This window comes from Musca vetustissima, unplaced genomic scaffold (assembly GCF_032173495.1).
Source record: "Musca vetustissima isolate MV318-11 ecotype Yass unplaced genomic scaffold, APGP_CSIRO_Mvet_v1 utg1593, whole genome shotgun sequence".
NCBI classification, from domain to species: domain Eukaryota; kingdom Metazoa; phylum Arthropoda; class Insecta; order Diptera; family Muscidae; genus Musca; species Musca vetustissima.
Window position 1 is genome coordinate 1 of NW_026884550.1, and position 54,932 is coordinate 54,932.

Below are 54,932 nucleotides of genomic sequence, written 5' to 3' on the forward strand. Positions count from 1 at the left end.
TCAGTACAGCCCTGCTAACTACTTGTCCATATTCCCTTTATCGTCAGTTGTGTTGTGATGTTCGGCTTATAATTGCTGCCTATAGATCGACTAAAAAACACAAAAAAAAACACATTTTTTTTCGGTGTACTTCATCCCAAAATTATTATCTGATCATCACCGTAAATTATAGCGTTCTCCTTGACCATAAGAGGACCTCATGGAAGTTTTCAAAGCGATCAGCGCTATATTTCAGCCCACAATGTGGTAATGGAATCTAAATAATATCTGAGTACGTAAGCACCTGTAAATATTTATGTGCAACTCTCATATTCGAGCACATACGGCAATATAATTGGTATCAATTTAAAGGCCAACCACTCCTCTTGGATATACTATCAACTTCTCGGGTCTATGTCCTTCAGGAGTAAATATATACGTCATAGAATACAAATTTTGTCATTTTTCACACAAAAGTATGGACCCATTAACCCGCTAAATGTTGACCGATTTTTATCAAAACAGTCATGCTTATTCTTTGGCCCAATTCCCTTCTCCATGTAGAAATTCGCGGTGTTTGGGCCATAATTTCCGCCTCTGGAGCGACCAGAAAATCAGACAAAAATAAAGGTATTGGTCCATTTCGTCCCCTAAATATTAACCGATCTTTTCCAAAAACAATAGGGGTCTTCATTGGCCAGAACTCAACCTACATGCAAAATTTCGTGAAGATTGGTCCATAACTGTGGCCTGTATCGTGTACAAATTATAATGGACAGACGGACGGACACATGTCTAGATCGATTCAGCTAGTCGAGATATGACGATCGGTATACTTAAAGGTGGGTCTAGGACCAATATTTCGCGGCGTTACAAACTCTTGGGGCTGCACAAAGCTATAATACCCTGACAACATAGTTGTGTAGGGTATAAAAATCTACGTCCACATTTGTCCCTAAAAAATGTAAAAAAAAATCTACGTCCCGATTTGTCTCTTAAAAATAAAAAAAAACATTTTAAAAAAGTCTACTCCAATATTTGTCTCTTCAAAAAAATATACGCCTATATTAAAATTACAAAATATTTGTTGAAATAATATTTAAATAATATTCTGTTTGATTCGAGAAAAACGTGAGCTAGTAGTGAGAATATGGGTATTCGATCACAAACGTGTCAAACTATTTTTTAGTACAGGCAATTGTCGTCAGATGGCGCCTGGTGTTTTATAGCGTAGACAAGATCCGAGTGTGATGAATTATAGAAGCCACATTGTAAGCGATATCACAAATGCGCGGTTTTCAGTCAATTGACTGAACTAAAAAATGTCATATAAAACATAATTTTAATCGAATTCCCATATTCTCCCTGCTATATTTTTGGTACTTTGGCATTTTTTTTAATTCAGATTCTGATGGTTCATGGAAAAAATACCTCAAAAAAATAATATATCTTCTGAAATAAGAAGAATTTGTGTATCGCTTCTGTTATAGAACATACTCTTTATATTATTCTGTTATAGGTGTTCTAAACCCTTAAGAACTTATTATTTAAAAATCCACACTACATTGGTTCTTGGAAAATATTACATATTTAAAATCCGTCCCTCAATAATCTTTGAAAAAAAAATATTTTCAAAATCGAAATAAAAAAGGGTAATTTAAAAAATCCACGAATTGCTAGAATTTCGAAAGTGTGTTTTTAAAATTAATGAGCTGTTAGTAATTGGAAAACATACCCACTTATGTTTGATATTTTTAAAAAGATTATTATATATGTTATGTTTGATTCTTGGAAAAATATTAAAAATAATGGTCTTTGGAAAAAAATAATATTTTAAAAATACACGATGATTTAATATCTAAAAAAAACCTTGTTCAGATGATTCTAGAAAAAAATTCATTTAAAACATTACATTAATTAAGTTTTGTTAATATGTAACAGAAATCTTATTGTCGGTATTTTCCCTTTGTTGGAAATTCCCATTCATCTAGAATTAACTTTTCATGTCTTCCAAGAATATCTGATCATATTTTTAATTGAAATTAAATTAAACATTTTAATTTTGTATCAACATTAATTTGGTATTTTATATTTTCTTTCTCCTTACAGGGCTCTGATCCCCGTGCCGCCACTTGCCGTGGTAAATTACAGACACGTCGTTGCAAATTAAATCAGGAAATCAATAAAGAGTTACGATTGAGAGCCGGTGCTGAAAACCTCTATAAGGTAAGGCATCATATTATTCAATGAATCATTTAGTCTTATTTTTATATTAAATGAATCTCCGCTTCACTCTCTACCCTTTTTTCCCCCACACAGGCAACCACAAATCGTAAATTACGTGATACCGTTGCACTGGAGCTAAGTTTTGTCAATTCCAATTTACAATTATTAAAAGAACAATTGGCTGAATTGAATTCATCGGTGGAGGTATATCAGAACAATAGGTAAGTTCCCAAACACCGACACACATATATATATATATATATATATATTTGTTTTAATTTAATTTACAACTGAGTAAAATGAATTAAATTGATAAGGAAATTAAATTTGAATACGTTATGGGTTTGGGGGGCAGAGTTATAGTCATGTGGTATTTTGAATGAAATTAATATTGTCTGAGAAAAGGTCATTGCTCGAAAAAAAGATTGTCAAGAGGCTAATCAAGATCACAAGGAAGGGAAAATGGAAATGAAAATCTTTATGATTTCTAGACATGTTCTGTAGAATACCAAATTCGTTTTGTGTTTATAGATGACCTCTTAAAGGACTTTCATCTATGGAACTATAGGACAAAATCTTTCATATATAACAAAAGACCTATAAAGCTCTTTTAATTATAGAAATAATATTTTTCTATGGGCTAATAATATTTTTCTATGGGCTATTAGTGTCTAGATTTTACAAATCTAGATAACGAAGCGAATAGAGAGAATATGGGATTTCGATCAAAGTGTGTCATATTATCGTATTTAGCTACCGTCGAATGGTGCACCGTGTCTTTGCTATCGGTGACAGGGTGCCAACTATAATTCATCACACTTGGAGTGTGCGTGGCCATACTAAACCTACTCGTGACGCCATCTGATGGTAATTGTCTGAACTAAAAATGTAATATTACACCATTTTCATCGAAGTCCCATATTCTCCCTACTAGTGTGGTTTTTTTGCGAATCAAAACCCAGAGGATTTTTAAACCTATCTTTTTAATTCAAACTACCATCAATGCTTTATTTTTAATATAATATTCAATAAGCAATACGAGGAATATTATGGCGATGGTGTCTTTGCTATCGGTCACAGGGTGCCAACTATAATTCACCACACTTGGAGTGTGCGTGTCTATACTATACATACACGTAACGCCATCTGACGGTAACTGTGTGAACTAAAAATGTACCATTACACCATTTTCATCGAAGTCCCATAATCTCCCTACTAATGTGTGTTTTTTGCCAATCAAAACCCAGAGGATTTTTAAACTTATCGTTTTAATTCAAATTCAAATAAGCAATGCGCGGATTGGTATAATAACATCAGTATAGGCTGCAATATCTAGTGTATCATAAAGTCCCGTTCAACTTTGATCACTACTTCATCATTTTTCTCTGTATTTTCCCGAACTTGATCATTTTTATCTGTATTTTCCCAAACGTATGCATAATTTAATAAACATTATATCAAAATTTATACGATAGCCATCCAGAAAATAATAATTTTTTTTTTTGCGAATATGTCTGGATATGTGTGGGGGGTTCTTTGGCGAAAAATAAGACTGACGACATAATGAATTTTTATGTTCCATATCTGTTGTTCTTTTCATATGTTTGCATATATATCTTGAGGGATTTTTGTTGTTGTTGATGGTATTTAGAAGAACAGAACGTTACTCCGAACATCCATTTGATTTCGTGTGTTTCGGCAGTGTTTGTTTCCCTTGCTGGTTTGTGGCCATTCTCATGGCCGACGACTAACGATATGTGGTGACTTAACTTCTTCCTGTTAGCCATTAAGATTTAAGTTAGCGATTGATTTAAGTCAATGTCGTCATGGTGGTACTGGTGTTTGCAGTCTGTTCTTTACCATTTTTTTGAAGGAATCTAATAGGAGGATTTGATTCCAGCACTTTGTGTTAAAAGGTAGAGGTTGGATACATGCAAGTGACTACGACTTTTGGCTTATGTTTTTGGTTGGCTATAAGAGAAGGAAGCATTGCCTTGGAAAAGAAAATGTTAGTTTGCCTGCTTGGTTCTCAGATGCTGTATTTGATTTTTGTTAGAATGGTGCAAAGACATGCAACCCTATTTCCCCGAAGCTATAAATTTATGTCCCATGTAATTGTTTTAAATAGTTTTTGTTGTATTTTTTTGCTTTTGTTGTTTCTCATTGTTGAAAAACAAAACATTTAATTAAGGCTAAATAAAGTAGCCTGGTGTTGAAATATATTAATGTTTATTTTGCATATGCCGGGAAAAGAAGAAAGTAGTTTTGAAGAAAACAAAAAAACTTGTACATTCTTAGAAAGGAAACATTAATTGTATAGAACGAAGTGGAGTGGAACCTGGAAGTGATCAGCAACAGAAAATTTTATGTAAAAATCTTGTAGAACATTTCCTATATAAGAATATGATCTAAAAATTTTTCTGTCTTTTATACCAAATCTCCCCTGCGACCTTTTTCCAATCTGGAAGAGAATGCCTTCAGGTCTCCGTTGGTATACGAAGGGTCCTTGAGAACCTTGTATATACTCTAGACATCCTATATTAAGCAAGTCAGTGTGCTTTGAAGATAATGCTTTATGACTTTCTTTTATGAACGAATATTCTTAATAGTATGCCCTATAAAAATTGTATAATGAGACAATCCATTGAAGGAGTTATAATTATAAAAACTCAAAATATTTTGTATAGTTTTGCATTTTTAAAACACCTTTAGAATACCTTTCCTCTATAGAAGTATTCTAATAAAAATCAGATCTCTAGAAAATCATCTTTCAGAAAAATCCTACAGATGATCTTCTATAGAATACCTATAGGAGGTCATTCATATATGGGAGACCCAAAGAAAATCTTATACAATGAAACCCTATAAGATCCAGTATTTATGGAAGACCTGCAGATTTTGTACATAATAACTAATGATAGGAATTTTTTCTCGTCTATAACGTCTTATATACATAGAAAAAATAATTCATATATTATATGTATAAATATTGGTTTCTTGTCAGAGAGAGAGAGAGCGACAAAACAACTTTAGAGTTGTATTTGGTGGTGGTGGCGAGATTTCTATGACACAGAAACTGTTTGTCATTTTAATTTTTATTCTTCTTTGTTTTCTTTTGTCTCGTTTTTCTTACTTATTTACATGTTCCTGTTTTGCATAAAAATTCGCTACAATCATAAACTTTCGGTTGAGCTTGTAGCTCGTATCAATATTTATTTCTTATATTGTATTTGGCATTTCAATCGATATAATTTGGAAAATACATATGCGAATTTTATTACATCAATGCAGAGGTTAACAACCACCAAGTGAGGTGGTTGTTGGTGGTCAAAGTGTCAAAGAGCGATACAGGAAAAATGTGCTCAAATAGTAGTAAAGAGTAGCAAAGTATGAAAATAGGTTTTATATTAACGAAATGTTTACATTTTTGGAAAAAAATAGTTTCTTTCATATGATTAAAGGCATTTTTAGTTGTATTCTAAGCGAAATATGGAAAAACAAAACAATGCTTGAAATTATCAAAATATTCATTAAATACTGATTTCTAATCAGAGAGAGAGAGAAAGAGCTCGCGAAAAATTCAACTTTGAAGTTGTGTTCGATGGTGCTGGCGGGTTTTCTATGACACAAAATGTTTTTCATTATGATTTTATGTTTTCTCCTTTGTTTTGTCTTGCTTAGCGTCGTTATAGCAATCCTATAGAATGTCAAAATTTTCGTCTGAGCTTTTTGCTTGTATCAACTTTTATTTATTTGGCATTTATATCGAAATTATTTGGAAAACATATATGCGAATTTTCTAACACTAATGAAGAGGTCGATAGTAGTGCCTAAAATACAGAAACAATGGAATGCAAAACTATGCACAATTGAGTTAGAAAAACAAAACTAACAGCCACCAAGTGAGGGGAGAGACAGCGAACGATATCAAAACACAGCAGAACAATGAATGGCAGGAATGTATTTGTTTTTGTCAAGAGAGAGAGATAGAGAAATGTTTACATTTTTTTGGATAAAAACAGTGGTTTTATAGGATTATTAGGTGATTATAGGAACTTTTACTTGTATTCTAAACGAAGTACATGTACAATATGAAAAAATAAACAATATACAATATTCTACCTATTGATGACCGGCTTACACATAGAATGTATTCGACATTTAGAAGATCAACAAAAGGTATTGTATTATTAGAAGAGCTATTAAATATTTCTTGAGGAGCTATAGAATATATTTATCTTCAAATGGTCCATACAACCCCAGAAAAGTCTTAATTTTTTAGAAAACATTTTATCAAATCTGACCAGGCATGTAAATGGTATTCAATCCGGATATATACAGTGGCTCCATCGAATAATCGGACAAGTGGTTGTCAGTTATAATAATGCTATGCATTTCAAAAAAATTGTCTAAATGTGTAGTTTTTTTCGCTTTTATTTACTCATTACTTACTTATATTTCTGAACAATACAAAAAACAACAACTTTTCTAGTGATAACAGTAAATTTCGTCAGAAAAACAAAATTAACTCAATTTATTGTGTTCAACGCAAAATCGGACAGAGCAAAGTATCAATGTTAAAAAATGAAAAAATCGAGAAATTAATATTTAGTTGCATATCCTTTGTTGTCCAGAACGGCCTGTAAACGCTTCGGTATTGATTTGACCAAATTCTGGCATACCTCCGGCTCTATGGAGTTCCACGATTCCAGTAAAGCCACCTTAAGCTATACTAAGGAGTTAATTTTTTTTCCATACACTCTCCTAGCTAGTTCTTCCCAAAGATGCTCAATTACGTTAAGGTCTGGGCTCTGTGCTGGTGCTTGTATAAGTTTTGGGCAGTTATGGATCAACCAAAGCTTTGCAACACCTGATGTGTGCTTGGGATCGTTGTCTTGAAAAAAAGGCAAAGTTGTTCGCGATACCCAATTTGTCTGCATTTTGCTTTACATTTTGTTTTAAAATATTGAGGTAGACAAAATTGTCCATTTTACCATCAATAAAATGCAAATTACCTACTTCCGCACTCGACATGCAGCCCCAAACCATAACAGAACCTCCACCGTGCATAACAGTGGCTTTTGTATTCTTATGATTAAATTCAGCATTTGGCTTACGTCACACATACATCTTTCCATCTGACCCGTGCAAGTTAAATTTGCTTACGTCAGTAAACTGAACCTTAATGTAATGAAAAATATCAATAGAAATGTATTTTAAGATGATCTATCATCAAATTACCTACTTCCAAAAATTTTCTGGTTTTAGTAAATACTCCTTTTGTCCGATTATGCGATGGAGCCACTGTACATATGGGAAAACCATATGAACATAACTAATATGTCTCTTTCTCCTTCCGTAGGCTCGTTTTCAGATTTTGCACTTTGATTGCAAATATTTCTAGAATGTTTGGTATTGCAAATGGTTTAGTCCTCATATAGCGGTAGACCCCGATATTTGGAATTTCGGGTCAATTTGTCTACATAATTCGTACAAAAATGTATAACTATTAGACCATGCTTCGCTGTTGCCTCCATATAACAGTACAACTTATTGGCCTGAAATATTGGAATATTTGGTATTTCTTTTTCTTCTGGTAGCAATTTACCATGGCATAGTCCTCATATAAAAGTCTTGATCGATTGTAGGTATTGAATATGTACCACTTAAGTGTCGGTAATTTCTTTGGAGATACAAATCTCCATCTCTATTGAAGGTCTTAGCAATATGCAATTTTTTACCAAATATTCTTGCAGAGCTTTACAAATTAAAATCCTCTTCTAAATATATTTTTAATGTCCACCTCATTGTAAGGGGAATAAAAAGTTCGACTCAGCCGAACGTAGCGACGTTTTCATTTATTTTCTATTATTATTATCGAAAGTTTTGTATACTTACATTTATTCTATTTTTGTATGCCACTGAAAGTCACGGGGCCAAGCCTTTTCCCATTTTCCCTCCCAAACAGTTTCCCTTTTGTTTCAAATCGAATGCTTTTTGTTTTCATTCCATTATTTGTTGTATCTTATTTTATAATTACATACATCAAAACACATTTGTAATTGTTTTGAATTTAGCAAAAATAACAACAATTTATTTAAATTTGTTTTGATTTTTGTTCTATTTTTCAACGTTCTGGTTAAGTGATTTTCAGTTTGCAAATAACCGTAACATTTTACCAAGGTGGGGAAGTTAAGTTTTCGATTTTCGGCGTTGAGGAAATTCAAAACAAATTAAAATTATAAAAATACAGTGGATGGGTATAATCGGACATGGTCACCTCTATAATATCTTACATTTCGAATGATACCAAGTCTTAGAGGCCACAAAAAAATCAACTATTTTGCATGGGGTCGATCGGATTAGATCGAGTAAAAGATCTGCAAGATATCAATATTGGACAAAAATTTTTCTTGAGTTGTAGTAGGAATTTCAACTTATTACCCTATAATAAATTCGTTATAAGTACAGTTCCTATCCCACCATTACAACCCTGCCTCAAAATCTCCTTAATCATTTAATACAAAAATTAAAACGCATTTTCTCCACAATATATACCTACATACATACATATTTTATATTCAAATTGTAAACAGTAACCAACCAAATTCCAAAGCCTTATTTGACACATTTGTCACGTCTAGACCATTGACAACAAATTGTTTATAAATTAAACAAATTATTTGTTTATATAGAACAATATCTGATAGAAAAAAATGTACGTGTTTATATTTTTTGGCTATTGAGGCATGACAAATAATATTTACCTAACCCTCACCGACAAATATACATTTTATTTGCATTAACACAAATATTTTACCTACTCTTCCTTCCTTCCATCCCGATCGCACACAAAACACGCCTTAGATTTGTCGTTTTTGATAAACACAGAAATACGTACTGAAATGTGAGCCAATTTTCGTTTTTTGGCTAATGACAAATAAATTAGGGGTCATAATGGATTCATGAATCGTGAGGTCATGAAGTGGATATGTTTTTGTTGTATGTGAGACCAATTTAAGGTTTTGTTTTTTTGCTATTCTAATTGTTGCTTAATCACATGGAATAATTGTTAGAGTTTATTTGGGGGAAAACATTTATGGCAGGATGACGTAAACACTGAAAACTGGATTACTAATCTAGTTTTTTTTTTCAAAATAATAATATAAATTAGAAGAAAAACAAATTCGGGTACAATTTCTTAATATGTAAAAAATCGTTATATACCCTTCACCATGAGGTGGTCTTTTAAAAGAACCTATATATATATATATACATCGATTTACTTACTTACCTGGCTTGTGACAGGACATTTGCTCCATAAGCCAAGCTTAAAAAAAACGCCAGGCGCGTCTTCTATTTTGAAAGGCCAAGTTCCAGGATTTTGTCCATCGAATTCGTGGCCTTCAATTTTAAAAGCTCATTCGACCCATGTTTGGCGTTTGGTTTTATCCGAATTTTCACACCGAAGTGTGTAAAAATGTGGAAACTGAAATGACTTCTCGTCAACATTTTTATACCTTTCACCACACTGTGATACAGGGTATTATGTCTTTGTGCATATGTTTGTAACAAGCAAAAGGAAACGAGATAGACACATCGCTCCTTTAGAGAATATGCATAGAATCACTTTCTGAGTCGATTTATGCATGTTTGTCTGTCCGTCCGTCCATGTATTTTTGTGAACAAGGTACCGGTCGCATTTATGTTCCGATTTGGATGAAATTTGGCATAGGTCACTTATTTGGCCCAAGGACGAACCCTATTGAAATTGGAAATAATCGGTTCAGATTTAAATGTAGCTCCCATATATATTTTCTTCCGATTTAATGTTAATGGTGCACCGAAGTCCCTATATACCTTTCGATTTGCACGAAATTTGGCACAGCGTAATGAATAAGGTCTAGAATGATGTGTGTTAAGTTTCGTGAAAATCGGTTCAGATTTAGATATAGCTCCCATATATATTTTCGTCCGATTTAAGGTTAATGGTGTACCAAAGTCCCTTAATATCTTTTGATATTCACGAAACTTGGCACAGCGATATGAATTAGGTCTAGAATGATCTGTGTTAAGTTTCCTGAAAATCGGTTCAGATTTAGATATAGCTTCTATATCTGACCAAATGAAAAATTCAGTATCGGTTGCAGAATGACGTGCTTATTGATCCAATTTTACATTTTACTGGTCCTTTAAAAATGCGACGTCTGTTATGATTCATCTGTTGAATATACCAAAGCGGTGAAGGATATCGTATAGCCGGCCCCGTCCGACTTTACTAATTTCCTTACTGGTTCAATATAGATCCATGTTTTGACGTAAGCTCCATATACAAAGGTCCTGTTTCCCTTCAGGCATTTTCTAGATACTATTCTCTTTTTGAAACAATAAGAAGTTCCATTTTACATAACCCCATATAGGAGGACATGCCGGTTTTACGCATTTAATGACCATGGTCACATTTTTCCAGTGAAAACTCTGTAATTAGGCATTTCTGGTTCTCAGAGAATAATATACCTCTATAAAAAATATTTTATTTTTTAAACCTGAATGCAGGTTCCAATCGAAGTGATTTTAATACAGAAATTACTTTAAATTGTTTTCTTTTTTGTTACTTCGAACCAAAAATTAATGATTTTTTTACTTGTCGGAGACAGTTTCAGAGGTGAAGGATATAGGTATATACAGAAATCTTTTTAAATATGTTGGAATTAGTTCCAACTTAAAAATAGCTTCCATGCATAACGTTTTTATTTGCAATTCTGAATCACTTCTAAAAAAATCAATAAACCCATTTTCCCACGAACATCCCTGGAGGTATAGAACTTCTATAACATCAGAAATAAAATAATAAAGATTTGACTTTTTTAGAATTAAATCATATTTTCACTTAATTTTAAGCAATGATATTGCAAAATAGGTATTCAAAAAGAAGAAGAACAAAAATTAAGAACTTCTTCTATTGCCTGAGCTTGCCCTCAAGTCGTTCTCAAACCTATATTTGAAATTGTGACAATTCATTGTCAAAGATTAAGACAATTTCATTAAGTATAAAATATAGAAAATTAAGAACCATTTCCAAAATAAATACAATTATCTAAACATTGATGCCCCCACTGATGATAAGCCTAGCTAGAGGTTCCATTACCCTGATTGCTTATTTTCTTTGATTATGGAGTAATTTTAAAGTTATCTTCTTCTAACTATTTTCTTTAGTAGTGTAGAGAGAGAGGAGGCAATCAAATTGTTTGATTAAATTTAAAACCTCTTCAGTTGTTAAAGAATTACAGGTAAGCATCATTGTAATCGATTTTTGTTTGCTACGAATTTCAATTTATAGAAGCTACGAAATTTAATTTGTAGCTCTCATATAAGGCATTTACATCACATTTTCCATAATAGCCATAATGTGGCCCTTCTTATGTATATAAAAAAACCTTCTTCGCAGAAAAAATTATTATAAAAATCTCTGCATAAAATATTCAATATAGGTCCATGTTTTCACATAGCCGCCTTTAGTTTAAAATGAGGTGTCATTTTCCAACCGAATATGTAGTCATGATGTGACACTTCCTTGCAGACAATTTGATGGTCCTAGGTTTTTTTGCAGGAAATATTCAATATAGATCCAGTTTTTAACATAGCCTTCTTCTATTTTCCGCCTTTTTGGTGCATAATAATAATCAGTACAAATCGATTCGCAAACAATTTTCTTTATAGGTGTAAGTTTTGATTTAGTCTCCGATATTAAGGCGACTCCCTGTTCCTGTTTTGATATAGACCTCATATTAACGCCCTGCTACATTTCAGGCATTTTGGTGGTGCTAGGAGCGATATGTATTAGCAGAAAATGGAATTGTTATCTTATTAAGGTCCATTTCTTCTTAGGTACTTTTATGGTCCAATGTGCAACCTAATAATAATGATTAGTGTTCAGACAGTGTTGCCAATATTCGGATTTGCATTTTATGAATGCAATTCATACAACTTTAAATACTAGCTTCTTATCAGAGAGAGAGAGCAAAAAATACTTTTGAGTTGTGTTTGGTAGTGTTGGCGGGGTTTGGCGCAAAGTAGAACGAAATATGAAAATAGTTTTTATATTAATGAAATGTTTACATTTTTTGAAAAAAAATTATGACTTGTTCGTGATTAGAAGAATTCGTGATGGGATAATGTTTTGACATAGACCAACCAAACCATTTTCATGGCCCTCGAAGAATAACTGGTTTCTTGTCAGAGAAGGGCGAAAATAACAACTTTGGAGTTGTGTTCGATGGTCATATTGTGTTTCGATATCATATCAACACTTATTTGTTATATTGTATTTGGCATTTATATCAAAATAATTTGGAAAATATATATGCGAATTTTATAACACTGACACTGTTACCGGCCTCTGCATTAGATAACAGTGTCCGAAATAAAGAAACAATGGAATTCAGTAGACAAACAAACGGTTACAAAACTAACAACCGGTACCAAAACAAAACAGAGCCGAACAATCATTTATTTTTGTCAAAAGAGAGAGAGAGAGAGTGAGAGAGAGAAAATGAGTGCAAGTAGTGGTAAAGTAGAGCGAAGTGTGAACATAGATTTTAAATATTGGTTTTTTAAATAGTGGTTTTTCATGATTAGAAGAAACTTTATTCGTATTCGAAGCGAGGTACAATATAGAAAAATTAAACAATGAATAAAATTATGAAAATATTCATTAAATTTATTTTCTGTGTATTCGATAATTTCAATATGGGCTAAAAGTTTGACACAGACCCCACATAAAACAACCAACCAATTTCCATGGCTCTCGGAGCTTTTCCCACCCATTTGATCATAGCCATCCATTTAAAGATCCCATTTATATACAATTTGTAATATACGTCTATATGTCTTAGACATATTCTCCTACCAAAGTGCCTGCAATTTGTCATTGCCTCTTCTTGGTGGGAAAAAATTACTTAACAGAAACTTGTTAAAATCGGTCAATGTTTTGACATGCTACTACATAAAGGTCCCACCCCTATAATTTGTAAGTGACTGTAATTTGGCATTTTGCTGCGTGAAAACTTCTTCAAAGAAAATAGTCATGTTTGGACAGATATTGGGCATATTGAAGGTCCTACCCGGATTTTGCAACCTTTTTCAGTTATTTTGATGGTGTTAGTTCTACATAAATCTATGTGGCTTTTATTTGACATTCCGAGTTCTTGGTTCGTGAAAAACTTCTTCCCAGAAATAGGAATAAGTAAATCGACTTTAGACTATTCGATTCGAAGAAATCGCAAACTCGACTTTCGTTTTTTCTTCATTAATACTTAGTTTACTATCATAAAGCCCAATTTTCCCAAAAAAAATTACATATGCCAGAACTTTTTATTTATTTCGTCTGTTGACAACAATTCATGTAAAAAGTCGAAAATCGATTTTGATCAGGTCGACATCGAAAGATCAAAAATTCAACCTTTCAGTCAGAGAAAAAAATCTAAAAGTCTAAATAAAGGTTCCAGTATATTAAAATTCTGAATTTTCCGAATTGAGGTTCAGAATGTCAGAAATTTACAATGGTATTGCCTCCATAGAAAGATTCCGACCAGTTTTAGGTATTTCCATTGCCCCCCGTATAACTAAGTACTGTTTTAGAACTATTTAGGTCAAATGTAATATTAAGAAAAAATTCCGTAAAATTGAGGGCCAACTGTATTACTACCAACCAAAAAAAATAACACAAATAAAAATCCCACGTAAATCCGTTGTGTGTAAAAGAAAAAGACGAGTTCCAGACAAAAACCAGCAAAAGAAATTACTGCAAAAAAATATCCCGCCTATGGCTACATTCTTCTTCGACTTCTCTCTCGTCATGAATGATAACTCAATGACTGGGATGTTTTGCTTGTGTGTGAGTCGCCAGACAATGAGCGGCTCCATAGAGATTTTCCATAAAAAATACAAACGGGTGACATTTCTTTCTTTATTTTCTACATCGATCATCAACAACATTCTTTGTGACAGCGTGGGGGAAAGGGTACCCCTGTGATGTGACAGAAACCGTTCATTGATGCCCTCAAACCTATAAACACAACTATTGTTCATAATTCTGTAGTCTTCTTCTTCTTCTTGCTGTTCGTCTTCGGTTTATTGTTATTGCCGTTGTTGTTGTTGTTGTGGGATTATTATAACGCATTTAATGATTTGCGTGAAATTGTTGCTTTCCAAATTTGGGTTAGGAGGTTAAAGTTGATGACAAAAAAACGACTTTGGAGAAGAAGAAACAAATACAACGGTAAGAATTATTGTTATTATTTGTCGTCGTTGTTTTTTTTTCGTTTCATTACATTGTAAATTGCATTATGACGTTATTATTATTTCTGTGTTTTTTCCGATTTTTGCTAAAAATAAATATGAAACCATAAGGTCGGAAAAAAAATAAATATTAAACAAATGATATGTTCAAACACACGACAAGAGCTAAAATAAAGACCGTCAGTCAGCCAAACCATCAGCCTACTGTTCTTAATTTGCTATTAAACACTGCTATTTCTCGACATACTTTCCATGCCATTATCGAAGTGCAGAGGCGGTCTTATAGCAATTCATATGCAATTTTTTTTTGTTTTGTTAAACATGCCTACATTAAGTTTTTGTGTAAATAATAATTTAAATTATTGAAATATTGATGTAGTAATAAAATTTTGTAATTTTTTACTGTGAGTCAGACAAATTTTGAAAATATTTAAATCTGAAGAAGGAATAGTTGATACATCACTCCTAATATGCAGTACAAAATATATCTCTTAGCCTCGGAATATGTTTTTTTGATCAAATTATTAGGGCAACACACTATTAGGATTTTTTCTCGAAGCCTAAGTTAATATGCCTTTGGGAACATTCGAAATTTATTATTTTTATATGAACTATTGGACTTTATATAAAATTCTTCGGAATGTCCGATTTGGGCCAAATATGCACCGTTTTGTTGTCATTTTGCAAAAAAAACTCTAGTAGTCGATTTATTATAAATAAAGAAATTTTGCAATACAAGAAAAATATGATAATCGCTTCATTGTAAGTTCGGACTGTATGGTGGATGCATTTCTGGCGAGTCCTGTAGATGTATGTGGCCTCGCGTTGTCCTGGTGGACACCTCTGTTGGCCAGTTCTGGCCGTTTCTGATTAATTGCTATCTTCAAACGGTCCAGTTGTTGACTGTAGAAATCAGAATTTAGCGTTTAGCCATATGGAAACCACTCAATTAATAATCCCTTTCCAGTCCCACGAAATGCATAGCAGAAATTTCCTGACCGTTAGTCCTGGTTTGGCCACCGTTTGAGGTGCTTAAGGGTTCTTTTTGACTACGATCGTTTTCGCTCAGGGTTACGTATTTGATCCATTTCTTATATCCAGTCAACCCTTTCGTTTAAGAAATGGGTCTATATCATTCCGTTTTGCCAAGTCCTCGCATATGGAAATTCGATCCATCCTATTTTTTCTGTTAATTCGTGTGGCACCCAAATATTGAGCTTCTTTTTGAATTTTTTATGTATTTTAATGGTCCCTTAAACATTTCCCAACCTATGTGGCGCTCTAATTTGGCTAACTGGATTCTTGGAACACAAAAAAGACCTTTACAAAAAAATATTCAATATAGGTATTTTGTTTTTGCAAAATAGTCAGGCTTAATCCCAGTTTGTTGTTTTTATAAAAAACAACTACTTATTAGTGGGAACTGATGAGGATCAGTGGCGAGATCCGAAACTATAGTCTTCCCTGCCTTACCCCTCGGCGGACAATGTCATACATTCCCCACTAATAAATTGTTGTTTTTTATAAAAACAACAAACTGGGATAAAGTGAATAAAGAACCTTCTGGCAGATAATTTACAATATGGGTCCCAAACCATCAGCCTTATTTCTAAAAACTTTATATATACATCGATACGGCAAAAATGTGCCTCATCGAAAGATTAGTTTTAGACCCAATATTTCTTTGGACTTAATCCGTTTCAGACAATTTGGAGTCGATTTAAAAATGTAGGGCTGTCTGTCCGGCTGTATGTACGATAACTTTGCACATCGTAAAATGTTTACAAATTTAGATAAAGTTCGAAGATAGGGAATATCGGTCCAATACGTCTGGTACTTCCCTTACAACATTTTCAAAATTTACAAAAAAATGAACGGACTATACGATTTAAACAAAACATTGCACAACCTAATGTTATACCCATGACTGTATAAGGGGGAATGATTGGACTTATCAGCCCACTCTCTGTAGTATCTCCCCAACAAAGGGTCAATATTTTAAACTTTTTATATTTACCGTTGATCTACTCCATCTGGTACCTCCCACCCAGTGTCAACATTTTTAAATTTGTTAATATCGAGTTGAAAGTCCGATTTGATCCAAACTTTGCAAATAGTAATGTTTTACCAAACCTGAAAAATGTTTAATATGAATTTAGAATGTCTCCCATATATTTTCGTTCGATTTCTTCCAAATGGTGGAGCAAGGACCCTGCATCTGCCCGATGCAGGGGCAGATGCGATATTTTACAATCATTACCGAATTGAGGCTGGAGACACTTGACAGTTGTGTCTCCAGCCCAATTCGGTTTTTTTAATTGGTAAAAAATTAGATATAGCTCTCAGATATAATATCGTCCGATTTTATGTAAATGATGCACGTTATGTTATTTTTCGATTGTAATAAAATTTTACATAGATTTTTAAATTTAATGTATAATGGTGTATGTCAATGACAATGTATGAAAATGACAAAAATATAAATATTTTAGCTAAAATCAACCTCGACGCATATCAGTGACTAATTTTTATTTTTCTTTTGGATTTTTTTTTTTTTTTTGTTTTTTTTTTGGAACCCCATTTTTTTAATGTTCTATCGCCATGACTTTATTCCCTTCTTTTCGGCTTAAATAAATGTTCCGATTATTTGACAATGACTTGCCACTTCAGCTATTGAGGCTGGGAATGATTTGAGGGCAGATTCAATTAATAGGAAAAGTTCTTAATTTTATATTTCTTATGACACAAATTTTGCAATATCACTGTTTGAAATTGAGAGGTAATGAAATAATTAAAATCTTTAAAAAATATATTTTCAAATATGTTTTATATTGGCGAACATAACATAAAAATAAATATTAAATTTTGAAGAAATCCTTCTAAGGGATTTGGGTGCATATGTAAATAGACTAAGGACCGTAGTCGATTTTTATTTAAATAAAATTTTATTTTCTATAGAATTTTGTTGTCCATGTTTTTAATGATATATTATTCCAAAAAGGTGCCCAACATGCGAACATCTCTACTAACTACAAATATTATTTTTAATATCCTCCTTCTTAATAAATTCTTATAAAAAAATTTATTTGAAAAATACCTCAACTCTCTAACAACAAACATTCTTAATAAACTGAAAATGTATGGCTGTCACTTCATAGCTAACATCTTCATAAATCATCAATGAAATTTATTTCATGCTAATTCAAATGTGAACAAACAAAAAAAAAACGACAAGAACAACATCTACTACTATTCCGACTTCTGAAAACAATGATACAACAACGATACGATAACAAATTCCCAGTAATAAGTCGCAATTTTATGCTTCATGAACAAATTATGACAGCTATAAATTTTTAGTTGTTTTTTTTTTCTTCAAACTAAACGCTCATCAGTCATAGAAGAAGAATTTAAATTATATAGATGTGTAATTTAATTAGTAACTATATGTTATTCCGTTATATTATGGAATTCTATATATGTAGTTACTAATTAAATTACACATTTTTCTAAGATTCTTCGAATGAAAATAGAGGCAGCGTATACCATCGAAATCGTATATAGATATTTTATCGACTTTTTGGATATCGTTGTTATAGCCGACTGTATATAATTTAATTGATTTAATTTAAAATATTTTATTCTCTCTTCGTTCTCAATCAGTATTTTTTTATTTTTATATATAAATTATGATTTTGTATATATTTTGTTGTATTATTTATATATATATATATATATATATCTGTAATGTTTATTAATAATTTTTTTCTTTTATTCCCCCTTTCTTCTCCATTCCAGTCAAGATGGTGTTATGCCCATGATCCCCCTAGGTTTAAAAGAGACAAAAGAAATAGATTTTATGGAACCGTTTTCCGATTTTATACTTGAACACTATAGCGAGGAACCATCACAGTATGCGGATGCTATTGCCGATATTACCGATACTAGACAGGTAACATATAATAAAAAAATTTTAATTTTATATATCTAAAATTGATCTAAGAGACCAAGGACAATTTACATTAAATCGGACGAAAATATATATGGGAGCTATATCTAAATCTGTACCGATTTTCACGAAACTTAGCACACATCATTCTGGACCTAACTCAGTACCCTATGCCAAATTTCGTGCAAATCGAAAGATATCTGGGGGCCTTTGGAGCCCCATTTACCTTAAATCGGACGAAAATATATATGGGAGTTATATCTAAATCTGAACCAATTTTCAGGAAACTTTACACACATCGCTCCAGACTCATTTCAGTACACTATGCAAAATTTCACGCAAATCGAAAGATTTACAGGGACATTGGTGCACTATTTTTATTAAATCGGGGGAAAATATATATGGGAGCTGTATCTAAATCTGAACCGATTTTCACGAAACTTAACACACATCATTCTAGACTTTATTCGGTACGCTATGCCAAATTTCGTGCAAATCGAAAGATGTATACGGACTTTGGTACACCATTTACCTTAAATCGGACGAAAATATATATGGGAGCTATATCTAAATCTGAATCGATTTTTAGGAAACTTAACACACATCATTCTAAATCTTATTCATTACGCTATGCCAAATTTCGTGCAAATCGAAAGATTTATTGGGACATTGTTGCACCATTTTTATTAAATCGGACGAAAATATTTATGGGAGCTATATCTAAATCTGAACCGATTTTCTGGAAACTTTACACACATCGCTCCAGACTCATTTCAGTACACTATGTCAAATTTCGTGCAAATCGAAAGATGTATAGGGAGTTTGGTACACCATTTACCTTAAATCGGACGAAAATTTATATAGGAGCTATATCAAATCTGAACCGATTTTCACGAAACTTAACACACATAATTCTAGATTTTATTCAGTACGCTATGCCGAATTTCGTGCAAATCGAAAGATTTATAGGGACATTGATGCATCATTTCCATTAAATCGGACGAAAATATATATTGGAGCTATATATAAATCTGATGCGATTTTCTCGAAACTTAACACACACCATTGTAGACTCAATTCAGTACACTATGCAAAATTTCGCGCAAATCGAAAGATTTATAGGGACTTTGGTACACTATTTACCTTAAATCGGACGAAACTATATATGGGAGCTATATCTAAATCTGAACCGATTTTTCCCAATTTCAATAGGGTTCGTCCTTAGGCCAAATAAGTGACCTATGTCAACTTTCATCCAATTCGGATTACAAATGCGACCTATAATTTGTTTACAATTTAACATGGACAGCCGGACGGACGGACATGCATAAATCGACTCAGAAAGTGGTTCTATGCATATTCTCAAAAGGAACCATGGGTCTATCTCGATTATTTTTGACTGTTACAAACATATGCACAAAGACATAATACCCTGTACCACGCCTCTTTTGGTCCTTAGAAAAAAATATTCTTTAATAAATCCACGACTCTTTTGGTCCTTAGAAAAAAATATTCTTTAATAAATCCACGACTCAGTTGGCCCTTGAAAAATATTCTTTAATAAATCCACGCCTCAGTTGGCCCTTGAAAAATATTCTTTAATAAATCCAAGCCTTATTTAACGATTAAAAAAATTTTCCTAAACTAATTTTCTTTTCATATTTTCTTTCTAGGCCTCCAAAACCCCCTCACGCGACAGCCAGGGTGTCGCTCTACTCTTTCGCTACTACAATCTATTGTATTACGTTGAAAGACGTTTCTTTCCACCAGATCGTAATCTGGGTGTATATTTCGAATGGTATGATTCCTTGACAGGTAAGTGTACCCTAACATCGCCACTCCCTTCCTTCGATTTTCATTAATTTTTAATTTCACTATCTTTTAGGTGTACCATCTTGCCAACGCACCATTGCCTTCGAAAAGGCCTGTACATTATTTAATTTGGGTGCTATTTACACACAAATCGGTGCTCGTCATGATCGTACAACTGAAAAGGGTCTAGATGCCGCTGTGGATAGTTTTCTCCGGGCTGCCGGTATTTTCCGTCATATTTACGACACCTTTACCAATGCGCCGTCAATGGATCTGAAACCGCAGGTGTTGGATGTTTTAGTTTCGTTAATGTTGTCACAAGCACGCGAATGTCTGTTCGAGAAGCTGCAATTGCAGATCGAGTCATTGGGTATTAAGGATTCAAGTCATGTAAGTAATAAAAGAAAAAAAATCAAATTTCGAAATTTTATTTCCAAGTAAAAATATCCAAAAAAAAAGACTTAAGAAACGAACATGGCAACAATATTTTCAAAGAGGAGATATTATAAGAAGGTCTTTAGAGGTTTATTCCAGAATCGACCTCTTTAAATATTAGATCCTTATTATAAGACCGTGGTACCTTTCGCATTCCTTAGCTCTTAATTTTAAATCTTCTTTTCACATCTAACCACATGAAACAAAAGACTTAAGCAACAAACTTGATGTGGTAGATAACATTCTCTATAAACAAAAGACTTAAGAAACGAACATTCTGTCGTACTCAAACTAAAATATGACTACTAAAAACTTCTTTAGATCATGTGATAACTTCTCATCGCTTCCTTTCTTCTTTTTAGAAGAGGTGTTAGAAATCTGTCACCTCTTTTTTCCAAGGCTGCACCAAAAAAAAATTGTTAATTAAAAACCAGCTTTCAAATTTCTTACATGCCACCTCCTGAACACACACCCATTACACATCATATCTAGACACATATATCTTCCTTCTATTCATTTTTTTTTTTCGTTTGCAAAGTAATGAACTTCAAAATCCCTTCAAAGCGAAATTGTTTATAACTTCACAAAAAATCTGCAATTATTTCCCTCCCTCCCCCTTCTGTCCCAGGTTTCTAGAGTACCAAACAAAAGAGGCCAACACATTGTTCAATACTTTTGTTTTGCGCCGCCTGTCAATCATCTGCCTTTGGGTGAAAGCAAACAGGCAGCTTTAATATACGACTATTGCATAATTCTTCCGTGGCGCTGACTTTCTTGCATATGGTCACAATGCGAATTGCGACGAAGGCAGCGAATTGGTGAACGCCTTTAAAAAAGTAGCCATCCGAACAACATTGAATTGCATAAAACTTGGCAATGTAATTTAATATTTTTTTCTATATTGGCAGGGGCCACAGAAAATCGATGGAAATCGGAAAATAATAAACATTAAAATCTTGCCGAATAATATTTCAGATGCAGGATAAAAAATTGAATTCAATCTTTTATTGGTCTTTAAAAAATCCACGCCTTGTGTTAGTCCTTGAAAAAATATTCTTTAAAAAATCCACGCCTTGTGTTAGTCCTTGAAAAAATATTCTTTAAAAAATCCACGCCTTGTGTTAGTCCTTGAAAAAATATTCTTTAAAAAATCCACGCCTTGTGTTAGTCCTTGAAAAAATATTCTTTAAAAAATCCACGCCTTGTGTTAGTCCTTGAAAAAATATTCTTTAAAAAATCCACGCCTTGTGTTAGTCCTTGAAAAAATATTCTTTAAAAAATCCACGCCTTGTGTTAGTCCTTGAAAAAATATTCTTTAAAAAATCCACGCCTTGTGTTAGTCCTTGAAAAAAATATTCTTTAAAAAATCCACGCCTTGTGTTAGTCCTTGAAAAAATATTCTTTAAAAAATCCACGCCTTGTGTTAGTCCTTGAAAAAATATTCTTTAAAAAATCCACGCCTTGTGTTAGTCCTTGAAAAAATATTCTTTAAAAAATCCACGCCTTGTGTTAGTCCTTGAAAAAATATTCTTTAAAAAATCCACGCCTTGTGTTAGTCCTTGAAAAAATATTCTTTAAAAAATCCACGCTTTGTGTTAGTCCTTGAAAAAATATTCTTTAAAAAATCCACGCCTTGTGTTAGTCCTTGAAAAAATATTCTTTAAAAAATCCACGCCTTGTGTTAGTCCTTGAAAAAATATTCTTTAAAAAATCCACGCCTTGTGTTAGTCCTTGAAAAAATATTCTTTAAAAAATCCACGCCTTGTGTTAGTCCTTGAAAAAATATTCTTTAAAAAATCCACGCCTTGTGTTAGTCCTTGAAAAAAATATTCTTTAAAAAATCCACGCCTTGTGTTAGTCCTTGAAAAAATATTCTTTAAAAAATCCACGCCTTGTGTTAGTCCTTGAAAAAATATTCTTTAAAAAATCCACGCCTTGTGTTAGTCCTTGAAAAAATATTCTTTAAAAAATCCACGCCTTGTGTTAGTCCTTGAAAAAATATTCGTTTAAAAAATCCACGCCTTGTGTTAGTCCTTGAAAAAATATTCTTTAAAAAATCCACGCCTTGTGTTAGTCCTTGAAAAAATATTCTTTAAAAAATCCACGCCTTGTGTTAGTCCTTGAAAAAATATTCTTTAAAAAGTCCACGCATCGTGGTAGTCCTTGAAAAAATATTCTTAAAAAAATCCACGCCTTGTGTTAGTCCTTGAAAAAATATTTTTTAAAAAATCCACGCCTTGTGGTGGTAGTTCTACAAAAATAGTCTTTAAAAAATCCACGCCTTGTGATGGTGGTCCTACAAAAATAAACTTTAAAAAATCCACGCCTTGTGTTAGTCCTTGAAAAAATATTCTTTAAACAATCCACGCCTTGTGGTAGTCCTTGAAAAAGTCCTTATAAAAACAATTTTCCTTAAAATTCCTCCTTTACAAAGTTCGTTTCTTAAGTCTTTTGATTTAAAACATCTTTTTATACCCTTCACCACACTGTGGTACAGGGTATTATTTTTTTGTGCATATGTTTGTAACAGGCAAAAGGAAACGAGATAGACACGTGGTACCTTTTGAGAATATGCATAGAATCACTTTCTAAGTCGATTTATGCATGTCCGTCCGTCTGTCTGTCCATGTTAAATTGTAAACAAATTACAGGTCGCATTTATGATCCGAATTGGATGAAAGTTGGCATAAGTCACTTATTTGGCCTAAGGACAAACCCTATTGAAATTGGGAAAAATCGGTTCAGATCCCATATATAGTTTCTTCTGATTTTCAGTAAATGGTGCACCAATGTCCCTATATATCATTCGATTTGCACGAAATTTGGCACAGCGTACTGAATTAAGTCTAGAATGCTGTATGCTAAGTTTCGTGAAAATCGGTTCAGATTTAGATATAGCTCCCATATATAGTTTCGTCCGATTTAAGGTAAATTGTGTGCCAAAGTCCCTATATATCTTTCGATTTGCACGAAATTTGGCATAGCGTAATGAATAAGGTCTAGAATGATGTGTGCAAATTTTCATGAAAATCGGTTCAGATTTAGATATAGCTCCCTTATATAGTTTCGACCGATTTAAGGTAAATTGTGTACCAAAGTCCCTATATATCATTCGATTTGTACGAAATTTGGTATAGTGTACTGAATTAAGTCTAGAATGGTGTATGCTAAGTTTCATGAAAATCGGTTCAGATTTAGATATAGCTCCCATACATATTTTCGTCCGATTTAAGTTAAATTGTGTACCAAAGTCCCTATATATCTTTCGATTTGCACGAAATTTGGCATAGCGTACTGAATTGCGTCTATAATAATGTGCGCTAAGTTTCATTCAAATCGGTTCAGATTTAGGTATAGCTCCCATATATAGTGTCATCCGATTTTCAGTAAATGGTGTACCAATGTCCCTATATATCATTCGATTTGTACGATATTTGGTACATCGTACTGAATTAAGTGTAGAATGCTGTGTGCAAAGTTTCGCGAAAATCGGTTCAGATTTAAATATAGCTCCCATATATATTTTCGTCCGATTTTGTGTAATTGGTGCACCAAAGTCCCTATATATCTTTCGATTTGCACGAAATTTGAATTAAGTCTAGAATGATGTTGCTTGCTAACGTACTGAAGTAATATAAATTAGTCTCTGGAATGTTTCCCTGAAATCGGTACAGATATAGATATATAACAAAAACGCGTCGTCTGTTAGGATACATATGTAGAACATTCCCAAAGTGGTGAAGGGTATCATATAATCGGCCCAGTCCGACTTTACTACATTCCTTACTGGTTGTATTTTCAGTTAATTTTTTTTTTTTATTTTTTTTTTTCTATTTATTTATTTTTTTTCAGCTCTTCAAAGATTTAGCTGGCGAAGCAGCACAATTAACCCATGAGTACAATGAAATGCACAAAAACATACAATTGAATGATACCCATACATATTTACCCGAATGTTGGGCTGGTCTAGTGCCACTCAAAGCCGAATACTATAAAGGTGAGTAGTCGTCACAATTATTTTCATTACGATTATTTGAAAGGTGAAAAATATCGCAAACCGGCATGATCATGTTTTGTTTCTAATAATTAAAAAATAAGCAAAAAAAAATATTGAAAAAGAATATCCGAAGTGGAAAATCAAGTTTTGAAGACAAATTTTGTTTATAAGTTACAAAATCGCAATTGTTGTAGTTCCAGTCAATACGGATAATAATGAATGAATGAATCGATGAGTGTGTGTGTGGAGTATCTTCTGTATTTTATTTATTTTTTTTTTCTTTGGCCTTTTAAAGATCATCCTCATGGTGGCGCATCATGACGTCTTCTCATTTATTGTTTGTGTTGCTATTTTTTATTTTTTTCATTCTTCTCTTGTTTTCCTCCTCGGCATGTGAACAATCAATAATATATGCCACCAACCCACCAATACCATCTACAAACAACTTTTTTTGTTATTTCTCGCCTAGCTTCTTTGAAACAAAAGAAATCTTCTTCGTCTTCTTCTTGCGTTAAAGCTTCTATTGTATGCAGCCCCAATGAAACTTAAATGTTTCGAACATAGCTTCCTCTAGCTACACAACAACCTCCATTCTATTCACAAAGCGACAAAAAAAACATCTGAAAATATGAATTATTAGTAAAATTATTTTTTATAGACCATTCATTGAACGACAAACTTCTTCTTCTGCTTCCTTATTTCATATTTCACACACAGCTCGAACAACACTCAACTCCGCTACTCAGGCCTTAGCTATTATTTCTCATAGTATTCTTCAATTGTTTTTTTTATTTTTCATTCATTCTCATTGTCTTACCTTTGTTGCTCATCTTCTTTTTCCCTCTTCTTTCTTTTATTTACAGCCGTCTCCCATCATTATGAGGCCCGCAGCATAGATGCCAGCGCTGACAAAGCTTCCCTGAGTACCAAAAAAAGTCAAGCCACCTCGAACGAATCGTTTATTGGTAATGCGCGGGAGGCATTGCGCATGGCTGCGGCAGCTGCTGCCGCCGCAGATGACAACGATGAGGAGTGCACCAGTTTGGCAGCATTAAAACGTGCCCATTTAAATGAAGCCTTGGCTAGTCATGAAGAAACCCAACGTCTGCAGCGTATGTGTCGTTATTTAAAGGTGAGTCAGTCAGCCATCCAGTCGATCAGATGGCATACTAAATGGCAACAGAGTACAAAGTCGAATGGGATGGAAAAATCCACAGACATATTCAACTAAATAGTAAAATGGGCAATATTTTATAATTTCGAGTAATAACAGGAATGTGATTCATTTAATAATTTGGGATGACAGGATATTTGAAAGAATATTTTTGAAGGACTTCAGGGCAAGAATCGTATATGTTTATACCCTACACAACTATGTTGTCAGGGTATTATAGCTTTGTGCAGCCCCCATTAAGTATTAAGATCGTCTTATCTCGACTAGCTGAGTCGATCCTGACACGTGTGTCCGTCCTTCCGTCTGTCCATTATAATTTGTAAACACGATACAGACCACAGCTATGGACCAATCTTTACGAAATTTTGCATGTTGGAAGGGTTTTGGGCAATGAAGACCCCTTTTGTTTTTGGTAAAGATCGGTTAATATCTAGTGGATGATATTGACCAAATATTAAATTTTTTCGGTTTTTCTGGTCGCTCTAGAGGCCGTAATATGACCCGAACATCGAGAAGGGCATCGGGCCAAAAAATAAGCATGCCTGTTTTGATAAAGAATTGTTATTATTTGGCGGGTCAAATTTTTCCTGACTTTTGTGTGAAAAATTACAAAATGTATATTCTATAGCGTATATATTTACTCCTAAAGGACATAGAGCCGATAAATTGATCTTTTATCCAAGATGAGTGGTTGGCATTTAAATTGATATCAATTATATTGTCGTATGTACTCAGATGTGAGGGTTACACTCAAATATATAAAGGTGCATAATTATTCAGATATTATTTAGTAACCCATTACCAAACTAGAGGACGAAAATATAGCTTTGATCGCTTTGGAATAACCCATTACCAACTAGAGGGCGGAAATATAGCATATATAGCATATATAGATCGCTGTGAAGTTTTCCATGAGGTTCCAGTTATGGTAGGAAAATATGTCATAGTAAGCAAAAGGTGCTGTTGAACTCTAATCGGGCAAGAGAGTGCAAATATCAAGAAATATTGCCCAGGCTCGGAATAAAAATCCGCAGAAAGTTAGAGTTACGTTGTACTTGTGTAGGATATCGTATGGTCGGCACGCCCGACTATACTGCTCTGATCACTGGTTTTTTATATTCCCAGATAATTAGGACCATGTTTGGTTTCAGATAATTTGGACCCGATTTACAAATGTCTGTCTTTCCGGCATATGCACACGATAACTCTCGAAGGAGGTAACCGATTTCATCCCAACTTTTCCACATGGTAATATTTCTTCCAAACTTAATTGAAGTTCGATGATAATAATTTAGATATAATAATTATTATAATATCATGCGAACCGACTATCCGATTTGAGCCAAACTTAATATATATATGGGTGCTATATAAAAAAATATATAAAATCCGATTTTCTCGAAATTTGGCACACGTCATTCTAGACTCAATTGAGAACACCATGCAAAATGTCGCTCATATCTAGAGATATATAGGGTCTTTGGAGCCCCATTTACCTTAAATCGGACAAAACGATATATGGGAACTATATCTAAATCTGAACCGATTTTCACGAAACTTAATCCACATCATTCTAGACCTAATTCATTACGATGTGCCAAATTTCGTGCAAATCGAGAGATATATAGGGACTTTGGTGCACCATTTACATTAAATCGGACGAAAATATATATGGGAGCTATATATATCTGAACCGATTTTCACGAAACTTAACACACATCATTCTAGACCTTATTCATTACGCTGTGCCAAATTTCGTGCAAATCGAAAAGTATATAGGGACTTTGGTGCCCCATTTACCTTAAATCGGACGAAAATATATATGGAAGCTATATCTAAATCTGAACCGATTTTCACGAAACTTAGACCTTATTCATTACGCTGTGCCAAATCTCGTGCAAATCGAAAGATATATAGAGACTTTGGTGCACCATTTACATTAAATCGGACGAAACTATATATGGGAGCTTTATCTTAATCTGAACCGATTTTCAGGAAACTTAACACACATCATTCTAGATCTAATTCATTACGTTGTGCCAAATTTCGTGCAAATCGAAAGATATATAGGGACTTTGGTGCACCATTTACATAAAATCGAACGAAAATATATATGGGAGCTATAACTAAATCTGAACCGATTTTCACGAAACTTAGAATACATCATTCTGATTCTAATTCAGAACTTTATGCCAACTTTCATGCAAATCGAAAGATATATAGGGACTTTGGTGTCCTATTTACCTTATATCGGACGAAACTATACACGGAAGCTATATCTAAATTCGAACCGATTTTCTCGAAATTTGGCACACGTCATTCTAGGCTCAATTGAGAACACCATGCAAAATTTCGCGCATATCTAGAGATATATAGGCACTTTGGTGCCCCATTTACCTTAAATCGAACGAAACTATATATGGCAGCTATATCTAAATCTGACCCGATTTTCTCGAAATTTGACACACGTCATTCTAGACTCAATTGAGAACACCATGCAAAATTTCGCGCATATCTAGAGATATATAGGATCTTTGGAGCCCCATTTACTTTAAATCGGACAAAACGACATATGGGAGCTATATCTAAATCTGAACTAATTTTCTCGAAACTTGACATACATCATTCTATCCTCAATTCAGAATAAATTAAAAAAATGTATTTAATAATCCTCGATTGTAGCTCTGCTTTACCTTGCTTAAATATTCACGCTTCAAATTATAAATTATACATCGACGAAAAAATATTGCCCAAAAAACCCACGCTTGCGCCTCTGCAATGCCTTTAAAAATGATTCCTGAAAAAAATCCACACTTATAGCTCTGGAAGCAATCAATGAAGATTTAAAAAAGAAGAAAAATAATTTACAAAAAATTTTTGTTGTTGCTTTGTTGTTGTTTTTTGTAATTAAAGAAATGTCCTTATTTTTGATGGCGGGCATGATAACTCCTCACTGGATCATCGGAATCCGAAAATTCCAACGGTGTTAGAAAGAGTACATGTCTGGCTCTCGTATGAACTAGGATTATTGACTTCGCTCTAAAATTAACAAAATGGCGGACCTTTGAAAAAATATTTTTGAAAAATCGCCCAATTTTGACCAAAAACCAAGTTAAAAAATAAGGAAGATCTACATCGATTGGCTTTATCCTAGTTCATACGATAGCTATACACTCACAGAGAAACGTGTAAAAATTTGAAATCGATTGGGTTATTAGTTTTTGAGTTATCGTGCCCGCCATTCGCAAAAGAGAAAAACGCGTTCAAAGTTTGAGAAGCCCTTTAGCCGTCACTTGATGCTGACACAATAAATTGGCTATATCTTCAAGAGTTCTGGAGATTTTCATTTGAAATTTTGCAGAGACATTCTTGAATTAGTGTAGAATCGAATTTAATCAAAAAAAATTTTGACCCCGAGAATGGGGGGGGGGGTCCCCTTAAAACATCCACGTTTGTAGCCCTGATGCACTTCAAAAAATATTTCTAAAAATCCACACATGTACCTCTCGAAGCCCTTTTAAAAATTATTCCTAAAAATTGCCTTAAAAATAGAACCTTGTGGCTCTGCAAGACTTTAAAAAAATCGGAATAATCCTCAAAATAATTCTATAAAATCCATAAGAAATCTTTCTTAAAAAAACCACGCATGGAGTTCGGAAAAATATCTTATGAATTGTTTGTACAAAAAATAATATGCTGACATGATGGCTTCCGACGACGACGACAATGGGTGTATTCTTGTTGTTGTTATGTCTGAGAGGCCATTTATGGAATCAGCATCATGACCATATTTATCATTAGCTGCTAAACGATTTTCGTTTTTTTCACTTGCTACCACATTACAAATTTCCAAGTGTTGCAACAGCCATGCACAAGAGCACACATATGTGCGACAACAATGTTGTCATACCTTTTCGTTACAACGACTTTGCGTGGTCCACAAATTGCAAATTTTTTTGCGCAGACACATCTAAGCAAAAACCAGCACGAAGAAGCAGCTGTCACAAATGTATCATCATTTGCGAAGAGCATTTGGGTGTTTTCTCCTAGGTTGTTTGATCTGCCATAAATGGTGTTAAGTCTTCCTTGGCACTATTTTAAAGTTATGGAGGAGTAGTTACATACCTAATAACAATTCATTTAAATTAAATATAATTTTTTTTCTATTTTTTGTTTTCAGAATAAAACATCTTTAACACAAGTCATTAAGGAAGCCCAATACAAAACCCAAGATGAATTGGAAAAATTCAGCGTAGAAATGCCAGAAAATGAAATCGATGATTTAATAGAAGTTCAAATTGAAGGTGAGTATAGAAATAAAATTCAAAATTACAAAATAATTTTTTTTTTTCATTTCCAGCCTGCTCCAAATTCACCCTCTCCCTAACCGGTCCCGATTTTACATCGTACAAAGTTGAAGATCCCTTCAAGCGATTGGGTCCAATTGCCATTTTTTCTGCCCGACGTCATTGGACCGCACCGCGTTGTGTACGTCTACAAAAGGGTTCGGCCATCTATCATGATGGTACCCATTACCATTGTCATTGTCCATCGCCGGCTGATGGCCATGAAGTGGGTTGTAGTTTGTACAAGGAAGAAATTGAAAGTTTCGGTTTTCATGTGCAGGGTGATGCTCCCGTGATGATTGCCCATGTGGAAATTAATTCATTGGCAGATGTGAGTTTTGGGGAATTCTAAAAATGTCTTTATTTGAAATTAATTTGTATTATTTTGATTCCAGTTGGGTGGCATTAAGGAGGGTGATTTTATTGTAGAAATTGCCGGCATCGATGTCAAATGGTATCTACATCAACAGGTGGTGCGCCTGATACAATCGTGTGGTTCTACATTGGAGCTGAAAGTTATAACGCCAATGGATAGAAATTATTTGAAGGTAAATACAGTAGTCCTTAAAAAATATTTTTTTTAATCCAGGCCTTGTGGTAGTCCTTAAATTTTTTTTTTAAATCCAGTCCTTGTGGTAGTCCTTAAATTTTTTTTTACAATCCAGGCCTTGTGGTATACCTTAAAAAATATTTTTTTACAATCCTGGGCTTGTAGTAGTCCTTAAAAAATATTTTTTTAAAATCCAGGCCTTGAAAAAATATTCTTTAAAAAATCCACGCCTTGTGTTAGTCCTTGAAAAAATATTCTTTAAAAAATCCACGCCTTGTGTTAGTCCTTGAAAAAATATTCTTTAAAAAATCCACGCCTTGTGTTAGTCCTTGAAAAAAATATTCTTTAAAAAATCCACGCCTTGTGTTAGTCCTTGAAAAAATATTCTTTAAAAAATCCACGCCTTGTGTTAGTCCTTGAAAAAATATTCTTTAAAAAATCCACGCCTTGTGTTAGTCCTTGAAAAAATATTCTTTAAAAAATCCACGCCTTGTGTTAGTCCTTGAAAAAATATTCTTTAAAAAATCCACGCCTTGTGTTAGTCCTTGAAAAAGTATTCTTTAAAAAATCCACGCCTTGTGTTAGTCCTTGAAAAAATATTCTTTAAAAATCCACACCTTGTGTTAGTCCTTGAAAAAATATTCTTTAAAAAATCCACGCCTTGTGTTAGTCCTTGAAGAAATATTCTTTAAAAAATCCACGCCTTGTGTTAGTCCTTGAAAAAATATTCTTTAAAAAATCCACGCCTTGAAAAAATATTCTTTAAAAAATCCACGCCTTGTGTTAGTCCTTGAAAAAATATTCTTTAAAAAATCCACGCCTTGTGTTAGTCCTTGAAAAAATATTCTTTAAAAAATCCACGCCTTGTGTTAGTCCTTGAAAAAATATTCTTTAAAAAATCCACGCCTTGAAAAAATATTCTTTAAAAAATCCACGCCTTGAAAAAATATTATTTAAAAAATCCACGCCTTGAAAAAATATTCTTTAAAAAATCCACGCCTTGTGTTAGTCCTTGAAGAAATATTCTTTAAAAAATCCACGCCTTGTGTTAGTCCTTGAAAAAATATTCTTTAAAAAATCCACGCCTTGAAAAAATATTCTTTAAAAAATCCACGCCTTGAAAAAATATTCTTTAAAAAATCCACGCCTTGTGTTAGTCCTTGAAGAAATATTCTTTAAAAAATCCACGCCTTGTGTTAGTCCTTGAAAAAATATTCTTTAAAAAATCCACGCCTTGAAAAAATATTCTTTAAAAAATCCACGCCTTGAAAAAATATTCTTTAAAAAATCCACGCCTTGTGTTAGTCCTTGAAAAAATATTCTTTAAAAAATCCACGCCTTGAAAAAATATTCTTTAAAAAATCCACGCCTTGTGTTAGTCCTTGAAAAAATATTGTTTAAAAAATCCACGCCTTGTTGGATGGTCCTTGAAAAAATATTCTTTAAAAAATCCACGCCTTGTTGGATGGTCCTTGAAAAAATATTCTTTAAAAAATCCACGCCTTGTTGGATGGTCCTTGAAAAAATATTCTTTAAAAAATCCACGCCTTGTTGGATGGTCCTTGAAAAAATATTCTTTAAAAAATCCACGCCTTGTTGGATGGTCCTTGAAAAAATATTCTTTAAAAAATCCACGCCTTGTTGGATGGTCCTTGAAAAAATATTCTTTAAAAAATCCACGCCTTGTTGGATGGTCCTTGAAAAAATATTCTTTAAAAAATCCACGCCTTGTGTTAGTCCTTGAAAAAATATTCTTTAAAAAATCCACGCCTTGTGTTAGTCCTTGAAAAAATATTCTTTAAAAAATCCACGCCTTGTGTTAGTCCTTGAAAAAATATTCTTTAAAAAATCCACGCCTTGTGTTAGTCCTTGAAAAAATATTCTTTAAAAAATCCACGCCTTGTGTTAGTCCTTGAAAAAATATTCTTTAAAAAAATCCACGCCTTGTGTTAGTCCTTGAAAAAATATTGTTTAAAAAATCCACGCCTTGTGTTAGTCCTTGAAAAAATATTGTTTAAAAAATCCACGCCTTGTGTTAGTCCTTGAAAAAATATTGTTTAAAAAATCCACGCCTTGTGTTAGTCCTTGAAAAAATATTCTTTAAAAAATCCACGCCTTGTGTTAGTCCTTGAAAAAATATTCTTTAAAAAACCCACGCCTGTTAGTCCTTGAAAAAAATATTCTTTAAAAAACCCACGCCTGTTAGTCCTTGAAAAAAATATTCTTTAAAAAATCCACGCCTTGTGTTAGTTTATGAAAAAAATATTCTTCAAAAAACCCACGCCTGTTAGTCCTTGAAAAAAATATTCTTTAAAAAATCCACGCCTGTTAGTCCTTGAAAAAAATATTCTTTAAAAAATCCACGCCTTGTGTTAGTCCTTGAAAAAATATTCTTTAAAAAATCCGATTACTAATTCTGTTTCCTTTCGTTTCTTCCAGCCATTATCATCAAAGGGTTCCATTTCAACATTATCTGCGGCTAGCTCCTCTGGTGTCTCATCGGGATCGTCCAGTCCCACAGGAACAACAACCAAACCCAAAATACGTTGCAAGTCTACATCTAAACCCTTGCTGGGTAGTATTTCATCAAGTTCATGGAATCCATTTCGGCGTACTCCCAGTTTAGCAAAAATATTTTAATTAAAAAAAATTAATTAAAACAACAACAAAAATTCAAGACATCAGTGGCCATTATTTTTTTTATAAAACAAGACAAAACAAGAACAGAAATGAAAAACAATATTATTAATTAAATTAATAATAATTATTATTTATATAGAACAAAAACCATATATATATAAATTTAGGATTAAGCTTAAAGGCACACAATTTTTAACGAAAAACTATTTTTTTTCAAAATCCAAAATTTTTCTTTTAATTGGGTTATAAGGAAAAATCTTAATATTTTGAATTAAAATATTGTATATGATGAAAATGAAAAACTTTAAATTTATTTTGTTAAGAGAAAATTAACTAACATTGGAATTTTATATAAGGACTATATATATATGTTTTAAATTTTACTTGAAGTTTTTAAAAAACAAAACAACTTTGAATGCCTGTTTGAAAAACGAACCTTAAACATTATTTTTATCTTGATTTTTTTTCTTTTGTCTTTTGTAGTAATAATTGTTTTTATTTTTATTTTTTAATTATAAGCCATAACAATATTTATATATATATGTATATGATAAATGATGTCAGTTGAAGATAATGAAGTAACAACACAAATGTATATTTTTTATTATTATTATTGAATATATATATTTTATAAATAATTATATAGTTATATGTTAAAATGCTGAATTATATAGATATGATTAAGAAGAAACAAAACAATTTTCAAATAAACAGTGTATATATTTTTTCAAAAAAATAAATAAAATTGATGTTTTATTTAATATAATAAATTGGAATAGTAATAAAAAAATAATTAAAAAAAATACTTCAAAATTTATGCTAACACCTAGGCATAACCCCTTTTACAATCAATTCGTTTGAAAAACTTCCGCAAAATCTACAAAAAACCCGAATATTTAGGGGAACCTTTATAAGCCGGCCTAACCAGACACTTTGGCCAATACCGATAATTTTTGGTAGAGAATGTTACTTCCGCCCTTCGTTGATTTTTTTTCCAAATTGAAAGCTATTTTCCGAAATTCCGTAATTTCATAAGTAAACGTATCCACATTTTTTATACACATAGAAACTACAAAATCTCCTTTAAACAATAATGAAAGTTGCATGCAAATATCTCCATTCATTACTGAGTTATAGCCATTTGAAGTTGACCTTGTTTCAACATTTTTGGCTCACTAAGAATACGGCTTTGTATACTTTGTGTAGTCTCTGGTAAATATTTCCAGGTGATGAACAGTTTTCAACACACTCCACCTTATGGTAGAGGTTTAAAAAATCAAATTTCCCTTGAAATCCCTAATTTCAACAAATTAAACCCAATACAACAATGTTACATATTAACATGATTTTCTCAACAATTGTACGAGCTTGCCAATTGCTGTGCATACACACATAATCTACACAATCTCCCCTAACCAGTAGTGAAAGTTGCATGCCAATATCTCCACTCATTACCGAATTATAGCCATTTAAAGTTGACCGTGTGTCAAAATATAGCGGCTACACGATTCTGTTCGCCTATTACCGCAAATGGGAAAATTGCAAAATTGACAAAGCACCAAAAACCGAAAAGTAGCCGCGTTGCCAATCGTTTGTTTTGGTTTGTTCGGTGTGAGTCTGCAAATAATGAGCATACTTTCAGGCGCATCAATTCAATGGGTGTAAACTGGAAATGTTGCCAACCACCAAGCTTTTGCATGTAACGCCTAAAAGTATGCTCATAATTTCCAGACTAGCATCACACACACCAAAAATCAAACGATTGGCAACGCGACTGAAATTTTTTGATTTTTGGAACATACCAATTTTGCCATTTTCTCATTTGCGGTAATAGGCGAACAGAATCGTGTAGCAGCTATATTATGACACAAGGTCAACTTTAAATGGCTATAACTCGGTAATGAATGGAGGTATTGGTATGTAACTTTCACTACTGGTTAGGGGAGATTGTGTAGATAATGTGTGTATGCACAGCAATTGGCAAGCTCGTACAATTGTTGAGGAAATCATGTTAATATGAAAACTTTTTGTTTTGTGTTTAAATTTCTGAAAATAGGGGTTTTAAGGGAAATTTGATTTTTTAAACCTCTACCATAAGGTGGAGAGTGTTGACAATTGGTCATCAGCTCGAAATATTCACCAGAGACTTCACAAAGTATACAAAACCATATTCTTAATCAGACAAAAATTTTGACACAAGGTCAACTTTAAATGGCTATAACTCTGTAATGAATGGAGATATTTACATGCAACTTTCACTATTGTTTAAAGGAGATTTTGTAGTTTCTATGTGTGCCAATAAATTAAGAAAAATTTACTTTTGAAATTACGGAATTTCGGTAAATTGCTTTAAATTGGAAAACATTAACGAATGGCGGCAGTAACTTTTCGGGAAATGGTAATGATGATTGCTTTGAGTATGAATGACATTGTTATGCTATTAGTTTGTCGTAGAAGGTGCCGGTTTTGGATTTCAAAGTAAAATCAATTTTGTGTGTTTCTAATTGAAAAATATCCAAATTGAAAAATATCTTTTTATAGCATTATTTCTTAAAAAAAATATTTTTAAATAAGTCTAGGCATGAGGCTCTGTCAGATTTCAGAATAAAGAAATTGGGAAAAATCCGTTCAGATTTAGATATAGATCCCATATATATTATCGTCCGATTTAATGTAATTGGTCCCTATATATACTTCGAAAGTTCCTATATATTCTTCGATTTGCACGAAATTTGGCATAGCATACTGTATTGAGTCTAGAATGATGTGTGTAAAATTTCTTGAAAATCGATTTAGATTTAGATATAGCTCCCATATATAGTTTTGCCCGATTTCAGATAAATGGTGCACCAAAGTCCCTGAAACTCATTCGATTTGCACGAATTTTGGCATAGCGTACTGAATTAAGTCTAGAATGACGTTTCGTGAAAATCGGTTCCGATTTGGATATAGCTCTCATATATATGTTCGCCCGATTTAATGTAAATGGTTCACCAAAGTACATATATATCCTTCGATTTACATGAAATTCGGCATAGCGTCCTGAATTGAGTCTAGAATGATGTGTGTAAAACTTGTTGAAAATCGGTTCAGATTTAGATATAGCCAATGTAAATGGTATACCAAAGTCCCTATATATCTTTCGATTTGCACGAAATTTGGCGTAGCATACTGGATTGAGTCAAGAATGATGTGTGTAAAATTTCTTGAAAATCGGCTCAGATTTAGATGTAACTCCCATATATATGAGCTCTGATATAATGTAAATGGTATACTAAAGTCCATATATAGCTTTCGATTTCCACGAAATTTGGTATAGTGACCTGAATTGAGTCTAGAATGAAATGTATGGTTTTTCCCGAAAATCGGTTTAGATTTAGATATAGCTCCCATATATATATATATATATATATATTCATCTGATTTAACGTAAATGGTTCACCAAAGGTTCACCAAATGAGGAAAGAAAGATGTGTGCAAAGTTTCCGGAAAATAGGTTTAGGTTTCAGCTCCCATATACATTTTCGACCGATTTAATGTAAATTGTTTACCAAAGTCTCTATATATCTTTCGATTTCCACGAAACGTGGCGTAGCGTACTGAATTGAGTCTAGAATGATGTAGCTCCAATATATATTTTCGTCCGCGTTGACCCACCAAAGACCCAAAGTTAAGTGGATTGACACAAAATTGTGCATAACGTACTGGAGATAGTATAGCCTAGGGTGTGAAGTTTTGTTGGAATCCGTTCAGATTTAGATATAGCTCCCATATATATAGTTTCGACCAATTTTAAGTAGGACCCAAAAACCTGCTGAAATTAATATAACCTAACCTGTGACAAGTTTGGTTGAAATTGGTTCATATTTGGATATACCTTCCATATGTATTTTCATCCGATTTTAAGTAAATGGTGCACCAAACTCCTCATGTTTGTAAGGTAGATGGTAAAATAATTTTGTCCCATTGTAACAAACGAATGACTTGTTTATGGATTGATCTAAGTCGGTTCACATTTAGATAAAGGTCATATATTTAGTGAAGGGTATGATATAGTCGGCCCCGTTCGACTTTACTACTTTGCTTACTGTTTTTTATTGGAATTGTAACTGAGAGGTGACAGTTTCATATCCTAAAATCAGACATCAATTTTTGTCTTTTTATATAAAAGCAATCCTCCCAATAAATGTAAAAAAACAACAATTTCCAAACATTTTTTTTAATAATTTTTAAATGATTTTTATTAAAGACTTGTTCATTTAATTTTTGTTGTTGTTGTAGTTTTACACATTTATAAGTTTGTTTATGCATACATACACATTAAGGATATAATATAGCTATATTTTTGTTGTTGTTGGTTGGTTGTTGTTTTTTTTTAATTTTTCTCATTTTTTTATTGTAAACTTATGGGCTAAAAAACAGACATTTATACGTTTTTTTATATATTTTTTTTTTTTTTTGTATTAGATTTATTGATGTTTTTTGTTTTCTTTTCTTCTTCTTTTGTTTACCATTTTTTTACGATTTTCTGTTTCACATTTTTATTTTCTTGTAAACATTTATATGAAAAACAAAAATTATTATTTTTTGCAATTTTTTTATTTAGTTTTTGTTCTTTGTTGTTTTTAGTTAAAAAATGTTTCTAAAAAGTTTCATTTTGGTTGGTTTTGTTTTTTTTTTGTGGGGGGAGTGGGATATATTTATTGTTTGTTAATTGTTATTTTTTTATTTATTTTTAAAGTTGTTTTATTTTTTATTAATTTTTTTTTATTATTATTATTTTATACAGTTTAAAGGAGCCTGTATCATATAATATTATTGAGTAGTTGTTTTTATTATTGTGGAGTGTGTTTTTTTGTATATTTATTTGTTTTTGTTAGTTAGATTTATTATTTAATAATACTGAAAATACGACTAGACATTTATATAAATATATACGTTATTTATTTATTTATTTTTTTTGTTATTTGTTGTCAAGTGGTTATTTATTTTTTTAGATTATTTTGTCTCAAAATTTTCTTTAAGTTTACCGTTGGGGTTAAATTTCACATTATTTTTATAATTTGTTAATTATTTGTTTTTAGATATTTTTTGTTTTGTTTATTTATTTATTAATTTTTTATTTAAAATTGTTTAAAACAAATTTTATTTATTGCAATTAGTTTAATGTATTTTATTGTTAAAATATTGGTTATTATAAAATTATAATTTTACAAAATATTAGAAAATGTTTTTAAAAATACAAAAGGTTTCTTAAATAAAATAAATTAAAAAATTATTTTTGATTAAAATAAATTATACATAAAAAACTACAAACTAAAATTGGAATTACAAGAGGGCTGCATTATATAAAGAAGCTAAACATTTAAAATATATATTAATATTTAATGGAAATTATCTATATATAATTTATAAACATTATTTAAAGTAAATAATATATATGTTTAAAAAAACTGTATTTTAATATTTATATTCAAGTTAAGTTAAATGCAAATTGTTCGTAGCATAACACAGAAAATATTTCATAAAAAGATTCTTCAAAATTTCTAAATCATCTACCAAATATATATCGACGAATAACTCGAACGATTGGCTATACAATTGAAATCTTGATTTTGAGTTATAAAATTAAAAAATAATAATAATATTCTCTACAATAATGAATGTTTATTTGTTGTATAGATCAATTTTTAATTTTTAAAATGGGTTCAAAAAATGAAGTACAATCTAAAATGTGCTAAATTACAATACCTTTCTACAGTGGGTAACATTAGGTCGTCAAAGCACGTATAACGAGGAAAAGGGTTGGGTGGTCTCATCGCTATTAACCATAAACAAGGAATATTGCAGAAACATCATGACCATTCGAAATAACTTTAGCTGACTTTTACACATCTTCAATAAACTTCGACTCCAGTTTCCAATAAAAAAAATCAAATTTGAGCTATGGATTTCCCTTGATGGTATACCAAAACTGAGTTATAATAACAGTGAGGGTATTTTCTCATGTGGTAAATCTGGCTGACCTCTGCAAGGTATTTACAAATTATCACATCCTGATTTGTAAAGAAAAAACATGCCATATACATGTGGATAACAGGATCGTAAAAATCTTGTCGGAATAGAAATTGAATTTGACACCCGGAAGAGTCGTCAACCTAGGTGGGTATTCGCTAAACGAATACCTTAACCAGTCTAAATGGACAAAATCAATGTAATGACCATTGCCGCATTTGGAGAAATGAAGAGGAGGAAATGGTTTCTAATGCTAATACATCCTGGCATACAGAAATCAGTCGGTGATAACTTCTTACGTTTCTGAAAATATAGGAATGGATATAATCACACAAAAATATATAATAGAGTAAATAAAATCAAATAATATTTAAAGTATAATACTTATTATAAAAAAATATTACTGAGAAACAGCTTGTAAATCGGAAACAAATTAGTTTTGAAAAAATATATATTATAAAACAAGTGTGCTTAATACAAAAGAAAAAAATTATTTATTATTATTATTTTTTTTTTTTTTTTTGAAAACATTTAGTTTTTCGATTCAAGACTGATTTTCCTCTTTTTTATGTAAAATTCTAACATTTTCATGTAAAGCTATTTGATTGATTTAAACCTTCTCAATTTTTATTTTTATTCTCTTGGTATTCATATGGTAGAAAAAGGCATATAATTTTCAAATATTCCATATAAGAAGAATCTACTAAATTTCACGCAGGGTAAATTCTGGTTATATAATCACCAACAACGTAGAGCAATTTTTTCCATGTTATAATAATCTTCCCAACATACCAGAAGTTGTTGTTGTATCAGCCTTACTGCTTCACAATGGGCTGATGTGACAGACAATGGCCGAGTGAGGTTCGGGTCATTTGGGTCTACGATTCGAAATGACGCAAGTGTCGACGAATCTGTCGTGGAAAGGCCTACCAGGTGTAGTTTGTTTCGTATAAAATATTAGGACTACTACAACAACAATAAACAATAGTAACATCAGCAATAGTTTCACCCTGAAACATATATGAAAATTCTCCAACTATGAACATTTCCTGAAAAATACATAAGTAAACCTAACTTCTCCTATACGTCGTTTATGGGGAGATGCAGAACCTACCAATCTTTGGAGAAACGTAAACACTAACGATACCTTCACCTTCAGGGCATATGTTATCAGTTATATGTGCATCCATCTACCAAAGTGACTATGATCCCCATCATAAATTGTCACTTCGAATGGGCTTTCTAAAACTGAAAATGAATTTTTATTTTGGTGGTACAGTCAGATCCTTAACGTGAGTTTGCTTCTATTATGCAAGTATTTCAATAATGCGAAGTCTGAATAGTTGATATGTTTCATTTTACCGAAGTTCGCTTAATAGAAAAAGTGTTTCAATTAAGCCATCAGAAAAAATAGAAATTCTTTACTTTATATTCACGTTTAAAATCTAAATTAGATTATTATTGATATGCAAATTGTAAAACGCAAACAATAATATCCGTACATACTATTCCTCCCTATGAAAATATTTATTTTGAGAAGAATTTTTTAAATGGAATTTTAGATCGTTGGACCTTGAAACAAACAGTATCGTAATTCGATCTTTGGAGACTCTTTAATTTTTCAGATTAATTAGCCAATGTGCCGAAAGACAATGTTTTAAGAAATAAGCCAGACTCATTGGCGCCGTATCTGGGTATCCTTTAATGTAGGCTGTCTCTGTCTTTGCAGAACATTTTTCACCGTGCACATTTTTACATTTATATTGGATTTTAAGGTTCATAAATTACTCTGAGATTTTTTTAAAGGTAAGTATGTAAGGCAAATATAAAACTAGCGTTACGAAAACACGAAGCATATTTTTTCAGTTAAGCGGAGTATATTTCAAAGAAGGAATTTCAATTAACCGGTGTAAAATTTGAGAAAAAGTTAAAGAATTATTACTTTCAAATACGGATTCGACTATATTTCCCCAACACCCTGCATCTTTTTTGAACTTTTTATCCAATTATGCCCTTATATGGATTACAATGCAGAACATGTTTAATCTATAACTGATATATGCAGACCATAGAAGCAAATTTTAAAGTTTATAAACGCAAACGAAAAACCTAAAAATTGTCTGAAAGAATTCCAACATCTTCAAACCATGAAAGATTGAAAATTTCAGTTACAAAAACTCACCAATTGATTTTCACATTTTAAGCTAAAATTAAAAAAAGTTTCCCATCGATTTTTACCTTGCACATTTGCCTACGAAAATACATGGGCAGAGGTACGACCCAGAATATAATTCTATGTAAATACTCAAAAGTAACCATGGATCTATATCGTTTTCTTTTGTCTGTTAAAAAATATAGAAAAATACAATATACCCAGCACTACAGTGTGGTGTTGGACATAAGAACTTTAGGCCGATATAAGGGTATATGGGAACGACTGAAGGTCAATACCTATCTTTTGATAGAAAGTGCAATAGGTTTTCTTCAGAATAGGCATTCGGGTCTTCTGATATTAAGGCCAATAATCTATGCATAGAAAGGCCGATAAGTATCCTAATAGGGAGAATAATAACACTATTATAAGAATGTGAATAGTAATTCCTGAACGAAGTCCAAGAATCTTATTCTAGAGTGGACAGAAAATCTTCGATTAGACTTTGCATGGGGAAAATGATTAGAGCTATGTTCAGTGATAATTTTAAAACGATCGAATTTCTTCCATTTCATTCAACAGGGAAATTAGGGGACTATGCTGACAACTTTCAATGAATACGCTACAAAACAATCTAAAGTGTGCGTGGTATTGTTTATGACTTTCATCACGAGAAACACCAAACCAGCTTGAGTTCTAAAATGACAAATTATGGAAATAGGAAAAATATCAACATGTTCGAACTCTATTTGGGATATGAGACTATACCCCATTCATGTTATGTTAAGCTGTATTCTTAACATGACATATATATAAAAGTATTTTAAGACCACAGTTTCTAAACTAAATGGATAAGAGAGTATTATTTCTAAGCCTATTTGGAATAAGAAGTATTGATTATAGGCCACGGCCACTTTGCCAAACTGATCAAAGTTTATTTTTTTACTGGGTTTTTTATTGAAAACATATTGAAAGTCTTCTATTATTCTATAGATTTCCTATAGAAGAATTCTCATAAAAAATCTTCTACATATCTATGGATGAACTTCTACTGACCTACAATACATTATTGTATACAAATCATGGAATCGAATCGAAGTCCAGTCCCATCAATGACAAAGAGAAAAGTTATACTATAATTAAGCTGAATATATCATTGGAATTCAATTTGGAAATACAAAGTCTATTTTGATTTTTAACAATACAACAACATGTTCTAGAAATTCCCGATCTACAGAAATAATTTCAAAATCTCGTTTAGGAAACATTGAAACGGATAAAGGGAAATTTATAATTCAGGACCACTTGTTTACAAAAAAGGTGTCGAACTTGTTGTATTTGTACATTTACAATTGGAATTTCATAAAAAAGGTACATACATTAAAAAACATGGTAATGTATTAACAAATCAAATTAATTACAATAAATGAGCAAAAAAAAGACATAAAATTAAATAAATAAAAAAATAATAATTGTTTAACCATTTGTTGTTTGTTTTGAAAAATACGTTTATTGTGTTTTTGTTTTTTTATGTATTTTTTTATTATTTTTTTGTTTGTTTTTTCGTCATTATAATTACACATACATTTATAGAAATATAATTTTAAATACAATATGTTTTTGTTGTTGTTTATTATATATAAATTAAAATTATATTATTGATTTTTGTTTGTATAGAGATTTTTTTTAGCAATGATATTTTGTTTTGCTTTGTTGGATTTTTTTTTGTTTCTTTATATATATTTTTGTATATATATGGTTTGTATTAAAAAAGTTTTAGTATAAAATAAATAAAAAAAGTCGTTATAAATATAGTAGAAAAATTATTTTTTTAAAATTAAAGTAAACATATATGTTGTGTATATATAAACAGTAGAACTATAAGGTAAAAAAATTATAATAGTAATAAATGTTTTATTTATATATAGTATAATTATATTATGTAAAGGAAAAAATATAAATTTTGATATTTATATAGAGATTGTTGGGTTTTGTTTTTTACATGAGGAAAATGAAAATTTTTGAGGGGGGGGGGGGGGAAGAGGATTTTTGAACTTGTTTGTATTTTATATATAATGTTTTATATGTAATTTTTTTATTTTCATTTTATGTATATATAAATAGAAGATTATTGTGCAATTCGAGTTTAAAAAAATGTGTGTAAATTAAATTAATTGGTTTTTGTTGTTGTTGTTTATAATTATAAGTTGGTTCTTAAATTTGTTCATATATCATGTGCGCAGTCGTCTCATATTTTCTTCTTCTTATTTGTTTCTTGTTTTTGCATGATTATTTTTGTTGTTATTTGTATTTAAAAAAATATAGTGTAAGAATCACAATTGTTTTACAAAAAATCTTTAATACAAGAAGTTTATATATAAAAAATTAAAATAAAAAAATTTGAAATTTGAAAATTAAAACAAAAAATAATAATTATTCCAAAAAATCTTAAACTAACAAAAAATTATAATTAAAAGCAAAAAAAAAATCTTAAAATTAATTATTGTATAAAAAAATGTATATAAAAAATTAAATTTTGATTTTGTGTGTGTTCGATTTTTGTAAAACTAAACTTAAAAACAAATATAAATGAAATTAAAAACTAATAAATAAAACAGTTCTTTTTTATATGTTGATTGTTTATTAAATAAATTTGTTGTTTTTACTGTTTGTTTTTGTTTACTTAAATAATTAATGTTTTTTTACTACGAATATAATTCGTATCTTTGGTATAAAATATATGTATATGTATGGAGAAAATAGAGTAAAATAAAATTTTCTGTAGAAAAAAAAATAAAGAAAAAATAAAAAATGTATAAATTGTATAAAAAACTGAGAAGAAGAAAAAATAAAATAAAAAAAAATAAATAGAGAAGAATTTTTGTTTTCACAGTTGTTTTGTTACAGTTTTGTTTTTTTTTTTAGTATACAAAAAATATATATAAAAATACAAGATATGAAGAGATTTTTTTCTTATAGTATTCAAAAAAAAAAAATAAAAAAAAATTATTTTTTAGCAGCCCATGTTATTGTATAATAAAAAATATTTCAATTATTTTTCATTTAACTGTGCGTATGTTTTTTTTGTTTCTGTTTTCTTTTTTTAATACATTTCCTTTCTTCACTCTTTGTTGTTGTCGTTCTTTTAAAATATTTATAATAAATTAGTTGGGTGAAGGGAAATCAAGGAGTGTCATAACCTTTTTTTTGGTCTCCAGAAAAAAATAATGGGGAATATTTGAATAAAAGTTATTGTAGTTGTTGTTATATTGTTGCCAGATGAATGATGGACGATGTTCGAGAAGGGAATAAAAATTAATTTTTACAAAATATACAAAAAACCATAATTATATTAAAATTAATATACTATTGTTATCCAAAAAATAATAAATACAAAATAAAATATATTAAGAAAGTGTAAACAAAATGTCGACGGTGTCGTAGTCGTTCTTGATATTCGTAATTGCAGCACAACAACAACGACTAAGAGACTGTCGAAAAGTGGCAATCCTAATACGGCTGAATGTATCCCTGGTACGCGAAGGCAATTCAATAATACAAAAATGGCTCTTAATATGGAAAGATGGTCTTTTTAGAAAATCTATAGGAGGATCCTTATAGAAAACCCATAGGAGTTCCTCAATAACTGCAAGACACTCTAAATGTATTTCTTATATATAGGAATTTATGCAATGTATTGAAGAACTATAGAAAGAAGTATTCAGCAGATCCATAGATTTTCCATATAAATGTAAACATGAAAGGTATTATAGATGTATGCAGACCTCTTATAGAATGTGTAACAGCAATGTATTCTATGAGACTAAGAATGATTCGATCAAAAACGAAGAGACCGGAATAAAAGGGGCTGGCCGGCATTCATTGTTTGACAATTTGAATGTCACATGTCGCTCCGTTTAACCATTCTACCAAAAATACCAGCCGTGACAAATTCATAATGAGGAATATAAGGCCACAAATCGTTGACGATTAAACTATGACAAGAAAAAAGAAAGTCGTATCCAGGTGACTTCACTGCAAATAGAATTTATTGGAAACTAGTAGTTGGTGCAAATTCCAGTCTAAAGGTTCCAATATTGGAGTAGTAGAAAAAATGCATTATTCGTTCAATTCAAGATTCCAAGAAACCTGATATGTCTGAAGTAATACGAGGGAACTAAATCCTTCAATCTTCGTTAACGATCAAACGTCACCTAGAATAAAATTGTACCCAGTAATTACTCAAATCGACCCATAATGCTATTTATCTACAAATATACTGTACCAAGCCTCACTCGGCATGGCTTTTTATATCAAAATCCAATTTTGCAAATTGAGAAGGAGATCAACGGAATCTAGGAGTAAAATTCTACTGCAGTGGATTCTCGTTAGATATTAAATTAAAAAAAAATTCAAAATGTTGACACTCTGTGCTGGAGGTACCAGAAGAAGTGGATCGATGGGTCAATTTTTCGGACTTGTTCTAGGATTGGTAAAAGTAATACGATTTAAAACGTTTGGATCAATTCGGGCATTCCATTCGTTTGATATTGAATTGAAAATTTTTCAAAACTTTGACACTGTGTGGGGAGTTACTAGAAGAAGTGGACCGATGGGTCCCATCTTCGGACATGATCAAGGTTTGATAAAAGTATTACGATGTACAAAGTTTTCAAAAGTTTAACATATTGTGGGAGAGGCTCTAAAAGGAGTGGACCGATGGGTCCCATCTTCGGAGGTAAAACTTTTATGATGTGTAAAGTTTGGGACAATTCGGATATTGCATTCGTTTGTTACTGACATAACAAATTTTCAATTTTTCTACCCATGGGTCCCAAGGGTAAACATGATCAAGGTTAGGTAAAAGTATTACGATTTGCAAAGGTTGCATTCGTTTGAAGTTTAATTAATAAAATTTCAAAATTTAGACACATTTTGGAGGAGGTACCAGAAAGGAGTGGACCAATGGGTCCCACCTTCTGAATTGATCTAGCCAAGCAAAAATATTATGATGCGTAAAGGTTGGGTCAAATCGCTTAATTTTGAATTTATAAAAATTTATGCACCGATAAGCCCCATATTTCAACATTATAAACGTTGGTTGTGCAAAGTTTAGTTCAAATCGGATAGTCCGTTCACGTAATATAACAAAATTATTTTTCAGCACAATTTTGACCATTTTATGTGGGAGGTACCAGAAGCAGTGGACCGATATTTCCCATCTTATAATTTGAATTTAGTGAATAATGGAATATGGAATGAAGCGTTCAGTATTCGAATTTACAAAACTTCTCCGAAATAAAAAAAAAACTGACTCGGGCTATATAATTGTTATAGTCTGCAATAATTGTTGCTGCAAATAGTCTCTGAATTATTACTTATACCAATCTGGACAATCAATAATAAATTCATGCCATCCCTATATGAGGAGATATGTGACAGGCTCAAGGGATGGGAAGAATCTATTATTTATTTATGTCCAGATTATGGGTAGAAATAATAATACAGACTAACTGCAACAATTATTGGAGACTATAACAATGGAGAAAAATGCCTACGAATTAAAATCACGATCATTCCTAGTCGAAGAACTCCTTTCACAGAGATTATGATCAAGGAATTAGCAAGGGATTAAAAGTCACTGCAAATTACAACTCGTAGACCTATTTGCCTTTATGAAGATCACATATTCGCCATTTCCCTACCCTATAAATGACTTTTGCTTTTACTCTAAACTTTTTTTGAATACTAATATTTTTGATACACCTACAAAAAATATTTCGTTTGCCAAGTTGCGGTATTTTGATGACCATTATATAATTCTATTGGAAATTAGAGGAAGTATTTTAATTATTAATGGAAAATATATAATAATGAGTTTAAAATTTAAATCCTTACAAAATTTTAAGTAGTAATTTTTGTAGGCATAATTGTATTCACAATGATACAAAGCAATTTCAAAAATCAAAATTTAAAAAAAATATAAAACTGTCTATGTAATGCAATTGTTTGTTTAAAAAAATTATGAAACCATCTAAGCGCACAATGTCCATAAAAAAATATTACATGATATTAAGGACAATTCAAAATAATTATGAAGCTATACAAAAACAAAACTATATATAATTTTAAATACATATTATTAATTATACTTGAGCTAAAAATCTAAATATTTCTTTTTTAGGATTTTTCATATATGTAAGATAATGACTTAAGAGCTAAACGCTTTGTCTACTAATTAAATGGATTAATATAAGTGTTTGTATTATTATAGAATTTAATTTTTGTTTTATTATTGTTATATATGCGATTTTTTTTAATTCTTCTTTTTACTAAATATTCTCATTGTATTTATGTATGCATGTAATGTAATGTGTGTGACTGTAATTTTGCATTTTTTTCTTTTTGTTGCCACATTTTTTTGTTTTAAATTTTGCTAAATGGGATTTTTTTGTTTGTTTGTTCTTCTTTCTCTTTTTCTATAATAATATATAATATTTTGTATTTATTTAATTTTTATTATTTGTTTACTTTTTTAATTAAAAATCAACAATAGTTGTTATTGCTGGTTTTTTGTTTTCGTTTTCAATAATTTTTGTTAAACTACTAATCAAATTGTACTACTTTCTTTTTTTATAAATGGAAAAACTTAAAACAAAAAATAATAATAATTAAAAATAATATATATAATAATTATGTTTTGCCTAATTGGGTTTTGTAATGGGATTTTTTTTTTGTATGTTAAGAGGAATGAGATAGAGGCAAAGTTTTTATATAATACATAATAATAATTTATTTATTTGTTAATGATTAAAATGATTACTACTACCATGCTAAATATATAATATAAACATTTAATAAATCTATATAACTATTTTTTATTTTTGTTAATTATTTAACATGAGTTTTATTATTAATTTTATTTATTTATTATAATTTAAATGCAATGATTATTATTTCGGGTTTTTATTCGGAGGGGTCACATTTTTGTGAGAGAAAAAAAAAATGGAAAGGATGTTAAAGAAATTTTGAAAATATTAAATTAACTTTTAAAAAACGAATTTTGAGCTTCTGCTTATGCAAATAATATCAAAATGCAAAAATGTAAATATATAAATATTATGAAAAAAATCCGGAAGCTATGAAATCCTTAAGGCCTTAAAGGCACACCACTACATGTAAAGGGGATGTTTATTCCTATAGAATATTCGTCCGCAAAATGTTGAAACGAAACAGGGTGCAAAGTCTGTGCAATGATTTTTTCATTAGGTTAGGGTCCTCCTAATCTTATGGGGGAAGACCCTAAACTCTACATTAGATTAATAAATCAATAAATGGAAAAAGGGGCAGACGAATGACAATTTTAACATAAGATGGACTATATTTAAACAAGTATAAAAGTGTCAGTCGATGTTGCCGACAGATATACACCCTCACCCTATGATTTGCGGGGTATGTTGATCATTTGTGTGGTAGATACCAGAAGGAGTGGTCCAATGGGTCCCATTTTCGGACTTGATCTAGACTTGGTAAAGATATTGGGTTGTACAAAGTTTCGTTAAAATCTTATAGTCCGTTTTCGTTTTAATATAAGCTTAATTTTTAGCACAATTTTGACCATTTTCTGGGGGAGTAACCAGAAGGCGTGGACCGATATTGCCCATCTTTGAACTTAAACAAAGTTTGGAAGAAATATTAAGATGTGCAAAGTTTGGATGAAATCGATTATTCTCTTTGAGTGTTATCGTGCGCACCAGCCAGACAGACGGACAACGCACGAACGAACATGGATAAATCGACTCCACATTTTCTGAAAAGGATTTGGTCCACAGAAACATAGGTTCTAAAATCAATATTTCGATGAGGCACATTTTCATCGTATCAAAGTGTATATACCCTCATTAGACATAAGGCTGAGGGTATAAAAAAAATGGATCGTCCATCCCTTAACCTAGCCTTATTACAAGAAATGTCACAAATTAAATAACTTTTGGGCCCTTAATGTTTTGTAAAGGGAATTATTTTCCTTTATTTTCATATTCATCTTTGATGAGTTCCTGGACATACATAGCGAGAATCTTAGGCGTGATCCAACCAGTTTTCTCATTATGGAGACAATTTCACGACCTACATCGAAGTTATAAAAGGAGATCAAACTCATTGTCTCTTCTATTCAAATGGGATGTTTCCGGATCTCAAGCTAGATTTCTTTGGAGACTCAAAATATATATCGGCTTTTAGGTTGAAGGATTTTGGGTGGGTGTTGAAATATTTTTATGTCTTCTGGAAATTGACTCTATCGACTATTTCTCAAGCTAGATTTCTATGAAGTCTCAAAATATATATCGGCTTTTAGGTTAAAGGATTTTGGGTGGGTGTTGTAACATTTTTATGTTTTTTTTTTCGAAAATAAATTTTCAATACAGAATATAATATAATAACCCATTAAATACCGAATCAAAATAATGTAATACTGTAGTGGTGTGTGTGTATAAATTAATAAATTATTGAATCATACAAAAGATTACAAAATTAAATGCATTCTAATTTAAAAATGGGAATATCAAATTTCCAAAAAATTGTTTGGAACAGAAATGTCAATATTTAAAAACAAACTATTGTTTATGGAAATTATGATGATTTGAATATGAATATTTTCCATTTTATTATTGCACTTTACTTAATGAAATGTGTTACCATACATATATATTTCCTTTTTGTTACTTTAGTTAATATACAAAAAAAAGAGTGAAGAATTAAAATTAAAATCGTTGGGTTTTTTCTTAAATCACATTTCACTCGGTTTTCATTTATTTGCTTTACTATATGATTTCTACAAGTTTTTAATTTAATTTTTAAGGAAATATTATTAAATACATTTTTTTCTTTTTGTAAAATTTTTCCTTTCACCCATACTAAACACTACATTTATGAGGGTGTGGGGTTGAGGAAAAATATTGCACTGGGATCATGTACGTCATATTCATTATTTAAATTTTCTATACAAAAAAATATTTTTAAAATTAAAAACAATATTTTATGATGATATTATTTGAAATTTATATTGCCTTTTGCAAATTTCATTAAGATTTCTCTTGTTGTTTACACAGAAAAGAAATTAATTATTTCATTTTTTAAATATATATATAATTCTACTTTTATTTTTATATATAATATATACTACACATTATTACATACAGAGTTGATAATACTACTCTACTTATAGATCATCATCACAATCATGAATGAAAGCATGATAATGATTTTTGTTTTAATTGGATGTTAAATTCCCAGGATTTTTTTTTCAAGTCATGGAATTTGCATCACATTTAATTATTGTTTTCAAATATTTTTGTTTTGTTTTTCAAAACGACATGCATTCATCGGGCAACAATATATAGTTTTATTATTATCGTTCAAGAATTTCTATTTCAGTTTTATTTAATTTTTTTGTTTATTATTATTATTTTTTAAAGGACACCAAAAAAAGTTATATAACTATGACATTTACATACACACAGATAGATAGATTTTACACGCACGCACACACATACATTTTTATTTATATTTACACAGTAAAAGAAAAGAAATATTTGTTTTTGGAATTAGGAGAAGAGATGTACAAATTATGGTAATAGAAAAAAGAAAGTCAGTGGAAAAGTATAAAGCCGGAATGAAAGAAATTAAAAATCAAAATGAACTCTCCTTGAATTTTAAATAAAGTAATTCGAATTTTATTGGAATATTGAACATGGTGAAAATAAAGATACTGAAATATTTATGGTCTACAAAATTGTCAAATAATTTATGGCAAGAAAATGCTACAGCAATATTGTATTTTCTCCTAATAGAGATGAGGAATTGGTAACATTTAGTTATGAGATCCAATTTTATTTAACAAATTTTGGTAATCGTTATTTCTAAAGGTTCCAAAATATGCATTTATATTGGCAATATTTTACTGTAGAATATATACTGGAAGGAACCACCTGTAGTAGAACTGCAGCAATAGTTGTTTTTATATCAGAATTTTTAGGGGAATATACGACAATTTATTAATCATTGATTAATCGTTGAGTTCGTGGGTGTAGCGATATCAAAGGGAATGAAATAGCTAGAAGCGGGGGCGGAGAATGATTAAAATACAGTCTTTCTCCCGAATGCTCACGGGCGAGAATTCGAATGTTTTTCAATTTATCGCGAATGATAAAGTTACAATGAACAATCATTTGCAATCTCATTTCATTCTTTCATTCATTTGTTGCTGAAGAAGAATCTTTTGAAAAACTCAAAAACAAATGTTCGAGAATGCTCGCGAGCTCTGCTAAAAACAACAAACAATTTATCGCCATAAATTCATTCGTAAAATGAGCACAAAACGAAAATAATGTATTTTGAATCAATCGCGAGCGAATTTTTGCGCACCCTGCTTAAAATTAAAAAAAGTTATTTTGTGAAACCGAGAAAAGGGCGATTCCTTATCGACAAGGCCACGAACGCAACAAATACACTAATGCACAAAATAGTACGATAGCGGTGATGGCTAAACACGAAGTCTCTTGGTTACCTTTTCGTCTGTAATTTTTAATGATAATCTCTTTAGTTACGTTCTCACACATCTACTCACGATTTAGTTCTGTTCAACATTGAACTAAAACAAATATTATCCACTTTCTTGGAGAATCCTTGGCTGATTAGAAGTCATTTCTTCCCATGCGTAGATTCTGAAGAGCATGAATAAATGAATAAAATGTTTTAAATCCGAAATAAAAAAAAAAAAATCTCCCTTGATATGACTGTCTTTGTATAACTTACAAGTTTTGAACGTGGATCTAGATCCAGAAGTCGGACTTTGAATAAGAAAGGAAACCAAATTAAAAAAGTAAAGAAAAACATCCTTTGTCATTCAAATTCCGACACCGTCCGATCACACAATGACAGACGCTTCCATAGAGTACAATTATGGCTGGATTGTTACGTTCTATAGTATGAGAATCCCGAAAATGTTAATATTTTTGAGTAGCTCCGGCCATAATAAAAATTACCCATTTTCAGTGCTTTAATAATGTAAATAAGATAGATAGAACATGTTTTCTTTGGATGAAAGCCCTTAAACGCTTACAATCGAATGGATCCAAATCTTAATCACTTGGAAGAGGAATTTATCTGTTTTTCTCTAATAATCCTACCTCATCTCGCCTGCATAGGTGTTCACACCAAGTCAATGTCTTTGACTTTGACGTAGAAGAGGGTTTCTTGGATAAAACGGAAAACATACAAATTCAGAACAAGTATGCATTTCATAAATAGGTCCAAAAACAATATATTATAAAATCTGGCCCAGCCAGTAAAGTGAAATAAATATATTACAGTCTAAATCGCTTATAACGATGTTAAATACCAACACTATTTTTGGGACTTTTCAGTTCGCTAAATTCGGTGTCGTTATAAATGATTACGACTGTATAGAGAAATTCTCAAAGAAAATCCAATTACATGTTTACATTCGCCAAATATGTAGCATGCTTTTAGGCGCCATTGGAATTTTTCCTACACAACCAACTCCAAATATGACAGTTATATATCAATAGAAAACAATTTTTAAAAAAAATACTATAGCATTATAAAACAATTATATATGTATGTAATTCTATATTAGAATTTTGTAAAGAGAATTCTTTGACCGGTTTTGGGAAATATTCCAACTGAGAGTTTTTTTAAGGAAGGACGTAATAGGGAAGGTATTTTGCGTTTTTCATTTAAAATGCACATTGTCGTCATACTTTAGACAGTAAATAGAATTTTTATAGAGATCAATCAGTAGTAATTCATTTTATACAAAAAAATTTTGAGATTTCGAGATAGAGTTTTCTGAAGAGAGTTCTTTTGAAAAAAATGACAAGAAAGAAAACAAAACAAATAATGGAAAAAAAATATTCCAAAGCAGAAAAGTTTTTGTGTTTAAAAGGAGTACGAAAAGAAGAAGAAATTTGTTGTGTTTTTGTTGTTGTTGGAAATTGAATTTAGGGATTTTTGCACATTTATAAAAAGACTTATCAAACTAAAGAAATTAATTTTGTTGTTTTGTTTTTCGGTTTTTTGTTAATAAACATTGAATATATAACACAAATACATTTGCTTGCGGTAAATATATATAATATATATAATAGTATACACAGATAATACAAATAGTTACACAAACATACACACAAGTAAACTTAAAAAAAAAAAAAACACAGAAAAAAACTAAAAAACTATCTTATAAGCTACGAATTTTTGAAATTATCCAAGATAATATATATGTAAAAAAATATATATATTGGAAAAATTAATAAATTGCAAAAGGAAAAAAATATTTATAATTTACGGTTAAAAAAATAATAAACTAATATACAATTCACACGCCCTCGACTGTTGTGTTTTGTTTTTCTACTTTCTTTTACTGATTTCATTTTCTGTAAAAGAAAGCCAAGCGTATTTGTTAAATTTTTTAATTTAATTTTTGTTTGTTTTGTTTTTGGAGTGGTGTTTTCTTTAATGCGAGGAAATAAAAAATTAAAAAAACGAAAAAAAAATTCGGGCTTTTGTTTCTAAACAAATTTTCCTATAACTAATATTTTTGTGTGTGATTTTTTTTTTAAATTTTTTGTTTTGTTTTTTCCTTTACGATGACGTTTAAATGTTAGATTAGGGGTTTTTATACGTTAAAATATATATGTATTTGTTTTTTTCTTTTTTTAAATAATGTGCTTAATTTTTTGTTTTTGTTTTTTCCTTTCTTTGTTATCAGTTATCATTATAATAAAAAGAATACTTAGTAAATTTGTTGGCATTTTGTTGGGCTTATTTTTTTCTTGTTATAAACATCCAGCGTATAGACGACAGACAATACGACGCGTATGTTATAGCTTATACGACAGTTTCACGCTAAAAATGTAAAATGTTTATTTTTTTAAATTTTCTTTCTTAAATCTCTTTTTCTTGTTCCAGTGGGAAAACAAATTATGTTTCTTTCACTGCACTTTCTTTCTTCATTCTTACTCTTGATCACCACCATTGTCATCTTCATCGTGAGATTATTTTCTTATGTTTTGTTTTTGTTATTATAAATTTTATTATCATTATCACCTACTACAACTACACTGCACTTGCCTTGTTCTTGTTTCTCTGTTCCTGCTTTGCGTTTTTTCATTTCATTTCGTTCGTTCGGGCTTTCTTTCTTTTATTGTAATATCAACAATGCTGGATGAATTAGCGTCGTCGTCTAAATTCATCTTTTGGTTACTGGTTACTGTTGTTTGCTGTTGCTAGGAGGTGGAGGTGTCACAATGATTATCATCATCATCAACCATCACCT

General features: G+C 31.2%; 1 protein-coding gene across 1 annotated transcript; it reads left to right on the plus strand.

Moving 5' to 3' along the window:
- Positions 1-2,073: 2,073 nt before the first annotated feature.
- Positions 2,074-33,428, plus strand: LOC133331526 (rhophilin-2-A-like; the record flags this gene model as incomplete). Its single annotated transcript, XM_061539912.1, has 11 exons — positions 2,074-2,205; positions 2,299-2,426; positions 18,304-18,457; positions 20,128-20,269; positions 20,340-20,656; positions 24,554-24,698; positions 25,562-25,830; positions 30,053-30,176; positions 30,233-30,549; positions 30,614-30,766; positions 33,208-33,428. Coding segments are annotated over 11 exons (2,082 nt in total), but the record flags the coding sequence as incomplete, so codon positions are not given.
- Between the last annotated feature and the right edge of the window lie 21,504 nt (positions 33,429-54,932).